Raw genomic sequence first — 72,089 nt, 5'->3', positions numbered from 1 at the left:
TGTCAAACTGGGGGACTGGTAGACCACCCTCAAAAGTTTAAAAAGTGGTTTTCATCTTTTCTCCAAATAACCAAGCTCAAATTCTCAAAATAACACCAGCATGCAGTAGATTAAAACTTATTAGGTGAGGTATGAGAGACCATCTATTTATAAAAGGCAGTTTGAGGTATTATAAAATAATTAATAGTACATTTGAATAAAAGTTTGTATGAAAATGAAATGAGTAAAATCTAATAATTACCTTAATTTGATTTTTCTAGTCTCTATTGAATAATTCAACATTTACTCAGTAGTTTGTGCTGCTTCTTTTTCACATATTACACTTGTATTTGCATTATTGTCTTTTCAGGTTTATACACTCTATCAGATTCAGCATCTTTTATCAACATTAAAATTACTTGTATTATTTACTTTTATGGTCATAAAATATAATATTTACTAAAGCAGATCCACCTTCATTACAATTTGTTTTCTAAATATTATTACTTATTTTGCTTACTTGTCTTTCTCTGACATATTTCATTTAGCATAATACCCTTTAGATCCATCCACATTGTCAAAAATGACAAGATTTCATTCTTTTATATGGCTGAGTAACATTTCGTTGTATATGTGTGTGTGTGTGTGTGTGTGTGTGTGTGTGAAGTATATACACAAATGCCGCATCTTCTTTATCCATACATCTATCACTGGACACTCAAGTTACTTCCATATCTTGGCTACTGTAAATAATGCTGAAAATAACATTAGAGCGCATATATCCTTTGAATTAGTGGTTTTTAAAAATTAATTAATTTATTTATTTTTGACTGCGTTGGGTCTTCATTGCTGCGTGCGGGCTTTCTCCAGTTGCGGTGAGCAGGGGCTACTCTTCATTGAGGTGCGTGGGCTTCTCATTGCAGTGGCTTCTCTTGTTGCAGAGCATGGGCTCCAGGTGCGCGGGCTTCAATAGTTGTGGCTCGTGGGCCCTAGAGCGCAGGCTCAGTAGTTGTGGCGCACGGGCTTAGTTGCTCCACGGCATGCGGCCTCTTCCCATACCAGGGCTCGAACCCGTGTCCCCTGCGCTGGTGGGCGGATTCTCAACCACTGCACCACCAGGGAAGTCCCTGAATTAGTGTTTTTGTTTTCTTCAGGTAAATATCTTTTTGATAGTTTGTTGTTAGTGTATAGAAATGCAACAGATTTCTGTATACTAATTTTATATCCTGCAATTTTACTTAATTCATTTGTTATAAAAGGCTTTTGTAGCACCTTTAGGGTTTTCTATAGATACTATAATGCATCTGCAAATAATGATGGTTTTACTTTTTCCTTTCCAATTTGGATTCCTTTTATTTCTTTTTCTTTTCTGAATGCTGTGGCTAGGACTTCAAATAATATATTGAATCAAAGTGGCGAGAGTAGGCATCCTTTTCTTGTTCCTGATCTTAGAGGAAATGCTTTCAGCTCTTCACCTTTGATTATGTTAGCTGCAGCTTTGTCATATATGGCCTTTATTATGTTGAGGTACATTCCCTCTATACCCTCTTTGTTGAGAGTTTTTGTCATATCTGGATGATTAATTTTGTCACTAGCTTTTTCTGCACCTGTTGAGGTGATCATATGATTTTTTATTCTTCTGTTTGTTAATGTAGTGTATCACATTGATTTATTTGTGGATAGTGAAGCATCCTTGCATCCCTGGGATAAATTCCACTTGATTATGGTGTATGATACTCTTAATGTATTGTTATTTTCTTAATTTCAGATATCACATTAGTAATTTCTAGGTTTTCCATTTATTTCTTTTCTACTACTTTCAAGTCTCTGAAATTTCCCATTTCTTTACTCACCCTACGGATCTTTTCTTTTAGATTCTTTAATATATTTATTATGGTTATTTCAAAGTCCTTGCCTAATAGTTTCAGCATATGGATTGTCTTTAGGTTGCTTTCAATTTACTGAATATTCTTTTGTCATGGGTCATATACTCCTGTTTTCTCATATATTTTGCAATTTTTATGATGATATTGTGTGAAGAAAGGCTGATGTAGAATATACATTATCTATCTATCTATGTAATATTAAGATATATATACATATGCCTCTCCAAGAAGTAATGCACTTTCCCCTTTTAGGTACTGAGCCTGAGGGACTGATTAGTTCATTGCTTCAAGCAGAAATTGAAGTGATTATGAAAGTGTTGTGACTTTAATCCCTCTAGCAGGGTTTGGAATTAAATCTCCAGGAATTGAAGAAGTTCTCCTTTTCTTTTCAGCCTAGCTCCAACTACTGGGGCCACAAAAAGGCTAAAATTTTGATGCTATTAGGAGTTTCATTAGCTGCAACCTTAGTTAGACTGATTTCAACTTTGTCTTTAATTGCTTTGAAAGCTTGCTCAAGACCGAATAAATAATGCAAGATGGTAAAGTCTCAAAACAGAAAGAGTCTTCTACACCTTGAGACTATGAAACTATAACACTGCCAGACCTTCAGGCTGCAATACCTTGATGAGCCTTTGGAGACTGCAAGACTCCAGCACTATAAAAATGCAGGAGGTGAAATCCCTTTACATCACTGAAACAGTATGAAATCTCCAGATAAACAAGAGCAACAAAAAACCTTTCCTTAAATTCACTGAAAAGCAATGGACCTAAGTATTTCAAAAATATAAGAGTCAATTCAAGAATGATGATCGCAAGAGACAAAGGATGCTTCTCTACCTGGAGTAGGTTGGAGGCAGTGGGTTGGGAAGAAACTATCCTGCCAGAGAAGGACATTTTCTCAGATGAAGAGAAGCCAAACTTTGGGTTAACCTGTCTTCTGGTATGCCAGAATTTATTCTGTAAAACACCCCAAAGCAAAGACAACCCTCTCTGCTAAGTGTTTCTCTTATACAAGAAATTTGCTAAGTAAGCAGAGGCTAGAGGTAGCCCTGGGTAGCGGAAAGGATCTCTCAGTCTTTCAGGCTTGCAGTTTCAAAATCTTGCAGTCTTGAAGACTTGCAATTTCAGAGCCCTGTGATCTCATGGATTCTTTTTCCCAGTATCCAGTCTATCCACACACACAGATACACACACAATGTGTCTATTTCTTAGGTTTAAAATTTAATATATCTCTTAATACAATGTTAATAATTGTATTTCTTTATATTTCATCCACATGTCCTCTATTGTATGTCATTCTACACATTCTCCCTTGTGATATAATCCATTCCCATGTTTTTAATTACTGAACACAGATCTTTAACCCAGATCCCTTTCCTAAGCTTCAGACTTACTTGCTTTACTTGTTCTCCCCACTTGAATAACACACCTACTTCAAATATTAAAAATGCAAACTTAATTCTTCACCTACTCTCTCCTAATTCCACCTGAAACCTGCCCTTTCTCTTCCTTATCACAGAGAATCATCCAGATTCCCAGGTCTAAATCCTGTATAATATCATAATTGATTCTGTATTCTCCCTTGTTCTGATATCCAAATAATTACAGAGAACTATCACTGCTATCCTGTAAACATATTTTGGTGCCATCTATTTCTCTTTAATCCTTCTACCACTACTAATTCTCAATAGAGCATTGAGGGACTCCTTAATGGAAGCTAATTATTTGGTGTGCCTCTAGACAGGCTTTCTTTATATATCTGTTCAATCATCATTTTGAAAGAGAAAAGGAGAGTAGAGAAATATGACCACTGGTGCAAGTGCTCTGCCTTTCTTTTATTTTCCTGAACTATTATCTCTGACTCCAAACTTGCATATATGTCAGCAAAACAAAACCTTAGTAAATATTGATAATAAGACTTACCATTTAAAATGGCATGTTGCTTTCCATCTGTGGAAAGTTTGAGTTTGTTGTTTAAGGATCTCTAGCATCATCCTAAGCAGCTTATCAAAGTATTCCTTCCAAAAACATATTGCATTCTCCCAGGGAGGAGCTTTGATAATTATAAATTTCTCCATTTTCTTACATTTTCAGCAGTTTCATCACTTTGATGATTTTTTTTTTTTACCCTTCTGGGTTGGCATCCCCCCAAAAAACTTTCTTGCTGGCCCATCTCTCTATCCAGGTCAGCCAGAGCATTTCACACTTGGAGTTTTGCAACAGCTCCTTAACTGGTCTCTCTGCTTCCAGTGTTGCACTATGCTCTTTTCTACCACACATATACCGAACAATTGAGTTTCCACACTTCAGCCTGAATGATCTTTGAAAAATACATATCTAATTATATCACTCTCATACATGAATTATTATAGTAATTTTCTTTTTCTCTTAAGCAAAATCTCAATACCTATCAGGACTTATATTTCCCACCTTACCTTTTGACACTCCCCATCACACTATATTTCCCAGGTAAAACAAATTTCTTTAAGTTACTCATGTATCCAGTGATGTGTTTTATGTCCTCTGGTCTTTTTCAAATGTTGTCCTCTTTTCCTGGAATATTCTTAATAGATAGCAATCCCTTACTCATCATTTGGATACAAAATTAGACTTCATTTCTTTTGGAAAGCCTCTTCTAACTCCTAATATCAACGTGAAAGGTAGGAACTTTCCTCTATCCTTTCACAACATCTTATTCTCCCACAATCATACACCTACCACACTATAGTTTAATTGCCTCTTATTTTCTCTCTTAGATAATATGCTCTGAGACCAAGAGCCTAACAGATACTCAGTAAATATATTTTGAAAAGGGTGACTAAATATGTGTACAGAAAACTCTATCACTAAGGCATAGTGTGATTCACTAATCAATTATTCAATGTTAAATAAATACTTATTGAACAAAAGTCTAATGTTAGGAATGTTGAGATAAAATCAATAGAATCCTTTGAGTTCCCACTCCTGTCAAAGATACTTTTAAGAAAATATGAGGTATATCTGGTTCTTATATAATAGAAATACAGGTTCTAGAAGAGAGCTTTTAAGCATGAGGAATAGAACCTAGGGATGGGGAAGAATGAGGGGCAAAGAAGAAGTTTTCATATTGGAAAATAACGGGGCAATTATTTAACACTTGTAGAGCTAGGTTGATGTCACCAGGACACAAACGTTCCTCTATATTACATCTCTCCGTTGGGGTGAATAAAATTTCTATTTGATTTTACTCACCAGCACTATTCTGAGTTAAAAGCTAAATAAGAGTTGTTTCAAATACCTTTATAAAAGGTTAACTCACATTTTTATACCCCCGTTTCTAAACCACACAAATGTGCCTTTTTTCTGTATCAACTATTCAACATTTTTCCCTCATACTACTTGTCTCGTTCACCTTAAACCCCCGTGCTGCGATTCTTTTCCCAGGCAGGGTGTTTGCTAATGCACAGCGCCATCTGCTGGCAAAAATTTGAAACCAACTTGGTACTCGCAAAAATATTGAAGCTTGTTTCCTATGGAAAGACTTGTTTAGCCCTGGCCATGGTTAGATGTTTGCTAACATAATGGTATTAAGGAACTGTAGCAATAGCCACTGTGATAAGCTATTCCCTTTATTAGATACGAACCTTAGATTATAAAGAGGTAAACTGGGATAATATTCTTGCTTTTGTGTGTGCACGTAATAAACTACAAAATACGGATTTATAGTATGTGGTCAATTAATACTGTAGGCTGATAGCACCCTGACATCAGACTTCATATTTGAGACTATGAAGAAAAATCACTCATCTGGAGTCAGGAAATCTGGATTTTAGCTATGTGAATCTAAGTGCCTTCAGTTTTGTGTCTCAGTTTCCTCAGTTTTGTGTCTCAATCTCTCTCACTTGCCTTGGAGTGCTATTCTGGGAACAAAGTATGATAATGAATGTGGAAATATCAGTGAAATGTGAACCACATAAAAGTGACAGTCGTAGTCATGGTTAGCTAATGAAATTGGATTACACCTTTCAGGACACAATTAAATCTGAGCTCTGATACCATTTCACGCAGAGATTATAACTGTGATGTTTTGTTGGGCTGAGAAAAATGGAGTATACAGATTATTCATAAAGCCACTTGTGCTCCTGGGAAAAACAGAAAATCCATCCCTCCAAGGATAATATTCTCATTCCCATGAAAGCCACAGTCAACAAGGGCTGAGCGGTGACTCAGAGAAGGAACCTATCCCACCTGGAAAGAGGTGGCTTCACCACAGGGTGGTCAGAAACTCTATGTGAGGGTCCACACACACGGTCAGTGCAGTTTTATCCTCTGCCCTCACTCCAAGTCCATATAGAGAGGAAACACAGAACAGATTAGTGGCAGATCCTCATCTCATTCCCCAAACCACAGTTACACCGTTTGCTCTGATGTCCATCTTCTCATTTAAGATTAATTGTTAATGTATATTTTACCTTTTTGAAAATAAAGGTTTGGGGGAGTTGTGTTTATGACTCTAGTGAACAGTGAGTCCAACATTTTTTTTTTTTTTAACAGTTGAGAAAACTGGTAACCAGAGTAGAAGCAGCAAAAATTTCCTCCTGATATCACAATGATGCTAGATAGGGATCCAGATATACTGAACCCCCAACAAGTGTTTGGTTTAGTTTGCTTCATTTTGATGGGACCAGTTGTGGTCCTGGCTTTGTGGCTCTCCTTGATCTACATACACTCCAAAGAATGATTCTGATTACTGAACACCAACATCATAAAACTGATAGCATCCGATGGCCAAATAGCTCCTCCCTGGCTTAAAAACATAGATCACAAACATAGATCAGAAGTTCCATCACTAGAGAAACAGAGAGGGTTGGTACTTGGATGTCCAAGAGGGAGAGACAGCGGAGAAAGACGGGCCCAGCTGCAAGTAATTAAGAAGGGCCAATAAGGCTGAAAAGAAGTCCAGAGACAGGCAAATGCCAGCCACCCACATAGGTGTCTGATGTCATGGAGGTCAAGGAGGAGACAACCCAAGTGATGACTAGGCATGTGGGCAGGCAGTAGCCAGGGGTCTGGGCCCAGGTAGGCAATGGAACCCTCTTCTATATTAGGCCAAAGCCATGGTCCAGGGGTTAAAACTAGCCACCCCTCCTCAGTGAAGGAGTGAAGATCTGAGCTGCTTATCAACAGTGAAGAGTATTCTCCTCTTACTTTCTCCAGACTACACCAGAGAGTCTGTGGGACCTTTCAATTTTGTTCTGAACCAAGAGCAGCTCTTATAGCTTCTGACTCTAGACAGTGAGCACAACAGTGGCTGCTGACTCTGACCTTACAAATTTGAACACTTTGGAGGCACAGGTTGGAATTTCATTGAGTTTTGGAGACTATTCAAGCTCCAGAGGGAAACTAGACTCCTGAGAGAGTAGGTGTGGAGAAGACTGTAGGGCCCCGACCAGCAGCTTTCCTCACTCAGGCCTACATCTGACCCCTTAGAAGAGTACATGGGACAAGCACTCATTGAGCTGGCTCTAACTTGAGGAAACACAGGGTGTGGTACTTGGAGTATGATCTCATGTGCCTCTGGACTGCTTCTTTTTTTTTTTCTTTTCTGCCCAGTGACCATGAGCATATCTGTTTCTAGACCCAAAATCTATAGGAGATAAGCAGAAGGCCAAGAAACAAGCTGGCAACTTATGTATAGATTCAGGTTTGAGCATCCTGAAACCCAGAGCTGCAAATTCTGGAAGAAAAACCTCCTTCCTGCAGGTCTCCTTAAATTTTATCCAATACCAAAGAGAAATTCAACAGGGATGTCTGAACTTTACTCAAGGGAAACAAGCAAGGCATATCCATTGCTAGATACATAAGTCTATGTGTCACTAGAAAGTGTGAGCCTAAGCAGGACTAAACACAGGGAGCCCTGGTCCTTCCTGACCTGGACACAACTTGAGACAGTTACTTCTAAAGGTCCATATAGCAACGCTCAGTCTGCACTGTTAGTTATTAACACTGGCTGCACGCTCTGGGCCCATCAAAGCACAGTGGATTTCTACTGTCGTTTAAACTTCAACCTTGGGCCCTGTGTCAGACAGCATGTCAGACAGCATGCCAAGGAGGATGGAGGCACATTAACAAATAAAAGGAGGCCTGAAACATACCACAAAATTCCTCTGCTTCAACTATTCATTTTGGAGTCGCTAATGTTTAATATTTAATGGGTGCAGATATAATTGATCATTTTAAGTCTTTGTTTATTTGCACACATTTAAAAAACAGCCAACTCAGCTGCCTGTCTGTTGACCCTGTGGGGTAAATGTTCCTGGTCAGTGACCTGGGAGCAGTCTAGACTCATTCACAGCAGAAACCTTCCTCTTCAGATTGTTTAGTGGCTTCTTAGGAAAATATTAAAGTTTGAGCCCTATCTGGAATCACTCACTGTTACTAGGATAACGTTGGGCCTGAAGTCACATAGGCATCTCAGGAAGAATTCTAGGAGGGATTTTTAGAGCCATCTCTGAACATTGTTACTTTCGGATTCTATTATATTCAACACACATTTACAAGAACCTATTATTGAGATGGGCTATGAGGATTAAATCACAAAACTGATGTGTGAAGTGCCTAGCAGCATGCTCAGAACATAAGAGCTAATATGGGTGTTAAAATACATACCACTAAGGTAATAAATATTTAAGCAGATATCTTAGAAAATTCAGATAACATCAAACATAATAAAATCACCAGTCAGCTCCTGCCGCAAAAATAATCCGTTACCACTTTCCAATCATTTTCCTATCATTAAAATAATGATAGCTATGTAAATTATATTTTCTAACTATGTTGCGGATACTAAGATAGCTATCCCTGAGAAATTTTGTGTAAAGAGTACTGAATTAAAAGTGGGAGATTAAGGTTTTAGTCTAACTCTGCAGTGAACTAGCTTTCTGAACTTGAGAGATTCTCTCCATCTCCGTAGTTTCCATTTTCACCTCTATAAATGTGAAAGTAGAACTAGAAAATCACTAATGGTCCTCTCCACTATAAATGAACATTAGAAATAAAGTTCTATTGTCCTTTTTTCTCTTTTTTCAACACCCTAGTGCGCAGAGACATGGAAAGGATTAAATAAGTTAATGTGGTTGAAACTATTAAGAAGCAAAATTAATTCTCACGTACATTTACAATTTTGATAAATGATCACTTATGTATAGTTATAAACATGCACGTGTGCACACACGTGTACAGACACAGACTACACACGTATTCCTGGTAGCACTAATTACCAATAGGTCATATGTAACACCTGTCACAGTTTTAGCAATCAGGGAAGCTAAATTCACTTGGTCTCTTAACTTGTCAGTTAAAAATTGATGCGTTGAGCCTGCTCAAGCTCTGAGCTGAGGTCAAAGCACCCTTGAGGAGACAAGAAAAAAGAATAAGTGATTTACAGATAAGGCCAATAGCCTTGGCACCAAGAGCTTTTGTTTTCTCAGCCGTAGGCCGCGGGAGAGAAGTGTATCTCAGCGGGCACAAAGTGTTCCCCAAACAATGTTAGACACACGCCAAACTGGAGACCAGCCAGGCTTCAGCTACAACGCTGAATTCCTGCTTGCTGCCCATGGGCACACACAAAAGGCAAGCCCAGGTTACCACAGCCTCCCAGGTAAGGACCAAAGCTGCCATTTTTCATCATTAAGCGAGTAGGCCATTCTTCTTCCTTCTGTACTCTAATCAGTGGCAGTGAAACTGGACTGGAAAAAAAAAAGTGGGACAAAGAACAACTCCAAATTATGGACTTAGGTAAGAGCGAACTCCCTTCCCTCAACTGCTTCTATGTCAGGAAACAATGCCTAATTTGCTACTTATTCTGTGTCATCTTGAGTTATTTGTTTTTCTAAAAAGCTGTATAAATATTAATATAGTAATTGTTCTCTGAATATGAAAGTAATGCTTATCATTGTAGAGTCAGAAAATCAGAAGAGTCCAAGAAAGAAACTAAGACGCTCTCATAATCTATAACCCAGATATGGCTAAAGTGACCATTTTAGTGTCTATTATTCTGACCATTTTCATCTATGTGTGGTGTATGTATATATAGCTTTACACACAAGTGAGTAGACGTGGAGAATCACTGTTTTCCATAATTAGTAACACATTACACATAATGTTTTGTAATTTCTTCATTCAACAACACATCATGGACATTTTTTCAGGCACTGAGTAATTGTAAAATTGTGAAAATAGTATCTTTCGGGGCTATTATAAGTACTAAACAAATAAATGTAAAAGCCCCTACAATGGCACCTGACAGGTAACAATCACTGATATAATGCTAATTCCATGTAGACGCTAATAAACGAAATAATTTTTCTGTTTAAAATACTCAAATACAGCAAAGCCGTATCTGCAAAGAGAAGGAGAGTGTAAAAGGGTTTTGCTAAGATCACAAGACTAAAACTCAGTGGCCTTTGAGTTATGTGATCTTTCCTCCAGTCCCTTCCTAAAGAGTGAGCCTGATTATATGTGAGCAGAGCCCACTGGCACAGAAATCATTCGATACTAACAAAGTCCATTCTATTGTCTGGCAGCTTTAGTCATTAGAAAATGCTACCTAATGTCAAGATCACATTGTGTCTTTATATCAACCCGGTGATCCTAGTTCAAGGTGCTCAACAATACAAAACATTTTTTTTTTTTTTTTTTTTTTTGCTCAAGACAACTGTGCAGACAATGTAGGACAGTAATGTTCAGAACTGAATGTGTACTCCCCTGTGTTCTAATAGAGAGCGCTCTTTTATCTTATGCTCTGGGTACTTTGCTTCTATTTATGCAGCCTGATAGCTGCAAGTTATTGGATCAAATTAGAACTTATTGTTAACTAAGAGGTCAAAGTTTTCTAAATATGACATTAACCTTGTGAACAATATTGTGCATAGTATATGTAACATGATTAGCTCTATGGTACCAGAGGAAGAAAGAACATCTTTTGAGAGCCCATGATTAAAACAAGGTAGACGTTAAATAGATGTGTGAGTCTCTGAGTCACATGAAAGATGTTCTCACATGATCAATTCTGACCCATGGCTAAGAGGATAAGCCGCCACTACCTAACAGCACAAAGCTCTGGAAAGGTTTAAGTCAAACGGGAAAATATGGATGCTGCTTTCCAGTCTTTCATTCTATTATTCAACAATAATTACTGTCTATATGTCCTAAGCACAGTAATTGGAGATTCTATATATGCAATACTTATTCATTTTAATTATTCATTAATTATTATTAATGAATTAATTATTGATTTAATTATTTATTTTAATTATTACTTATTTAATTATTCATTTCTTTTAATTATTTAATTATTCATTTCATTTAATTCTCACAGCAATCAGGAATTTTAAAGATAAGGTAAGATGAGAAAGTTGCTATCCAGTTATTTAACCTTTAAAATAGTTTTCCCGTGACTACATAGCTAAAAAGTGGCAGTACTGAGTTTTCAAAGTTCAAAGTTAATTGTACTATACCATAGCCAGAAACAATGTGCAAATTTAAAACCAATGTTCACACACACACACACACACACCACTTTAAGATGTACTCAAAACATCATAAAGACAAAAGCATACTTTCTCCTCATCTGGACCATTCTCTTGATTTTTTAATTGAACTTCTTGCCCACAGTAACTCCTTCTTTTAATATATCCTATCTTTTTAAAGCATGGATATGATCATAATGATTCCCTGCTTGAACAACAACAAAACAAACTTGCTGGATTTTTTTTTTTTTTTTTTGCCTTTCGGAAAAACTGCAGATTCTACTGATTAGAGCTCAACTGTACAGCTCTTCACTCTGGCCCCTCCCAGATTTGTACTGTCAACCATGGGCAGTCTACGGTCCTCACTACACCTTTCCATTTCCTCTGTAATCCCTCCAAATAGAGCCAGTCAACATTCCTCAAATGGGATATTTGTCTCCATATTTTTGCTCATGCCATTCTTTTAGGGCTGTTGCCACCTTTTTTAATCCTCCATATTTGTCTCATACGCTATTTGCTTGGCTATGTCTTTTCCATTATCTATTTTAAAAGAATTATTTCCTCCTCTCTGCTCTTACATCACTTTAATTTTTGCTTTTATCATAACATGAATTTCATTCTGCCTTAGAAGCTCTTCAAGGTCAGACAGTACTTGAAAGTGAGATACTATTCTAGACACCAAAAGTTTAGAGAAAAACAAGAACTGATCCCTGCTCTTTAGGAACTAACAGTCTGGTGTGAGAAAGACTCTTGATCTTTACCCTCTCTTCAGTCACAAAAACTCATCTTATCTGCTTATTTGTTCCACTTGTGTGATACTCTATAATTTAACCATAATGTGTCTGAATGCTTATTTATTTTTATTTATTTTTCATTAAAACTTGGGGGGGCCCTGTCTCAGATTGAAGACTCATCATGTCATTCTTCAATTCTGAAAATTCTCAGTCATCTCTTCAGAGATTCTTTCCCTCAAAATTCTTTCTAATCTCACTGTTTAGAAATCCTATTAAATATCAGTTGTGCCCTCTCATTCTGTCATCCATATATCTTAGCTTGTTTTCTACAATATTTTCTATTTCTTTAACATCTGTCCTATACATGGAGTGATTTCCACAGATATAATTTCCAATTCCCTATCTATTGGAAGCAGCATATAATTGGACTTACTTTTATATAAAATGTTAATAATCTTTATGTATTAAAGCGGACAATGAGCCATTTGCATATAATGGAATTCATGATATACTTTTATTTAAAAATACTATTTTACCAGTTGCCACTTTCTCTGTATTTACTTTCCTCTATTTTTTGGCCTCGCAGAAATGATGCAATATTTTAAAGTATTTTTCTCTCTTTTTGATTGGAAGTTACATATTGTACTCTTCCTGTTTTAAGGTTTCTCTTACAGGGTACAGCATACATTATTAATAAAATCTAACATTAACAGTTGCTTTTAACTTCTTTCTGCCTATAACAAGAACCTTAAGAACCCTTTATTCTCATTTCCCCAAAACACATTATATACCATCATTTTAATTCTCCATATATTTAAATCTAACCAATCATGACACTTACAGTTTTAAACAGTCACTATTTTGTTTACTGTTTTAAATAGCTAAATACTTATAGGTCTACAGTGAATATTGTGTTTACTGATTTAAATAGCTAAACACTTTTTAGAATTACCTTAAATGGGTTCAATTTCAGTGTTTACATCTTAAATACTTCCAAGTTCATGTCTTTTTCTCCCCACTTCGGGTACTAGAAAATGACTACCAATTTCCTGGGCTTATATTTAGAACTAAACACCTCATGGGTCACTACTATGTAAGCTCATATTTACCAAACTGGCTTTGAGGGTTTTTTCCCTTCAGTTCGTGATTCTGGGGATTTTATGTTTTATTATTGAGCTCAACTTTATGTCAAAAGGATTTGTAAGGTAGATGTGTGTAGAAGGAGAGGACGTGCTGCATCAGCATATTTGCAATGTGACTCCAACTTCTGTTTATAATTATTTATAAGACTTCTTTGAACTAATATTTTTTCAAGCAAAAAAAATATGAAAAAGCACATGTTTGGTACACTCTTCTGGTAAAGTAAATGTAAAACAATGTCACTACTGGCTATTGTCATCCTGTGTGCACGGAAATTAGGTAGAAGTGAATCCAAGAAGATTTATACTACTTTCCATCCAAATGAATACTAAATGAAATGTGATTATCATTTCATAATGCTACTGTATTTTTTTTTGAGAAAGAAACATTCTATAAAATGCTCAGAACTAAAAACAAACAAAACAACAACAACAACAAAAACTCAACATAGGGACATCAGGGTGAAATCTCAAAGGTACACAAAAGAAAATATTATAAACAAACCAGGAAAAAGAAAACAAAAGTTTCTCTTCACTAGTGATTATTTCAGGTAGATCTAAATAAGTTCATTTGATATTGACTGCTATGGCCTTGGATTAAGTATCTTGGTGCTTAAGCTTACATGGAGTGATGTAGAAAAAACACATACATTTCACATGGATTGGGTGAGCCCAAGACTCTCAAACTGCAGTGCTTGAAAAAATAAATGAAAACAGGAATACAAGGAAAATGTGTATGTGCCATACTCCTTGCTTATCTGGGAAAAAATCCATGTTAAACTAAATTTTAGGGGCTCTTTATTTGTTCTCACGTATTTAAAGGGCTGATTTGTGAAGGAGCAACCCAGCACATTCTCTATAACAAAGTTAGCAAACTGATGGCTAATGAATCATATGCTTTATTTGGCTTCTGTTTTTCTTTTAAACTGTATTATTTGATCTTATTGAAAAATGTAGAAGATCCACATAAGATAAAGGTTTATGACTTTTCTTTAAAAATTAGAAAATCTAACAACATTGGGCCAGCACTCCTCTATGGCAACTGCTCCCTAAGTTGAGTGGATTCCAACCCTTTAAGAAAAGACGTGTGCTGTGGACCTCGTTCCACCACATTTAATGGACCTCTTTCCACCACATTCTACTATAAGTAAGCATTAGAGGCTATAGCCCCTTGTATAATAAGTACATGGGGCAAAATCAGGAAAAATGTCCGAATGGTTTGGTACACCGCTTGGTGCAGGAAATTCCGGTATCAGAGGGATTTGTAGAAGGTAGTATTTTCACTACTAAAAAGCCATAAAAATTATGTTCCCTACTCCTTTCTCCAACCTGGCATCTGCTGGTCCACTGGCCCTTTCAGTAACTTTCCATCTTCTCACCAGGGCAGTGGGAACTTCCAAACCCTTGCTTGCCATGTGCAGGCAACACGCCATGAAACACCAGGGTCCTACCTTAGGCTCATCTACTTGTCCTCCTTTTAGTCATATCTCCATATTATTCCTCTCACCCTGGGTCAAGAGGTTTTAGATTCTTCCATATCTATACCTTTCTGTATATATTTTTTAAAAATTTAACTGCTATGCATTGATAACTTCAAGGGAAATAGTGTGGGGAAGTAATAATCCTGACATTTGACCTCATAAATATACCTCTGTCTCCATTTTTTTCTTTTCATAATCCATGAAGGTAGAAATGGCCGGCTGTATACTTTGCCTTTCTTATGACATAAATCTTTCATTTCTTCATATCTTTCTTATTCCCAGGACACCAAGTCTCAGGGTTAAATATTAATCATTTAATGGGCATCCTATTATTGAGACCCTCAGGCACAGATGAGTTTGGAAATAGGATTATATGGGACAAAACCATAGCTTTAGTAGCTAAAAAAATTAGCCTCAGTTATAGTGCCTCTATTTAAATTATTCCAAAGACATAGAACGAATAGAAACTTATTACAGATATTCAGGTTGGTAGCACTATAAAGAAATGAGTAGGGAACTTGGGTTATGTATTATTATGTGTGTCACATTAAAAAATCTCTTGAAGACTTTCAGAATTACTTGAATTTTGAGATTTAAAATTGTTTCCAATTTCAAGTGGAAGTTAAATATCTTAGAAATGTTATAAAAATTCATGATGTTTTTAAAACTAACATTAACTATTGAATGCATTCCCCATTTATTTCCTCCTGTTTTATATGATCTATTCAACCTTGGGCTATCAGCACACTTGTTTCCTATGTAGACTGTTTATTCTAAGTTCTTTAAAAGGATATTCATCTAGAAAAATAATAAATGTCCCATAAAATGTCAAGCATCAAGCTTAATACATAAAATCTAAACACTGCTTTAAATTCATTTCTTGGTGTCATCTAATGCCCAAAGAATGAATTAAACATTCAAGTGTATTTACAGAATTTGGCATGTTCAGAAAGTTTTAGTTATTCATTATTATGTTTAACCTCAAAATTCTGACAGCTGTCAGTAGTTTCTAAATTTATCACGTCTCAAAACTAGTAAAGCCAATTCTGGTCGTTGATTAAATGTCCATCACAGACAGGTTTCCGTCCATCTCTTCTACATCAAGAAGTCTGATTATTCAATGAAGTGGAGGAAATGGGAATGGGCAGGCTGCCTGATGGAGTATGGCACAATATTCTGGTAAGAACACAAAAAATTAAAACCCCAACAAATAGACAATTTTTACCACAACCATTATTTTTTGAACTCAACAGGATTTTAGATGATGGTATAAGATACAATCATAGGATACTTTACCTTTACATAATGGTAAAGATTTATTTCAGCACACAAACTAGATGTTTTTTTCCCAACAAAAGCAATACAATGTTTTATATCATTTTCCTATGCTGTACCAAAGCAGCTAACTTATAAGCAGTGCATTAGAAGATTTAGAAACAATACATTCTGGTAGCACTTAGTGGAATAATATTTTGAGATATTAACATATCTGAAACATGTTTCATGTTTATTTGCACTCAAAAGTCATTTTAAATTGACTTCTTCTAAAGTCTAGAAAATAAAAATATTCCATTTGCTTTACTTCCTTGTAGTTAGGCATGATCACGTAACCCTTTTCTGAACAATAAGATGCAAAGGAATTTTCTAGGCTAGTTTCTAAGGAAGTTATTATTATTATTTTTTTAATTTTTATTTATTTATTTATTTATTTATGGTTGTGTTGGGTCTTCGTTTCTGTGCGAGGGCTTTCTCCAGCTGCAGCAAGCGGGGACCACTCTTCATCTCGGTGCGCGGGCCTCTCACTATCGCGGCCTCTCCTGTTGGGGAGCACAGGCTCCAGACGCGCAGGCTCAGTAATTGTGGCTCACGGGCCCAGCTGCTCTGCGGCATGTGGGATCTTCCCAGACCAGGGCTCGAACCCGTATCCCCTGCATTGGCAGGCAGATTCTCAACCACTGCGCCACCAGGGAAGCCCCTAAGGAAGTTATTTTTAAATACAGACTAAACTGTTAGGATGTCTTTGTCATTTTACATCTCAGCTGTTCTGTTTGTTTTTTTTCTTTCTTGGAGAGCAGATGCGATTTTGGGAGTGTGGCAATCATATTGTGATCATGACAATGAAAGCCACGCACTACTGATAGCAGATCAGGACAGCCTACAGCTCTGATGACATCTTGAGCAGCTGTCTCAGTCATCAACATGTTATTCTGAATTTCTTGATTCTTGAAAGAAAAAACTCCTATCTGTTATAGCCATGGCTAGTTGTTGTTGTTATTTTTTGCCAGTGTAATTGTGACCAATATGCCTCCCCCACCACTCAGGCCTCAATAACATCTGCTTTCCTCTTCACAGTGAGATGGATATCAGACGTTCCCAAATTTTCTTAGTTCAAAGAACTAACTGATGTATCAGTAATTTCTTTATGATGCTTCAAATCAAAGAAACACCTAGCAGTTCTGTGTATTAAGTAGTTAGATTCAAATAATTTAACAGTTGTAATTTATGTGGTATCTGTGTTTTATTCAAATATGTAAAATATTCCAATACACCCCTGTAAATGGGCTGTAGTGTCTCAGTGCACTTAGGTATACAATTTGGGAGTCATGTTCTGTTCTGCTTTCCTAGAACAGAAAAGTGAATTTGAACTTTCTATGTCTGGTTGCCTAAAGTGGGGCAGGGAGGATCAGGTGCAAAGAGGCACAAGAAACTTTTTAGGTTAGGACGTAATCTATATCCTGATTATGGTGTTGCTTATACAAGTTTTTAGAAATAATAAAATTTATAATATCGTACCCATAAATTACTGAAATATAGTATATGTAAATGGACTAATGGTGTTAGTTAGACAGGACTGCTTGCTAAAGAAGATGATAGGACCCAAAATGACAATGTGTAGAAATCTACAGTTTATTCAAAGGAAAGGGTACAATGGAGAAACAGTATTAAAGTAAGGGTATGCCTCATAGCCAAAGACCTCACAGCCTGAGAATTCAGGCAAGAGCTCTGATTGTGTGTAAGGGCTGTGTAAGTGCTTTCTTGCTTGGATCAGAAACTACCAATGTGTGCACAACACATCTGGGAACCATGGAGTCCATAATGGAGTCTTGACTGGGGTATCCTATACTCCTCCTGGCCACATAGACATATTCTTGACATGTAAACAGACCCAATGGCACAACTCTATGGGGGGGTCTCACCAAAACCAGATACAAACCATCAGACTCACTGTTGTTGATTAAATGATGTTGATAAACTAGTGCAAACCATCTTCAAACCTCTTTGGACATATGATTACAAAGTGACACTATTAACAATTATATTTCATGCCTGGACCAAGCGTCAGTGCTGTGTAGGTACTCCAGTAACATAGCTGAGGCCAATTCTAGGCCTACTGGAATTAATCCTCACAGTAAATAACATCTTAATGATCCAAAAACAAAAAAAATATGCACTGTAAATCACTATACAAACATAATGAATTCAGTAAGGTAATACTTGCTTTGCACCATTCCATGGAAATAGAAAATGATGACACTATACTAATATTCACAAGTTTCAGTTAACATAATACCATGCAAAGCAAGGACTACCTATAGTATAGTTTTTAAATTATGATTGATTTCTATAAGCCATGCAATAGAATCAATTCCCTTTATTTTGATGATATATTATACTAACGTTAAAGAGTTAGTTAAAATTACCAAGTTCAGATTTTGTTGCCTCTTGATCTTTCACTCAGTCTTGAATTGTATCTGTTGGTAGAGCAGGGGACATACAGATTAAGTTGATCAATTACTCTTTTTTTTTTTCTTTTTTTATTTTTTTTTAAAGCATTTAAGATGCAACTATTTTAAGTTTATTTATTTATTTATTTTTGACTGTGTTGGGTCTTCGTTTGTGTGCGAGGGCTTTCGCCCGTTGCGGCGAGCGGGGGCCACTCTTCATCGCGGTGCGCGGGCCTCTCACTGTCGCGGCCTCTCTTGTTGCGGAGCGCAGGCTCCAGACGCGCAGGCTCAGTAGCTGTGACTCACGGGCTTAGTTGCTCCGCGGCATGTGGGATCCTCCCAGGCCAGGGCTCGAACCCGTGTCCCCTGCATTGGCAGGCAGATTCTCAACCACTGCGTCACCAGGGAAGCCCAATTACTCTTTTTTAATGGGAACTTTTAATAGCTACTCTCTTAGCAACTTTCAAATATGCAATAGAGTATTATTAACTATAGCCACCATGCTGTACATTACATCACCATGACTTATTTATTTTACAGCTAGATGTTTGTACGTTTTGACCCCCTTTCCCCATTTTGCCCACCTCTGCCTCTGGCAACCATCAATCTGTTCTCTGTATCTATGTGTTATCTATATCTCTGTATCAATTACTCAAATGTTTATTTTATCCTCTAAAAATAAGGATAACAGTTTTGTCATGATTGATAAAGAAAATTCATGTAAAGCCCTGGACATATGGAGGCATTCAATAAATGATAATTACAGGAATGGCCTCATGAGCATGCAATCTGGGCAGTCCATAGGGCTCCAAGCTCAGAAGGGCTCAATGTTCTACTGTCATTATCTTGAAAGTCTTAATAATTTGATCGATGAATTTAGAACTTGTGTTTTGTGAGTGATGTCCTAGTGAAACAATACAATACGTGTGTCCTCTTTTCCATTGACAGACAGTGTTGGTGATGCTCTGTAAGCACTGAATTCTGGTGGACCCAAGATACATGGGAGTTCAGCAAGACAAACTTCATACAAGATAAGCATGCTATTTTTACAATAGAGTAAGAGTGGCACTGACAACCCTGAGAAGCCATGCTTTCTAATTGAACCAAAACTATCTGAATAAGGATAGAAGGCAGTTGTGTCCTAAGAAACATGAATGAACAAGGGACTCCATCATTTTCTTACTCATGTTATTTCCTTATATTAGCCAATCACTTGTGCTAAAAATAATGACATAGAAGGAAAGGGAAAGATAGGGTAAACCATAATTCCTTTGCCTTTCAATTCTCCTCACTCATTAGTACCTGGAAGTAGAGTGTGCTGATAGAATATGCAATATCAAGAAGTAAAATAAAATCAATCGAGTTGGCTTTGTGCAGCATTTCACTGTTCTGGTAAGAATGAAATATGTATACATGCACAAAGTACAAAATACAAATTGTGCAATTTCAGTGATTCTGCATGTAGTTTAAGTGCTTTTATAATTGCGTTAGATTTGGCATTGTACAAAATAAGATGTACAAAAAAATGCATACTAATGATTTAAAATTTAAATTTTTCTTTGCTTAGAGTGACATCAAATTAAGAAAACACCATGATAAATCAAGAGAAAAACCATGGAAGAAAGGAAAATAATAGCAATTTTAATGACACATTTCCTTTGCTTTTTGAAAACACACTTTCATTTCAGCACCATAAATTATGTAGCAAGCCCTGAGTAATTAATATTATTGCAGCAAGTGTTCTTGATATAATAGCAACCTCATGCTGTAGATGAATGAACACTTGGATTCTTACAAATACACATATCAAACAGACATCATTCGCTCAATCCACATATCTCTTATTTATTTCTTGAAGAGAATTGAAAAATGAAATATAAAAAGAAATAGTGAATATTGACCTAGCTAAATGTCTGAAAGAAAAACTGCATAAGTAAATGTCAATAGTTTATTTTGTAATGAAACCTGAAAGTTGTGTACTGGCTTGCAGGTATATTCTGGGAAATGGAAACCTTGGTGACTTGATGTTTCCTTGGTGATAGGTCTTTCTTTTCAGGTATATTGTCTTTATAAAGTTAGGGTTGAAAGCTTTGGGTATGACTATTTCCTCATTCAGCTGGCTTCAACTTTTTCACAGTGCTAATAATTTGGAGATCATATATGAAATGGTAGTAAGGTAACACTAAAGGGAGATTAAGAAAAATATGGAAGCATGGTTGAAAATATCATTCACTAAATGTCTTTTATACATTTGAGGACACAGATACTATATTTCTACTTGAAGTTCCTTTTTTAGAACAAAATAAAGAATATTCTGGATATGTTTTCCATCTTTGTAAAACACTAATAATCTAGTGTAAATAATTTTTTTTCTTTACATGGCAAAAATCTTAGATGTATTGACCAAGTATTGTATTCTTTTCAATATAGTTGTTAGAATCATCAAGATTTTTCTAATAGACAATTTATTTTATTCTTTTTTTAATTTTGAGGAGTCACTGAGGTTTAATCTCTATGTCACTTTATGCATATATAAATATATCTACGTACAGCTGGGCATTAGGCCAAGAAAACAGACATAGACATAGTCTGGGGAGAACCTTCGAGACATAGCAATTTGGCTTAGGAAGGACCATGCAAGACTTTGAAACAGGGAAGTGGGTCCTGTGAAGGAGGCAGTTTAACGCAGCATCTTATGGCCAAATGAGAGGAGCTTTTACAAGGTGCTTGTACGAAAAGGTGGGATATACAGGTTTCTGAGAACTAGCTAAAATGATTTATCAATTCAAAAGCAAAAGTAATTCAAGTTCCAAGAAATGTAGCTTTATAAATCCTTAACAAGAGATTAAAATATGAAGGATTTTAAACTCAGAATTAAGTTCTTTAATGTCATGAAGTTCTTTCTGTGATAGCACTGATTTTCCTTTCAACCATGAAGATAGGAATTGTATATATAGATTCCTCTAAAAGATGAGAAAAAAATTTATAGTATTATACTTTCCTACTATTATAAAAATATTTTCAGAGAAAACTACTTAAAGCCAATTATGTCTTCTTTTAGAGATATCTAAGGCAAATTTTATGATTTTTAGAAGTTATGTTATTCAAGGTAATACACCTATTAGCATAAAATGGGAGTATGTTGACATCACATGTTTTTTTTTCCTTCCTTCCATTTTCCTCCCTCCTTCCCTTTCTTTCTTTCTTCTTTCCTTCCTTCCTTCCTTCAATTTTTTACATCCATCCCTTCTCCTTTATTTAAACATGTGGGTGCAGATATCTGTTTAGGATAGTGATTTTCATTAGGATATATACCCAGCAGTGATTGCCAGATCACATAGTAGTTCTATTTTTAAGTATTTCTGGTGGGCAATTTTTGCAGAAATTTCAAAAGCAGCTACCACCTACTTCCACCAATTTTACCAGCTTTTTCTACTACACAGAGTTGGGCACTAGCTATTATCATCATCTATAGAACTTTGTATGGGATACAACCAGAGGCAATGAGCACCATATCAACCCCATCCAAATGCTGGGACACTATCAACAGCTAAGCCCTAAAGCATAAAAGCAACTTTGTATTCCATTCAGGAATGGGAGAATTTCTTTTTCCCTTTTGTAAATACAATCATGAATGCCCTTATAAAGGGACAAAAAAGAAGAGACAGACACAGAGAGTCACAAAGGAAAGCTATGCAAGACAAAAATAGAGATTGAAGTGATGCATGTACAAAGCAAAGAATACCAAGGGTTGTTGAAGATACCAGAAGTTAGGAAAGAAGCATGGAACAGATTCTCCCAGAGACTCCAGAAGGAACCAACCCTGCCAACACTGTGATTTTGAACTTCTGGACTCTAGGACTGTGAGAGAATAAATTTCTGGTTTTTTCAGCCACCAAGCTTGTGGTAATTTGTTATGACAGCCTTAGAAAACTGATACACATGGCATATTACACTAGTTAAGCTCATTCAAGGCCATTATTTTCATTGATTTACAAGAGCCATTTAAGAGATTTGTTCAAGATGGTGGAGTAGAAGGACATGCTCTCACTCCCTCTTGTGAGAACACCAGAATCACAACTAACTGCTGAACAATTGACAGGAAGACACTGGAACTCACCAAAAAAGATAACCCAAATCCAAAAACAAAGGAGAAGCCTCAGTGAGACAGTAGGAGGAGCAAAATCACAATAAAATCAAATCCCATAACCACTGGGTGGGTGACTCACAAACTGGAGAACTATTGTACCACAGAAGTCCACCCACTGGAGTGAAGGTTATGAGCACCACGTCAAGCTTCCCAACCTGCAGGTCTGGCAAGGGGAGAAGGAATTCCCTGAGAATCAGACTTTGAAGGTTAGCAGGATTTGATTGCAGGACTTCGACAGGACTGGGGGAAATAGAGACTCCACTCTTGGAGGGCACACACAAAGTAGTGTGCACACCAGGACCCAGGGGGAAGGAGCAGTGACCCCATAGGAGAGTGAAAGAGACATACCTGATAGTTTAGGAGGGTCTCCTGTGGAGGAAGGGGCGGCTGTGGCTCAGTGCAGGGGCAAGGACACAGGCAGCAAAAGTTCTGGGAAGTATTCCTTGGCCTGAGCCCTCCCAGAATCCACCATTAGCCCCATCAAAGAGCTTGTAGGCTCGAGTGCTGGGTCCCCTGAGGCCAAACAACCAACAGGGAGGGAACTCAGCCCCACCCATCAGCAGACAAGCAGATTAAAGTTTTACTGAGCTTTGGCCATCAGAGCAAAACCCAGCTCTACCGACCACCAGTCCCTCCCATTAGGAAGCTTGCACAAGCCTCTTAGACAGTCTCATCAACCAGAGGGCAGACAGCAGAAGCAAAAAGAACTATAATCCTGCAGCCTGTGGAATGAAAACCACATTCAAAGATAGACAAAATGAAAAAGCAGAGGACTATGTACCAGTTGAAGGAACAAGATAAAACCCCAGAAAAACAACTAAATGAAGTGGCGATACGCAACTTTACAGAAAAAGAGTTCAGAACAATGATAGTGAAGATGATCCAGGACCTAAGGAAAAGAATGGAGGCAAAGATCGACAAGATGCAAGAAAAGTTTTAAAAAAAGACCTAGAAGAATTAAAGAATAAACAAACACAGATGAACAATACAATAACTGAAATGAAAAACACACTAGAAGGAATCAATAGCAGAATAACTGAGGCAGAAAAATGGATAAGTGACCTTAAAGACAGAATGGTGGAAATCACTGCCACGGACCAGAATAAAGAAAAAAGAATGAAAAGAAATGAAGACAGCCTAAGAGACTTCTGGGAAAACATTAAACACACCAACATTCACATTATAAGGGTCTGAGAAGGAGAAGAGAGAGAGAAAGGACCCGAGAAAATATTTGAAGAGACTGTAATCAAAAACTTCACTAACATTGGAAAGGAAATAGCCACCCAAGTACAGGAAGAACAGAGAGTCCCAGGCAGGATAAACCCAAGGAGAAACATGCCAAGACACAAGTAATCAAATTAACAAAAATTAAAGACAAAGAAAAATTATTAAAAGCAACAAGGGAAAAACGACAAATAACACGCAAAGGAACTCCCATAAGGTTAACAGGATTTCTCACCAGAAACTCTACAAGCCAGAAGGGAGTGGCACAATACATTTAAAGTGATGAAAGGGAAAAATCTACAACCAAGATTACTCTACCCAACAAGGATCTCATTCAGATTTGATGGAGAAATTAAAACATTTACAGACAAGCAAAAGATAACAGAATTCAGCACCACCAAACCAGCTTTACAACAAATGCTAAAGGAACTTCTCTAAGTAGGAAACACAAGAGAAGGAAAAGACCTACAATAACAAACCCAAAACAATTAAGAAAATGGGAATAGAAACATACATATTGATAATTACCTTAAATGTAAATGGATTAAATGCCCCAACCAAAAGACATAGACTGGTTGAATGGATACAAAAACAAGACCCGTATATATACTGTCTACAAGAGACCCACTTCAGACCTAGGGACACATACAGACTGAAAGTGAGGGGATGGAAAAAGATATTCCATGCAAATGGAAATCAAAAGAAAGCTGGAGTAGTAATTCTCATATCAGACAAAATAGTCTTTAAAATAAAGACTATTACAAGAGACAAAGAAGGACACTACAGAATGATCAAGGGATCAATCCAAGAAGAAGATATAACAATTGTAAATATTTATGCACCCAACATGGGAGCACCTCAATACATAAGGCAAATGCTAACAGCCAAAAAAGGGGATATCGACAATAACACAGTCATAGTAGGGGACTTTAACACCCCATTTTCAGCAGTGGACAGATTATCCAAAGTGAAAAAAATAAGGAAACACAAGCTTTAAATGACACATTAAACGAGATAGACTTAATTAATACTTATAGGACATTCAATCTAAAAACAACAAATACACATTCTTCTCAAGTGCACATGGAACATTCTCCAGGATAGATCATATCTTGGGTCACAAATCAAGCATTGGTAAATTTAAGAAAATTGAAATCGTATCAAGTATCTTTTCCAACCACAATGCTATGAGACTAAATATCAATTACAGGAAAAAATCTGTAAAAAATACAACACATGGAGATTAAACAATACACTTCTTAATAACCAAGAGATCACTGAAGAAATCAAAGAGGAAATCAAAAAATACCTAGAAACAAATGACAATGAAAACACGATGACCCAAAACCTATGGGATGCAGCAAAAGCAGTTCTAAGAGGGGAGTTAATAGCAATAAAACCCTACCTCAAGAAACAAGAAACAGCTCAAATAAACAACCTAACCTTACACCTAAAGCAATTAGAGAAAGAAGGACAAAAAAAACCCAAACTTAGCAGAAGGAAAGTAATCATAAAGATCAGATCAGAAATAAATGAAAAAGAAATAAGGAAAACAATAGCAAAATTCAATAAAAGTAAAAGCTGGTTCTTTGAGAGATAAAAAAAATTGATAAACCATTAGCCAGCCTTATCAAGAAAAAAAGGGAGAAGACTCAAATTAACAGAATTAGCAATGAAAAAGGAGAAGTAACAACTGACACTGAAGAAATTCAAAGGATCATGAGAGATTACTACAAGCAACTATATGCCAATAAAATGGACAACCTGGTAGTAATGGACAAATTCTTAGAAAAGCACAACCTTCCAAGACTGAAACAGGAAGAAATAGAAAATATAAACAGACCAATCAGAAGAACTGAAATTGAAACTGTGATTAAAAGTCTTACAACAAACAAAATTCCAGGACCACATGACTTCACAGGTGAATTCTATCAAACATTTTGAGAAGAGCTAACACCTATCCTTCTCAAACTCTCCCAAAATATAGCAAAGGGAGGAACACTCCCAAACTCATTCTATGAGGACACCATCACCCTGATACTAAAACCAGACAAAGATGTCACAGAAAAAGAAAACTACAGGCCAGGAAAACTGATGAACATAGATACAAAAATCCTCAACAAAATAGCAAACAGAATCCAACAGCACATTAAAAGGATCATACACCATGATCAAATGGGGTTTATCCCAGGAGTGCAAGGATTCTTCAATATGTGCAAATCAATCAGTGTGATACACCATATTAACAAAGTGAAGAATAAAAACCTTATGATCATCTCAGTAGATGCAGGAAAACTTTCTCCAAAATTCAACACCCATTGACAGAGGAATGGATAAAGAAGATGTGGTAATATATACAATGGAATATTACTCAGCCATAAAAAGGAATGAAATGGGGTCATTTGTAGAAACGTGGATGGATCTAGAGATTGTCATTCAGAGTGAAGTGTCAGAAAGGGAAAAACAAATATTATATATTGGGCTTCCCTGGTGGTGCAGTGGTTGAGAGTCTGCCTGCCGATGCAGGGGACACAGGTTCAAGCCCTGGTCTGGAAGATCGCACATGCCATGGAGCAACTGGGCCCGTGACCCACAGCTACTGAGCCTGCACGTCTGGAGCCTGTGCTCTGCAAGAAGAGAGGCCGCAATAGTGAGGGGCCCGCGCACTGCGATGAAGAGTGGCCCCCGCTTGCCGCAACTAGAGAAAGCCCTCGCACAGAAACGAAGACCCAACACAGCCAAAAATAAACAAATAAATAAATAAATTTTTTTAAAAAATGTAAATGCTTTAGATTTAAAAAATATATATATTATATATTAATGCATATATGTGAAATCTAGAAAAATGGTACAATATGAACCTGTTTGCAAGGCAGAAATAGAAACACAGTTATAGAGAACAAACATATGGACACCAAGGGGGGAAAGGGGCTGTAAGATGAATTGGGAGATTGGGATTGACATATATACACTAATATGTATAAAATAGATAACTAATAAGAACCTGCTGTATAGCACAGGGAACTCCACTTTGCTGTACAGTAAAAATTAATACAACATTGTAAAACAACTATACCTCAACAACAACAACAAAAAGCCATTTAAGGCAGATATTGTTTTGATTCTATAGGTGAGAATGTAGAAATCAGAGTGATATGTTGACTCTCTAAGATAATATAGTGAGATATTTGGACACCTAATACAGTGGTGTTTCCACCTATCCATAACCATTCATTCACTCAACAAATACTACTGACTCCACCCTTTGTTCCAGATATTGAGCTTTTTGTTGGGAAGAGATGAAGATAATGAAGACATACTTCTTGCCATCAATTTGCTTGTTGTTTATGTCATGACATACAGAAAATAATGTAAGCTTTGTAGAGCAAAAAAGTAATGAAGAAGGTATTTTCAGTTGCTTTTGGGGGAAAAAACTGGGTAATATTGTGAGCTGTGGCCATAGGATACCAGGATTTAGTCAAAGAAAGAAAAAAAAAGGTCTAAATTATTCTAGGTTTAACAATGATTATTATTTGTAAAATACATTAGTTTTTAAAACATTTTCACATAATTATCACACAATTAATGAGAGTGACTGTAAGTGACTTACTCAAAAATGAGGAGGCTGGGATGATAATTTGATAAGGCTGGGAATTGAACTCCTGTCCATTTCCTTGTGTCTATATATATTGTTATTTAGTATACCATACCAAACTGCTAGGAAATTCCATATAGTAAACTACATTTCCTTTATCATACATTTTCTTTATTTTCACTTCCTTATTAATATAATTAGAACGTTGCATCTCATACCCTTTCTTGTTAACAGTAATCACAACTACACTTAAATAGTTGTGTACTTATTTATTTATATTTTTTTCTGTAGCAGAATATAATTCATGAGCACAAGTTACATTTAATTATCATTTTTTTTTTTTTAGTTTTCCTTTACATACAATATTTCCCCAGTCTTTCTTTATCTTTCATTGACTTAACATTTTTTGAAGAATGTGAATCATTTATTTTGTAAAATGTCTCTCAGTTTTGGCTTTTCAGATGTTTTTTCATCATTGGAATCAAGTGCATTTTGGCAAAAATACCATAGATTTGATGTTGGAGCTGTGTCAGTGCATCATATCAGGAGACACCTAATAATGAGTACACCTACTATCACCCAGATCTTGGTTCTTAAAAATTATTTTCCACTAAAAAGAACCAAGGCTCCTTGGAGAAATGCCTAATTCTAGAGGTGGGTCTAGAAATATTCAGAATAATCCTGGAACAATATGCTATGTCAGAAAGTAAGGAATTCCTTAATAATCATGATTGTAAGACAAAAGGGCACACAATTCAGTATTAAAAGGCTCTCACTGAGCAAATCTGTGAAACTTTGTGCATTAAATTAAGGAGTAATAATAATGAGTCATAATCTATTGATTAAAATAAGAATCTATGTCCATTATACATAAATAAATAAATAAATAAATACATTCTTTGAAAATAATATATGTGGAAGAATTGTGTTTTTTTAAAAATAAAAATTATGAGGTCCTTTGGTTAAATTAATCTGTCTGGTTAATTTACCATTTATCCTTGGCAAATACCACAGTGACCAGCACACAAGGACTCACTGAACTGTTATTTGCTATATAGAAATAATGAATGAATGAATAAGTGAATGAATAGATGAAAAATAGATTCTTGTCATGACTTCATTTTGAAAAAACAGTGTGACCTTGACCACAATCTTTTATATTTTTAGGTCAAGGTTACCCATGTGTAAAATAAAGGCTGATGATAACACTTGAAAGCAGGATTCTGGATCAGATATTCTCTTTATGTTCTTTCTAGATGTTTGAGTCCGTGTAATGCAGTTTGGGTCTTTCCTGAAGATGCTTCATCATATACCAAAAATGTTCCCTGGGCCTTTCTGTTATTATGATAAGATATCATGACGTGAATTAATGTTGAGCAGTACTCTGTGCAATATTTATTTAGGTATAATTGAGGCATATCTCTGTTACATTTTTTGTTACATTGGAAACCTGTTTGGTATTTACATTTACACTGATTGTTAAGTTCTGAATTCATTTACGTTTTGTGAACAAGATTCATATTTTCTCCCTGCAAAAAGCTGGACTATAAAGTCATTTATAATTAAAGAGTTAGAATTACAAGAAACAGTACAAGTGGGGACATTGAAAGGCTTATAAAATATATTTATCTGAGGCGTAATTTTGCTGATCACTTTATAATTATGCTGACTTCTACATTGCAAACCATTTTAAAAACTCAATATATTTTGTAGAAAATCTATCTCCCTTTATATTTACACAATATTACAGAGTAAACAAGTGAATCATATCCTAGGTTATTACAAAGGGGAAATACATGAGTTAAAATTCCCAAGGTAACAAAGAAAATCAAGGTTGAAGAAATGATAAATACTATTATTAAGGACTCTGTAGGTTGCAAAGTCCAAAAACCAAATTTAATCTAACTTTAGCCATAATAAACATTTATTGTAAGGGTAGTAAGTTGTCTCAGAAATCATGGAGTAGAATGTAGTTGATGTCTGAGCCTTAGAAACAAGTGAATCCAAGGAATTGAGTATTTATTAGGAATATATTCCCATCTTGGGAATTTTCTCTGTCTGTCTCTCTTTCTTCTTGTCTCTGGTATTTATGGTAGGAAACATGGTTTCTATATGAAATTTCTGAGCTTTAAATTTTATAACCACCAGGTATCTACCCCTAGACTGAATATGGCTTGAAAACATAAACTTGGAATACAAATTGCTTCACTTTCTATGTCCATTTGGATAGAGGAGAAGAGTAGGGAACTTCTCATAAATATGTGCTAGTATACTAGCAATTACTGAGTGTACATAGTGTCCCAGGTGCTTTATGTCCAATAAGTCTGTGAAGCAGTTATTATCCACAGTTGTCAGGTGAGGAAATAAAAGCTCTGAAAAAGTACATGAAGTGTTCATAGCACTTAGTGTGTGGTGGAAACATCATTTGAACTCATGTTGATTTGACTTTAAACAAATGTTTATGTATTACCTCAAGTTAAATAAAAAACAGTCACATCTTATTAACAGACAAATTAAGAAAAGGATTGATATTCAAATATTGAGAGAAAAGGGAAATAAAAGTTTATAAGGAGCATGGAAATTGAGTTGTTTCCTATTTAAATACCTTCATTGGACTTTAAGTTCTGCCTCAATGAAGGAACAGGGACTGAATTTAACCTTCACACCTTAAAAAAATTAAAAATTGAGAAAAATATTAAAAATTCAGTTTTTAAATATTGGACAACAAACAGCACAGAAATATTGTCTCTGAGAGAAAGAAAACAAACAAAGGTGAGCGCTGTGCCACACAAACTTTCTTCCTGGAGACATATTCCAGGTCATAAAGTAGGAACAGTGTATTAGTTAGGATTCTTCAGAGAAATAGAAACAGTAGCATGTTTATATGTATAGAGAAAGAGATTTATCAATATTTTAAGAAATTGGTTCATGCATTATGGAGGTTGGCAAGTCCAAAATCTGCAGGGTGGGTAGGTAGGCTGGAGAATCAGGGAACAGCCAATGTTGCAGTTCAATTCTGAAGGCCATCTGCTCCAGTCTTGTTTAACCCAGGCTTTCAACTGATTAGATGAGGCCTATTAACATTATAAAGCACTATCTGCTTTACTATGAGTCCACCATTTAAAAGTTAATTTCAACATAAAACTATAAACTCCTAGAAGATAAATAGCAGAAAATCTAGATGACTTTGCTTTTGGCAATGTCTTTTTAGATACCACATCCAAGGCATGATCAGTGAAAGAACTGATGAGCTTGACTTCATTAAAATTAAATATTTCTGTACTGTGAAAGACAGTGCAAAGAGAATGAAAAGACAAGACATAGACTGGGAGAAAATATCTGCAAAAGACATATGTGATAAAGTACAGTTGTCCAAAATATACAAAGAACTCTTAAACCTCAACAGTAAGAAAACAACCAACCTGATTAAAAAATGGGCAAAAGACCTTAACAAACGTCTCACCAAAGAAGGTATGCAGAGGACAAATAAGCATATGAAAAGATGCTCCATATCTCATGTCATCAGCGAAATGCAAATTTAAACAAGAGATACCACTACATGCCTATTAGAGTGACCAAAATGCAAATTACTGACAACACCAAAAGTGGGTAAGGATATGGAGCAACAGGTACTTTCATTCATTGGGAATGTAAATTAGTACAGCTACGTTGGAAGGTAGTTTGGCAGTTTCCTACAAAACTAAACATTTTCTTCCCATACAGCCCAACAATTGCCCTCATTGGTATCTCCCCAAAGAAGTTAATAACTTGTCCACACAAAAACCTGTACAGGAATGTTTACAGAAGCTTATACATAATTGCCAAAACTGGAAGTAACCAAGAGGTCCTTCAGTAGGTGAATGGATAAATAAACTGTGGTGCATCCAGACAATGGAATATTTTTCAGCACTATAAAAGAATAATCTACTAAACCATGTAAAAACATGGAGGAACCTGAAATGCATATTGCTAAATGAAAAAAAAAAAAACAGTTTGAAAAGGGTATGTACTTTATGATTACAATTATATGATATTCTGGAAAAGGCAAAACTATGGATGAATTAAAAAGATCAGTAGTTGTCAGGGGCTGGGTGAGGGAGGGATAAGTAAGCAGAGCATGGATAAATTTTAGGGCAATGATATTACTCTGTATAATCCTTAATGGTGAATACATGTCAATATACATTTGCCCAGACCCATGGAATATATTACACCAATAGCGAGCCCTAAGGTAAACTATGGACTATGATATGTCAATGTAGGTTCATCCGTTGTAACATGTGTACCACTCTGGTAAGCGATGATAATGGAGGAGGCTATGCATTTCTGGGGGCAGAATGTATATGGAAATTCTCTGTAGCTTCTATTAAATTTTGCTGTGAACCTAAATCTATTATAAAAATAAGGTTTATTAAAAATAATAGTAGTCCAGGGTTTCCCTGGTGGTGCAGTGGTTAAGAATCCGCCTGCCAATGCAGGGGACACGGGTTCGAGCCCTGGTCTGGGAAGATCCCACATGCCACAGATCAACTAAGCCCGTGAGCCACAACTACTGAGCCTGCGCGTCTGGAGCCTGTGCTCCGCAACGGGAGAAGCCGCGACAGTGATAGGCCCACGCACCGCAATGAAGAGTGGCCCCCGCCCGCCGCAACTGGAGAAAGCCCTCGCACAGAAACGAAGACCCAACACAGCCAAAAATAAATAAATAAATTTAAAAAAAAGAGGTACAAACTTCTTACTTAAAAAATAATAATAATAATAATAATAGTCCAAAAAACAAGTTAATCTCATCTTAAAACACCCTTACAGAAACATCCACAATAATGTTTGACTACATACCTGGGCACTAACCCAACTAAGTTGACATGTAAATTTAACAATCACAAAGGAAAATTCCATGAAAAGTACAGTAGTATCACTGATTTGAGAATGCACAGATCAGAAATCAGTAAGTTTGAAATAACTGAAATTTGCAGGGCAGAGTTATGGAAAGGAGGGATATATTCCAAAGGGTTTCAGAAATCTAATCAGGTTCTCTATTCTTATTAAGATGTACATGCCTTGCTTGAGTGAGTCTCTACAATGTTGGAAAATAGAGGACAGGGAAGCTGTGAGTAAATGGTTCCAAGAGTTTTCAAAGGGGTGGAAATTATTCAAATTTCCACCATCCTGAATGAAGCATCTTTGTTGATCACTAAAGCATTCAATAAAGACCCCAGTTGGGTAAGTACTTCTGAATTATTAGTGTAGTGTAGCTAAATTATTATCTTGGCAAAGGCTACTCTATAACTGTCATGATAAAATTTAAGACCAAGCCTCAAAAATATCAAACTTAATCTCAAGTAATTTAACTCCCTATTAGAACGATTTTAAAGAAAACAACAAAATCCTGACACTCAACAACATGAAATACACAATGTCCAGTATCTAATAAAAACTTACTAGACATGCCAAGAACAGGAAAATGTGACTCTTGGTCAGAAAAAATGACTCAATTGAAACAACCCCAATATAGTAGAAATGATGGAATTAGCAGGCAAGGACTTAATCAGTTATTACAATTACATTCATGCATTAAAATAAAAGCATGAACATAATAAGGAAAGAAAGAAAAGATATACAAGAAGAAAACAAAATTCCAGATCTGAAAAATAAATATAATATCTGAAACCAAAATTCACTGGATTAAATTAACAGTAAATTAGAATCTACCAAATAAATGTAATGAACTTGAAGGCAAGTGCAATAAAACAAAAATAAAGCACAGAAACTATAAAGACTGATGAAAATGAATAGATTTTCAGTGAATAGTGGAATGCATTGATAATTGAATTACTGTAAATGATATAAACATTTGAATTAAGAGCAGAAAAAGTTAAACTATATTTTCAAAAGCATGACTCAACTATATGCTTTCTCCAAAATCAAAAATCAAAAAGGCATTTTAAATCCATAGATGTAGATTTAAAGAAAAAAGATTGAAGAAGATAGACTATGTGAAGAAATAAGAAGACAGTCACTATGGTAGATAGTCCAGTGGTATCTCAAAAATTAAACATAGAATTACCACATGATGCACCAATTCTTTTCTAAGGTATATACTATAAATAACTGAAAACAGGTCCTCAAATAATTGTACATAATGTTACAGTAGCATTATTCACAATAGTCAAAAAGTGAAGACAACCCAAATGTCCATCAATGGTTGAATGGATAAAGACAATGTGTTATATATGCACAGTGGAATATTATTTAGTCATTAAAAAGGAACAAAGTACTGAAACTTATTACAACATGGATGAACATCAAAAACATTATGCCACTTGAAAGAAGTCAAACACAAAAGATACATTATATTTTTTGTGTTATTCTGTTTATATGAAATATCCAGAATAGATACATCCTTAGAGACAGAAAGCAGACTGGTGGTTTCCAGGGGCTGGAGGAAACTGGGGAGATGGCTTATGGGGCTTGGGGTTTTATTTCAGGGTGATTAAAACGATTTGGAACTATATAGAGGTGATAGTTGTACACTACTGGAAATGTACTAAAGGACACTGAGTTGTACACTTTAAAATGGTTAAATTTATATGATGTGAATTTAGCCTCAATAAAACGAAAGTAAAAAAATAAGAAGAAAGCTAGAGTGGCTACATCATTATCAAATAAAGTGGACTTCAGACCATGGAAAATTACAATGGTTAAAGAGGGTTATTTCATAATGGTAAAAAATTAATTCATCAGTACAATATAACAAGAACTGTTATAAAATTAACAAGAAGATCCATTCTGTTTTACTCTGGAAAAGAGACCCAGGATTAACTGATGTTAGTTACAGGAAGGCAGCTTAATGTGAAGAAAAATTTAATGGTAAATAATTTCAATCAATGAATTAAATTCAATATGGCTAAAGGAAGGAATATGGCCTCAAGCCTGAGTTCAAATCCCAGTTCTGCTATTTAGCAGATTTGTGACCTTGTATCAATACAATTTACTTAACTGCTCATATCATCAGTTTCTCACCTGCAAAACAGTTAATAATAAAATCTGCTTTACAGTGATGTAAGAATTATACTAAATTATGTATGTAAGGCAGCTCAGGACCTATAGTAGATGTTCAATAAATGTAATTATAAACTACTACTGAAAGATACTGGTGTAAGTGAGAAGTACAATAGATTTAACTAGAGGAGAGAATATGAGTAATAGGTTATTTAAACCAAAAGAAAATCTTACAGATCGTTCAGGAATTTCCTTCTTTTGCAATAACAGTGCATAATATGTTCCATAGTATCTTTCCTATTAAGTGAAACCAACAGATTTGAGACCCAAATTTTAAAAATCAAACCTAAAAGTCAGTTTGAATACTTCTGTTTTCTTGGTGGAAATTTGCCATTTCATGAATGGTATTAAAAGATGTAAGAAGCTACTCTTTCAACTGTAAACTCTTTTTTTGAAGGAGTAAGAGGGAATGGAATTTGTTAATACAGACATAGTAGATATAAAATTTCTAGTTTTTTCTTATGAAGTTGCTTCTCAGTTTTGGGATAACCTGTACTCCCCCTATGTAGGACTATCCCTATTTTGAGTGAAATTTAAATAGGAGACTATTGCAGGAAGCAGAAAAGTGGTAAATCCCAACAATATTTTATAATGATCACTCTGGCTATTATGATGAAAATGGACTGGATGTGAACAAAGATAGATATAGGGAGAATAGTCAACGGTTATCAAAGTAATCTAGGCAAAACATAATATTCACAAGCGGACCGGAAAGAAGTGGTCAGTTGCAATATATATATATATATATATATATATATATATATATATATATATATATATATATTTTTTTTAAACATCTTTATTGGAGTATAATTTTTTTACAATGGTGTGTTAGTTTCTACTTTATAAAAAAGTGAATCAGCTATACATATACATATATCACCATATCTCCTCCCTCTTGCGTTTGCCTCCCACCCTCCCTATCCCACCACTCTAGGTGGTCACAAGGCACAGAGGTGATCTCCCTGTGCTATGTGGCTGCTTCTCACTAGCTATCAATTTTACATTTAGTAGTGTATATATGTACATACCACTCTCTCACTTTGCCCCAGCTTACCCTTTCCCCTTCCCATGTCCTCAAGTCCATTTTCTATGTCTGCATCTTGATTCTTGTCCTGCCCCTAGGTTCTTCAGAACCTTTTTTTTCTTTTTTTTTAAGATTCCATATATATGTATTAACATACAGTATTTGTTTTCAATTTTCTGACTTACTTCACTCTGTATGACAGACTCTAGGTGCATCCACCTCATTACAAATAACTCAATTTTGTTTCTTTTTATGGCTGAGCAATATTCCATTGTATATATGTGCCATATCTTCTTTATCCATTCATCTGTCAATGGACACTTAGGTTGCTTCCATGTCCTGGCTATTGTAAATAGAATGACAATGAACATTGTGGTACATGACTCTTTTTGAATTATGGTTTTCTCAGGGTATATGCCCAGTAGTGGGATTGCTGGGTTGTATGGTAGTTCTATTGTCAGATTTTAAGGAACCTCCATACTGTTCTCCATAGTGGCTGTATCAATTTACATTCCCACCAACAGTGTCAGAGGGTTTCCTTTTCTCCACACTCTCTCCAGCCTTTATTGTTTGTAGATTTTTTGATGATGGCCATTCTGACTGGTGTGAGGTGATACCTCATTGTAGTTTTGATTTGCATTTCTCTAATGATAAGTGATGTTGAGCATTCTTTCATGTGTTTGTTGGCAATCTGTATATCTTCTTTGGAGAAATGTCTGTTTAGATCTTCTGCCCATTTTTGGATTGGGTTGTTTGTTTTTTTGATATTGACCTGCATGAACTGCTTGTAAATTTTGGAGATTAATCCTTTGTCAGTTGTTTCATTTGCAAATATTTTCTCCCATTCTGAGGGCTGTCTTTTTGTCTTGTTTATGGTTTCCTTTGCTATGCAAAACTTTTAAGTTTCATTAAGTCCAATTTGTTTATTTTTGTTTTTATTTCCATTTCTCTAGGAGGTGGGTCAAAAAGGATCTTGCTGTGATTTATGTCATAAAGTGTTCTGACTATGTTTTCCTCTACGAGTTTTGTAGTGTCTGGACTTATATTTAGGTTTTTAATCATTTTGAGTTTATTTTTGTGTATGGTGTTAGGGAGTGTTCTAATTTCATTCTTTTACATATAGCTGTCCAGTTTTCCCAGCACTACTTATTGAAGAGGCTGTCTTTTCTCTATTGTATATTCTTGCATCCTTTATCAAAAGTAAGGTAAACATATGTTCATGGGTTTAACTCTGGGCTTTCTATCCTGTTCCATTGATCTATATTTCTGTTTTTGTGCCAGTATCATACTGTCTTGAATACTGTAGCTTTGTAGTAGAGTCTGAAGTCTGGGAGCCTGATTCATCCAGCTCCATTTTTCTTTCTCAAGATTTGCTTTGGCTATTCGGGGTCTTTTGTGTTTCCATACAAATTGTGAAATTTTTTGTTCTAGTTCTGTGAAAAATGCCATTGGTAGTTTGAAAGGGATTGCACTGAATCTGTAGATTGCTTTGGGTAGTATAGTCATTTTCACAATATTGATTCTTCTAATCCATGAACGTGGTATATCTCTCCATCTGTTTGTGTCATCGATGATTTCCTTCATCAGTGTCTTATAGTTTTCTAAGTCTTTTACCTCCTTAGGTAGGTTTATTCCTAGGTATTTTATTCTTTTTGTTGCAATGGTAAATGGGAATGTTTCCTTAATTTCTATTTCAGATGTTTCATCATTAGTGTATAGGAATGCAAGAGATTTCTAGGCATTAATTTTGTATCCTGCTACTTTACCATATTCATGGATTAGCTTTAGTAGTTTTCTGGTAGCATCTTTAGGTTTCTCTATGTATGGTATCATGTCATATGCAAACACTTACAGCTTCTTCTTTTCCAATTTGGATTCCTTTTATTTCCTTTTCTTCTCTGATTGCCGTGGCTAAAACTTCCAAAAGTATGTTGAGTAATAGGGGTGAGAGTGGACAACCTTGTCTTGTTCCTGATCTTAGAGTAAATGGTTTCACTTTTTGACCATTGAGAATGATGTTGGCTGTGGGTTTGTCATATAGGGCCTTTATTATGTTGAGGTAGGTTCCCTCTATGCCCACTTTCTGGAGTGTTTTAATCATAAATGGGTGTTGAATTTTGTTGAAAGCTTTTTCTTCATCTATTGAAATGATCATATGGTTTTGCTCCTTCAGTTTGTTAATATGATGTATCACATTGATTGATTTGCGTATATTGAAGAATCCTTGTATTCCTGGGATAAACACCACTTGATCATGGTATATGATCCTTTTAATGTGCAGTTGGATTCTGTTTGCTAAGATTTTGTTGAGGATTTTTGCATCTAGGTTCATCAATGAAGTTGGCACGTAGTTCTCTTTCTTTGTGACATCTTTGTCTGGTTTTGGTATGAGGGTGATGGTGGCCTCATAGAATGAGTTTGGGAGTGTTCCTCGCTCTGTTATATTTTGGAAGAGTTTGAGAAGGTTAGGTGTTAGCTCTTCTCTAAATGTTTAATAGAATTCCCCTGTGAAGCCATCTGGTCCTGGGTTTTTGTTGGAAGATTTAATCACAGTCTCAATTTCAGTATTTGTGATTGGTCTGTTTATATTTTCTATTTCTTCCTGGTTCAATCTCAGAAGGTTGTGCTTTTCTAAGAATTTTTCCATTTCTTCCAGGTTGTCCATTTTATTGGCAAATAGTTGCTTGTAGTAATCTCTCATGATCCTTTGTATTTCTGCAGTGTCAGTTGTTACTTCTCCTATTTTATTTCTAATTCTATTGATTTGAGTCTTCTCCCTTTTTTTCTTGATAAGTCTGGCTAATGGTTTATCAATTTTGTTTATCTTCTCAAAGAAACAGCTTTTAGTTTTATTGATGTTTGCTATTGTTTCCTTCATTTCTTTTTCATTTATTTCTGAACTGATCTTTATGATTTCTTTCCTTCTGCTAACTTTGGGGTTTTTTTGGTTCTTCTTTCTCTAATTGCTTTAGGTGTAAGTTTAGATTGTTCATTTGAGATGTTTCTTGTTTCTTGAGGTAGGACTGTATTGCTATAAACTTCCCTCTTAGAACTGCTTTTGCTGCATCCCATAGGTTTTGGGTCGTCGTGTTTTCATTGTCATTTGTTTCTACGTACTTTTTGATTTCCTCTTTGATTTCTTCAGTGATCTCTTGGTTATTAAGTAGTGTATTGTTTAGCCTCCATGTGTTTGTATTTTTTACAGATTTTTTTTCTGTAATGGATATCTAGTCTTATAGCATTGTGGTCAGAAAATATACTTGATACTATTTCAATTTTCTTAAATTTACCAAGGCTTGATTTGTCACCCAAGATATGATCTATCCTGGAGAATGTTCCATGAGCACTTGAGAAGAAATTGTACTCTGTTGTTTTTGGATTGAATGTCCTATAAATATCAATTAAGTCCATCTTGTTTAATGTATCATTTAAAGCTTGTGTTTCCTTATTTATTTTCATTTTGGATGATCTGTCCATTGGTGAAAGTGGGGTGTTAAAGTCCCCTAATATGATTGCGTTATTGTTGATTTCCCCATTTATAGCTGTTAGCATTTTCCTTATATACTTTGGTGCTCCCATGTTGGGTGCATAAATATTTACAATTGTTATATCTTCTTCTTGGATTCATCCCTTCATCATTCTATAGTTTCCTTCTTTGACTTTTGTAATAGTCTTTATTTTATAGTCCATTTTGTCTGATATGAAAATTGCTACTCCAGCTTCCTTTTGATTTCCATTTGCATGGAATATCTTTTTCCATCCCCTCACTTTCAGTCTCTATGTGTCCCTAGGTCTGAAGTGGGTGTCTTGTAGACAGCGTATATACAGGTCTCGTTTTTGTATCCATTCAGTCAGTCTATGTCTTTTGGTTGGCGCATTTCATCCATTTACATTTAAGGTAGTTATCGATATGTATGTTCCTATTTCCATTTGCTCAATTGTTTTGGGTTTGTTATTGTGGGTCTTTTCCTTCTCTTGTGTTTCCTGCCTAGAGAAATTACTTTAGCATTTGTTGTAAAGCTGGTTTGGTGATGCAGAATTCTCTTTGCTTTTGCTTGTCTGTAAAGGTTTTAATTTCTCTGTCGAATCTGAATGAGATCCTTGCTGGGTAGAGTAATCTTGGTTGTAGGTTTTTCCTTTCATCAGTTTAAATATGTCCTGCCACTCCCTTCTGGCTTGCAGGGTTTCTGCTGAAAGATCAGCTGTTAACTTTATGGGGATTCCCTTGTATGTTATTTGTTGTTTTTCCCTTGCTGCTTTTAATATTTTTTCTTTGTATTTAATTTTTGATAGTTTGATTAATATGTGTCTTGGCATGTTTCTCCTTGGATCTATCCTGTATGGTACTCTCTGCCCTTCCTGGAGTTGATTGACTATTTCCTTTCCCATAATAGGGAAATTTTCAACTATAATCTCTTCAAATATTTTCTCAGTCCCTTTCTTTTTCTTCTTCTGGGGCCCCTATAATTTGCATGTTGGTGCATTTAATGTTGTCCCAGATGTCTCTGAGACTGTCTTTAATTATTTTCATTCTTTTCTTCTTTTTTCTGCTCTGCAGTAGTTATTTCCACTATTTTATCTTCCTGGTCACATATCCATTCTTCTGCCTCAGTTATTCTGCTATTGATTCCTTCTAGAGAATTTTTCATTTCATTTATTGTGTTGTTCATCATTGTTTGTCTGCTCTTTAGTTCTTGTAGGTCCTTGTTAAATGTTTCTTGAATTTTCTCCATTCTATTTCCAAGATTTTGTATCATCTTTACTCTCATTACTGTGAATTCTTCTTCAGGGAGACTGCCTTTTTCCTCTTCATTTTTTTTCATCTGGTGTGTTTTTACCTTGCCCCTTCTTCAGCTGTGTGTTTCTCTGTTTTCTCATTTGGTTAACTTACTGTGTTTGGGGTCTCCTTTTTTCAGGCTGCAGGTTCGTAGTTCCCGTTGCTTTTGGTGTCTGCCCCCAGTGGGTAAGGTTGGTTCAGTGGGCTGTGTAGGTTTCCTGGTGGAGGGGATTAGTGCATGTGCTCTGGTGGATGAGGCTGGATCTTGTCTTTCTGGTGGGCAGGACCACGTTCGGTGGTGTGTTTTGTGATGTCTGTGACCTTATTATGATTTTAGGCTTCGTCTCTGCTAATGGGTGTGATTGCATTCCTGTCTTGCTAGTTGCATGGCATAGGGTGTCCAGCACTGTAGCTTGCTGGTCATTGAGTGGAGCTGGGTCTTAGCACTGAGGTGGCGATCTCTGGGAGACCTGTCGCTGTTTGATATTACATGGAGCCAGGAGGTCTCTGGTGCACCAATGTCCTGAACTCAGCTCTCCCACCTCAGTGGCACAGGCCTGACACCTGGCCGGAGCACCAAAACCCTGTCATCCACCCAGCTCAGAAGAAAAGTGAGGAAAAAAGAAAGAAATAAAAAAATAAAATAAAATATTAAAATAAAAATTAAAAAAAAATTAAGATTAAAAAAATTAAAAAGTAATTAAAAAAAGAAAAAATAAAAAAGAAAGAAAGAAAGAAGAGAGCAACCAAACCAAAAAAGAAATCCACCAATGATAACAAGTGCTAAAAACTATATTAAAAAAAAAAAAAAATAGACAGAGAGAACCCTAGGACAAATCATACAAAGAAGCATATACATCACACTCAGAAAAAGAGAAAAAGGAAAAAAATATATATACTACATAAAAAAAAAATGGAAGAGAGCAACCAAATCAATAAACAAATCTACCAATGATAATAAACTCTAAATACTAAACTAAGATAAACATAAAACCAGAAACAAATTAGGTGCAGAAAGCAAGCCCCAAGTCTACAGTTGCTCCCAAAGTTCACGACCTCAATTTTCAGAAGATTTGCTGTCTATTCAGGTATTCCACAGATGCAGGGTACATCATGTTGATTGTGGAGTTTTAACCCGCTGCTCCTGAGGTTGCTGGGAGAAATTTCCCTCTCTCTTCTTTGTTCGCACAGCTCCCGGGGCTCAGCTTTGGATTTGGATCTGCCTCTGCGTGTAGGTCACCTGAGGGCGTCTGTTCTTCACTCAGACAGGACAGGGTTAAAGGAGCAGCTGATCTGGGGCTCTGGCTCACTCAGGCCGGGGGGAGGGAGGGGTACGGAATGCGGGGCAAGCCTGCCGTGGCCGAGGCTGGCGTGCCATTGCAACAGCCTGAGGCGTGCCTTGTGTTCTCCCAGGGAAGTTGTCCCTTGATCACAGGGCCCTGGCAGTGGCAGGCTGCACAGCTCCCAGGAGGAGAGGTGTGGGTAGTGATCTGTGCTTGCACACAGGCTTCTTGGTGGTTGCAGCAGGAGCCTTAGCATTTCATGCCCGTCTCTGGTGTCCCTGCTGATAGCCGTGACTTACTCCTGTCTCTGGAGCTCGTTTAGGTGGTGCTCTGAATCCCCTCACCTCGCGCACCCTGAAACAGTTGTCTCTTGCCTCTTAGGCAGGTCCAGACTTTTTCCCAGTCTCCCTCCCGGCTAGCTGTGGCACACTAACCCCCTTCAGGCTGTGTTCACACAGCCAACCCCAGTCCTCTCTCTGGGATCTGACCTCCAAAACCAGAGCCTCAGCTTCCAGCCCCTACCCATTCAGCGGGTGAGCAGACAAGCCTCTCAGGCTGGTGAGTGCTGGTCGGCACTGATCTTCTGTGCAGGTATTTCTCTGCTTTGCCCTCTGCACCCCTATTGCTGCACTCTCCTCCATGGCTCTGAAGCTTCCCCTCCCGCCACCCCCCATCTCCACCAGTGAAGGGGCTTCCTGGTGTGTGGAAACTTTTCCTCCTTCACAGCTCCCTCCCAGAGGTGCAGGTCCCATCCCTATTCTTTTGTCTCTGTTTTTTCTTTTTTATTTTGCCCTACCCATGTACGTGGGGAGTTTCTTGCCTTTTGGGAAATCTGACATCTTCTGCCAGCATTCAGTAAGCATTCTGTAGGAGTTGTTCCACATGAAGATGTATTTCTGATGTATTTGTGGGGAGGAAGGTGATCTCCACTTTTTACTTCTCTGCCATTTTGAAGGTCTCTGCAAGATATATTTTGAAAGTAGAGGCAATGGGATTTCCTTACAAAATGAATATAGGGTATTAAATGAAGAAAACAATCAGTAATGTCGCCAAGGTTTTTTTTTTTTTTTTTTTTTTTGCCTGACCAAATGGAGAAATAAAATTGCTATTAATTGAGAGGGAGGACACTGAAGTTGGAGCAAGTTTGGGGCACAGAAGTAGCAGTTCATTTGAACAGGTGAAGGGTGAGATGTTATAAATTATCCAAATGGAGATGTTGAGGACACAGTTGGGTATACAGAGTCAGAGCTTGGGAAACAAATTTGGTAACCATCAGCATAAAGTTGGTATTTAAACCTATGAGACTAGATGAGATCATTAAGGGAGTGAGTGAAGATAGAGAAGAGAAGATCAAGGACTGAGCCCTGGGTTCTTCCATGTTATCAATCTGGAAAAGAGGAAGCCCAGCTCATGACACTGAGCAAGACTAACCTATGAGCTACAGGGAAAACCAAGATATAGAAATGTGAGCATTATTAAGGAATATGTAGTTAATATTCTCTTTGGGAACACTGACATGCTTTTTTTTTTTGCCATTTTGTAAAGATTTTTATTATGAGCAGAGAGCTGTGGTTTTTGTTTTACAAGAAAGAGCATGAACTATGGAGGCCAAGATCCTGAATAAAATTGAAAAAAATTACCTCTAATCAACTATGTGATGCTGGTCAAGTGCTGCATATGTCTTTAACCCTCCATTTTTCATCTGCAAAATATAAATAATGGATATGTAAAATGTGTGCAAATAAGAAACTTTATTTTTATCAATTTGACATAAAATATCCTATATATTTCATTTCCCCTACATGCTATGAATAATTCCAATGTTTCTTCGTATTTTGACTTGCTTGTTGTAGTAGGAAAAATTATATGATTAATATGTTTTATAATTTCTTAATACATGTTTAACTTCTAGGGAAACTGTGCTTTCTCTTATTTAACAGAAAAAAAAAAATGTTTTGGTTCTTTACCCAAAGCCTTACACTTTTAGTTCTTGCCTGTTCTGGCATATTATAATTTGTATAGTTTGTAACAGGTCTTTCTCTTTTGTTTCAAATGGAAATCAACTATTGTTGTGAAACATTCACAGACCTAGATTTCTTAATTTCTCAAAGTCCAATTTTGTACTAACATTCTGTAAATCACTGACTTTTAATAGCCTTAGAACAGAGCTTTCCCAGGAAGGAAAACATAAAACACCAGAGGCATGAGATCTGAAATCTTTTTATATCAACACCCAGTGTTTAGATCTGGTTCTGTTTAACATTCGATTGGTAGAATCCTATATCCTAGAAGAGTAGGTAGTCAAACTCCTTCCCTTTTCCTCTCTCTGCCTCCATGCCCTACATAAACAAAACCAATATATTTCCTTCAAATCTCGTATGGTGGAGCTTTACCCATCCTTTAATGTCTGAAAAAAATACCACTCTTTCTATAAAAACGTTCTCATCTAAATCATTTGGAAATCTCTGATTATCACCATTTTATAATTATTATTATTTTTAATGAGGATATATGTATAATTATTTTTATAAATAGATTTTCTTGGACCATTTTATTAGATACTCAAAGATAGAGACTAGGCCTTATGTATACCTCATATCATTTAAATTTAGTGGTTACTCAAATATATGGGTTGATACAACAATAGCAGAATACACTTTTTTTAAAACACTATGGAATATTCACTAAGATAAACCATATCCTGAGTCATAAAACAAACCTCAACAAATGTAAGATACTTGTAATTTTTATAGTATGTTCTATGAAAATAATAGAATCAAACTAGAAATTAGTCTAGTCTCTAAAAAAGTCTCTATACTTGGAAATAGCCTAAATAATCCTTGGGTCAAGGAAGAAATCTCAAAGTAAATTAAAAATTCATAGAACTAAATAAAAATGAAAATACAACATATTAAAATACGTGAGATTCACCTAAAGCCTCTAATCAATAATGTAAAAAAAATTTTAAAAAGAATGACAAAAAGATAGGAAAAGAATAGCAAAATATACCCAAAGCAAGAATAAGGAAGAAATAATAAAGACACAAGTAGAAATCAATGCAATTGAAAACAGGAAAACAATAGAGAAAATCAATGAAAAGGAAGTTGTTTCTTTTGGAAAAAATTAAAATTGATAATGCTCTACTAAGACTGACAAAGAAAGCAACTAGCAAATACATAAATTACTAATATTAAGAATGAAACAAGAAACATCACTACAGATCTTGTAGTCATTAAAAGCATAAGAGGAGACTACTGCAAACAATTCTGCAGTCATAAATTCAATTTAGAAGAAATGGACAAATTCCTCAAAACCCACAAACTACTAAGCCTCAGTAAAGATGAAATAGTCAAACTAAATAATCTTATTACCTTTAAAGAAATTGAATTTGTAATTTAAAAGCTCTCCAAAAAGAAACCAGACCCAGATGTTTCACTGAAGATTTCTACCAAACAGTTAAAGAATACAACAATTTTATATAATCTCTTCCAGAATATAAAAGTGTAAAACATTTTCCAACACATTCTATAAGACTAGTATCAACATGATATCAAAACCAGACAAGGACAGCACAAAATAAAAAGGAAAGAAAGAGGAAAAACATCTACAGACCAGTATCTCCATGAGCTTACACATAAAAACTGTCAACATAATATTAGAAAATTGAATCCAGAAAAGTATAAAAAAAATACATCATTACCAAGTGAAATCTATAACAGGTATGGAAGACTTCTTCAACATTTGAAAATCAATCAATTTAATTCACCATATCTATAAGCTGAAAAAGAAAAATCAAGTGGCATATCAATTGACCAAGATAAAGCATTTTAGAAAATCCAACATTAATTCATGATAAAAACTCTAAGCATATTAGTAATAAAGTGGAATTACCTCAACCTGATGAAGAGCATCTACTAAAATTTCCAGCTATCACCATGCATCAAGAGTGAAAGACTGCCTCCAACATAGATCACATGCTGGGCCACAAAGCAAACCTTGGTAGATTTAAGAAAATTGAAATCATATCAAGCATCTTTTATGACCACAACACTATGAGATTAAAAATCAACTACAAGAAAAAAAAAAAAAAACACTGCAAAAAACACAGCCACATGGAGGCTGAACAATATGTTACTCAACAGCCAATGGATCACTGAAGAAATCAAAGAGGAAATTAAAAAAAAAAAAACCTAGAGACAAATGAAAATGAAAACAAGATGATCTAAAACCTATGGGGCACAGTAAAACCAGTTCTAAGAGGGAAGTTTATAGTGATACAAGCTTACCTTAGGAACAAGAAAAATCTCAAATAAACAACCTAAACTTACACCTAAAGCAAGTAGAGAAAGAAGAACAAACAAAACCCCATTAGTAGAAGGAAAGAAATCATAAAGATCAGAGCAGAAATAAATGAAAGATAGACTAAAAAAATCAATGAACCCCAAAACTGATTGTTTGAAAAGATAAATAAAATTGATAAACCTTTAGCCAAAATCATCAAAAAAAAAGGGAGAGGGCCCAAATCAATAAAATCAGAATTGAAAAAAAAGTTACTACAACCAGCACCACAGAAATACAGAGAATCATAAGAGACTATTATGATCAACTATACACTGATAGAATGGAAAACCTAGAAGAAATGGACAAATACTTAGAAAGGTACAATCTCCTGAGACTGAATCAGAAAGAAATAGAAAGTATGAACAGACCAATTACCAGGACTGAAATTGAATCAGTAATTAAAAAACTCCCAACAAGCAAAAGTCCAGGATCAGATATATATATGTATCTGATATATATATAACTGAATCACTTTGAATCTCTTTGTTGGACACCTGAAAGTAATACAATATTGTAAATCAAATATACTTCAATAAAAATAAATTAATTAAAAACAGAATGAGCTACCTGGGTTCTTCAGTGGGGCTAATGGCTGACTCTGGGAGGGCTCACGCTAAGGAGTATTTCCCAGAACTTCTGCTGCCTGTGTCCTTGTCCTCACGGTGAGACAGAGCCACCCCCCGCCTCTGCAGGAGACCCTCCAACACTAGCAGCCTCAAGACATTCAGAAGACAGTATTAAAGGAAATCATTAACAGCCTGTTACAAGAATGGAAATGTCCACGAACAAAAGATTACCTTAGAGCATATTTTATACTTTTACAGAATCCTCAATTTAATAACACATCTACATATGTCATCTATGCTCACTTGCTACGACAGATAGCTACGTTAGTGGAAGCTGACCATCATTTCCTAGTTCACTGGTTTAAAAAATTATCCCAGAAGAGGTTCAAACAACTGGTAGAGAGATTGCTGCAATTTATTTCTTTACGCCTGTTTCCTGCAAAGCCTGAAGAATTTCCACCTATATCAAAGCGTTCCTGGTGGATCCCATCATCATCTAAAGTTGGCTTTACTTAATACTGCAAACAATTTGGTTCTTCCTCCCCTTATTCCTTATACTGATTTCTATAATTCTACATTGGATCATATTGATCTCATGGAAGAATACCACCCCTGGCAGAGCTTTGGAAATTCTCACAGCAAAGTCTGGTGGATAAAGTATCTAGAAGACAGAGACCTGATATGAATATGTTATTTCTAAATATGAAAGTAAGGCGGACACATCTGGTCAGTGATTCTCTTGATGAGTTAACCCAGAAAAGAGCAGACTTGAAAAAGAAGTTGAAAGTTACCTTTGTAGGGGAAGCTGGTTTGGGTATGGGCGGCTTGACTAAAGAATGGTTCCTTCTTCTAATTCGCCAAATTTTTCATCCAGATTATGGCATGTTTACGTATTATAAGGATTCATACTGCCATTGGTTTAGCAGCTTTAAATGTGACAACTATTCTGAATTCCGATTGGTTGGAATTCTTATGGGACTAGCTGTTTATAACAGCATTGTTTTGGATATTCGTTTCCCCCCCTGCTGCTACAAGAAATTATTGAGCCCTCCCATCGTTCCTAAAGATCAAAATATGCCAGTGGGCATCTGCAGTGTTACCACTGACGACCTGTGTCAAATTATGCCTGAGTTGGCAGAAAAAACACAACCACATGGAGGCTGAACAATATGTTACTAAACAGCCAATGGATCACTGAAGAAATCAAAGATAGATTAAGTGAACTCCTGTCATATGAAGGCAATGTTGAAGAAGATTGCTATTCAACATTTCAGGTGTTTCAAGAAGAATTCGGAATAATCAAGTCCCATAATTTAAAGCCAGGTGGTGATAAAATTCCAGTTACCAATCAAAATAGGAAAGAATATGCACAGCTTTATATTGACTTTCTTCTCAACAAATCCATGTATAAGCAGTTTGCTGCATTTTATTATGGATTTCACAGTGTGTGTGCTTCAAATGCCCTAATGCTGCTTCGTCCAGAAGAGGTTGAAATTCTGGTCTGTGGAAGTCCTGAACTGGATATGCACGCCCTGCAGAGAAGTACTCAGTATGATGGCTATGCGAAAACCAACTTGACTATATGATACTTTTGGGATGTTGTGCTTGGATTTCCTCTTGATCTTCAAAAGAAGTTGCTACATTTTACCACAAGAAGTGACAGAGTACCTGTAGGAGGAATGACTGATTTGAACTTTAAAATCTCAAAGAATGAAACTTCTACTAACTGGTTGCCTGTGGCCCACACCTGCTTCAGTCAACTTTGCCTTCCTCCCTACAAGAACAAAAAGGACCTGAAACAGAAATTGATTATTGGAATTTCAAATTCAGAAGGTTTTGGATTTGAGTAACCTAGAAGACTTGAAATATATTTTATATGTAGCATTCACTTCCCTCTTATTGTGCCTTTAAGCTTTTCATGTTTCTGTCTCAAAACACCTAGACAAAGCTCACCAACTTTAAAATACTGACTTTTTTAAAAATCAAATATGAAGTATGTTCAGTAGAGGCATGGTTTTCTAAAAATACAACACTGCTTGAGTGAGAAAAAGACCAGATGGCAGAGACAGGTGTGGGTCTAGTCCCTCTTTTTTATAGCACTTTATCATTCTCCATAAGTAGTTTGTCACAGGTGTTCCACTGGGAAAGTATCGTGCAGTAAAGCATGCACTGATGACAGAGTGGAGACCAGTGGCAGCTTGTGTGCTGCTAGCACACCATAGCAACACAGATAGCTACATTATCATTAATGTAAGGCATGTAGCCATATTTTCATATGGCGGTTAAACAACAGTATAATTGCAAATGCAATTTACAGGGTTTTTTGATATACTGGTTTTCGTCCTCTAAGATTCTTTTCAACTGTTGCTGAAAAGCATGTAAATAACTACATAATAGCCTGAGAATAATGGGATTTTGATAGTGACATTATTGCTAAAGATTTATTTTTACAAAGTAAATTCAGGGTTTTAGATGTGTATACAGCTTTTACAAATCAATAAAGATGATTGTACAAGGGTGTAAAAAAAAAAAAAACAGTGAAAAACTGAATATTTTCCCTCTAAAATTGGGATAAGGTGAGGATGTCTGTACTCACTACTCTTATTAAACTAGAAGTTCTAGTCAGTGCAATAGGGTGAGAAAAAAATTAAAGAAATAAATTGGCCCTATTTCCATATGATATGATTGTTTACATCGAAAATCTCAAGGAATATACAAAAAAATTCTTAGAACTATTAAGAGATTTCAACACAGTTGCAAGATTCATGAGTGACACATAAAAATCAATTATATTTGTATATACTAAGAAGCAATCCCACTACTGGGTATATACCCAGAGAAAACCATAACTCAAAAAGACACATGCACCCCAATGTTCATTGTGGTACTATTTACAATAGCCAGGTCATGGAAACAACCTAAATGCCCATTGACAGATGAATGGATAAAGAAGATGTGGTACACCCCAATGTTCATTGTGGCACTATTTACAATAGCTAGGTCATGGAAACAACCTAAATGCCCATTGACAGGTGAATGGATAAAGAAGATGTGGTACATATATACAATGGAATATTACTCAGCCATAAAAAGGAATGAAATGGGGTCATTTACAGAGACATGGATGGACATAGAGACTGTCATACAGACTGAAGTAAGTCAGAAAGAGAAAAACAAATATCATATATTAATGCATATATGTGGAATCTAGAAAAATGGTACAGATGAACCTGTTTGCAAGGCAGAAATAGAGACACAGACGTAGAGAACAAACATATGGGCACCAAGGGGGAAAAGGGGTATGGGATGAATTGGAAGATTGAGATTGACAAATACACACTAATATGTATAAAATAGATAACTAATGAGAACCCACTGTATAGCACAGGGGCTCCACTTCGTTGTACAGTAGAAACTGATGCAACATTGTAAAACAACTATATCCCAATTAAAAAAAAAATCAAAAGAAATATGTAGAAATCAACATTTTTTTAAAAAAATTACAATTGTCCCCCCAAAATAAAATAGTCAGGTATAACTGTAATAATACATGTAAAGGACTTTTATCCTAAAAATCAAAAAATGTTGATGAAAGAAATCAAAGAAGACCCTAATGGATTCATGATCTACAATTCATGTTCATGGATTGTAACACTGGACATTATAAAGATGTCAATTCTCTTTAAATTGTTCTATAGGTTTAATGCAATTCTGTAAAAAAAATGTGTCAAAGACATACTTGATCTTAGCCAATTTATACACTGTCCATATATACAGAGATTGACATTTTATCAGTATTTACAGGCATAAATTTTCACAATTTAACTCTCTTCATGTCATAAAATTTCTTCTCCCATTTCACATTGGTATGGTCTAAAAATTACTTTTAATTAACCTTTTGCTGGGTAGAAAGTGTTAAATGTCATTTGAGATTACGAAGCCTATAGATTTTGACTGATTTCCAATTTACAGCATTTTAAAAACTGTTATATAATATTTTCAATGCATAGATTTGTACACTTATTTCTTCAGCTTTTTAATTTAACAATAGTATGATTTACAGAAATGGGAGAGAGTTGTGAGCACTGAGAAGGTCCTTGGTTTTATTCCCAGCTTCAGATAGCAAATCTTGAAGTCATCTTCATGTGCTTTTATTCCACAGATGCTAAAGCTGTTTATTTTTAAATGTTTAGAATCACGTCTTCTTCTGATTTTTAAAACTCACAATGATTAGGGAATCTAGATTTTGAAATAAAGTACGTCCAAGGATATGTCAATGGCATTAAATAAAATCTGAAACTGAGCTTTTTAGGACGACATCTCCTTACTCAGATCAGGATTTACTTCATTTTTTTTCTCCCTGTATTTGGTAGAATTGAAAGTATTATTGCTTCTTGGCTTGAATGAGGGAATGGCTTACATTTATCTAATACAATTTATTCTTACAAATGGTCTCAAAAGTGAGGTCATCAGACATTGAGGCAACGGAAAAGAGTTATTATCATAATAAATTTACAAATTTATGTGCATTCTTTCTCTTCTTTATAAGTCTGTGAGGTCCTTGATACCATGCATTACATGTGACACCTCTCAGTTTCCAGATCAATGTTTTATTTTATGCTTCAGTATATCAGAGGATACTCTCATACTCAAACCAGTTCAAGCAAAAATTTTATTATTTCACATAACTGAAAAGTCCAGGGACAAATTTGGCTTTCAGGAAAATTGAATCAAAGATGCCATCATAATTCTGTCTCTGCCCCTTGATTCTGCTTTCCTGTGTTCTGGCTTCATCCTCAGGGAGATTCTCCCCACAGAGCACTGTGAAAGCTTCACACTTATATTCTATAGCACTGTAAACCTAGTGGAAAGAGTGCTCCTCCCTTTTATATGTCCAGTTAAATTTCAAAGATTGAATGATAAGCCTGGAGTAAGTCATGTGTTGATCCCTAAACCATTTACTGTGGACAGCACATGTGCTGCTCTGATCAGATGTGCATGCATCAACCCCACCCAAAGTCACAGATGGAGTGCAGCACTGGGTGTTTTCTTGATGGAAGTTGAGAATTTATTATTAGAAAATAGTAAATAGGTGCTAAACTGGCATAAATGAGATATCCAAACAATACACATCCAATACAAATGCCTGAAATAAAGTAATTAAAGCAATTAAATAATAAAAGTAAAACACGAATTAAAGAATGCTCTGAGATTTACATTTGAAAGAACAGTGTTGGAATTATGGTTCTGGCACTTTCAAGCCCTGTGGACTTAAGTAAATGATAAATACTCTGTGAGCTTTACTTTCCTTGTTTTTTTATTTTTTGAGGAATAAACAAAATGTTTATAATCCACTAATGAGATAATTGTGTGCAGAGAAAAATTCAAAAGCATTTGAAAAATAAAATAATGTAACAGTTCAGCAGGTTTGTTGGAACTTAACAGATATCATAAAAATTAACCCTAACTTTATGCTTTAATAAATGGTGCAACACAAATTAAAAAATATACTATCTAAAATACTAACAAAAATATAAAGCATTCAAGAAAAATGTCCCACAAATACATATGAGACCTCCATAAAAAAAGAAATTTAAAAAATTAAGTCAGGTTTATTAAGCTATAATTTATATGCAATAAATTTTTCTTTTTTCCAAGTACAGTTCTATGATTTTTAACAATGCACGCAGATGTGTAACCACTAGCACACTAAAGATAGTGAACATTTGCATCACTCCCCAAAATTCTCAAATGCTCCTTTGTCAACCTACTTTTCCCACATCCAGCCCATGGTTACCACTGTTCTTTTTTTGTTAGATAGATAGATATACACATCAAAGCCTTTACAATATCTTCCTGTATTCCTTACGAGCTTGAAAAGGTGAAATGTTATTTTATCAGCAAGGTATTAAAATGCATTTATAAATTCTTCTTGGCTTCAATCATGAATAAACATTTGCTGTTAGCAATTAAAAAAAAAAAACTTACAGTTTTGGCTTTTCCAGAACATCATGTTAATGGAATAATACAATTTGTGGCTTTTTGAATCTGGCTTCTTACCCTTAGCATTATGTATTTGCTAGTCATCCATGTGTTGCATACATCAGTAAATCCTTCCATTTTATTGCTGCATAGAATTCCTTTCCATGGTGTTCCACAGTTTGTTTATCCATTTAACAGTTGATTGACATTTGCGTTGTTTCTAGTTTTTGTCAATTATCAACATGCAATAAAATTTCCCATACAGGATTTTTTGTGAACATGTATTTTGTTTCTCTTGAGTAAATATGCAGGAACGAGATTTCTGAGTCAAATGATAAGTATCTAACTTTGTGAGAAAACTGATTTCTAACATGTCTATACTATTTTGCATTCCCACCAACAATGTATAAATATTCCACATTCTTGCCAGTAGCTGGTACTGTCTGTTCTATTTTAGTCATTCTAATACATATGTAATAATATTTCACTGTGATTTTCATTTGCATTTCCTTAATGACTAATGGTAGTGAGCATCTTTTCATGTTTTTACTTGCTACCTATGCATCATCTTTGATGAAGTTTCTGCTCAAATCTTCTGCACATTTTTAATTGAGTTATTTTCTTATTAAGTTATAACGGGTCTTTATATATTCTGAATACAAATCCCTCATCAGAGAATTATTTTGTATATATTGTCTCCTAGTCTAAAGTTATCCTGTCATTTTCTAAAGAGTGCCTTTTGAAATGCAAAAGTTTTAATTTTGAGGAAGTCCAATTTATCAATTTTTTAAAAACATTATGGTTCATGACTTTTGTGTTGTAGCTAAGAAAATTTTTGTTTGACCCAAGGCCACAAGGATGTTCTTCTATGTTTTATTCTAATATTTATAATTTTAAGTTTGATATTTATGTTTATCATTCACTTCAACTTAATTAATCTTTGTATAGTGCAAGGTGGGATTGAGAGTTCTTTTGTAGAAAAATATCTCATAGTTTCAGCATTATTTGTTTAAATTACTATCCTGAACTTCCTTGGCTTCCTTGATGAAAATTGGTTAACCATATATGTAAGCCTATGTCTGGAATCTCTTTATTATTATTTACAGGTCTATCCTTTAGCCAATACCATACTGCAGTAGATTAAACAGATAGATAGTAATGAGTATAAATATATGTATAAGATAATTATATATAAATATATACATATTTATGCTATTTTTATCATTTAGTACTTATATAATTGGTATATATTGTATATAATTATATTATATGTATGCCAGAAAGAGAATATAAATTCTTTTCGAGCATACATGGAGTATATATGTCAGGATCAATGAAATTATTTAAAAAATTCTTAAATGCTTGCTAGCAGACAAAACACATTCTGTAATCAAAAACAAGAAAAACTGAAAATAAATGAGCTAAAAATTTGCATCAAGAAGCCAGAAAAAGAACCATAGAATAAGTCTAAAGTACATAGAAGGGAGAGCAGATAAAACCATAAATTAATAAAATAAAATTGTATAATATTTCTTATGCTAAATATTGCAGAGAATCAAAAAAGGGGACTTTGTACAACTAATTTTATAACCTTGGTGAACTATGATATCAGCGATAAAGACAATATAAAAATTATACATTCTTACATATGAACATAAACTGTAAATATATTAAATAAGTTAATCTAATACAACTGTGTGTGTGTGTGTGTGTATGAATTATATCATCAATCAGTGGGATTTATCATGAGAGAAATTATACTCAAATAGAAAAGTAATTGATTTACTTATATATTTTAACACATTAAATTTGAGAAATATTCAGATTAGCTTAATAAATTAAAAATTACTAAAATTCAAAATTTGTTGATAACTAAAAATAATAACAATAATGTTTTAGCAAAGTAGGAATAGAGAAAATTCCCTTAACCTCATTAATGAGATAACTACTAAAAGTCAACCATAAACATCATGTTCTATGATGAAACTTTAGGTGCATTTTAATAAATCTAAGAATTAAGGAGACCTTCAGGATGGTGGTGGAGTAAGACGTGGATATCACCGTCCTCCCCACAACTACATCAGAAATACATCTACATGTGGAACAACTCCTACAAAACACCTACTGAATGCTGGCAGAAGACCTCAGACTTCCCCAAAGCTGTGTGGCTGACCGGGCCTTTGTACTCCTGCCAAGGGTCAGGCCTATGCCTCTGAGGTGGGAGAGCCTAGTCCAGGGCATTAGACCACTAGAGACCTCCCGGCTCCATGTATATAAAAAGGAGAAAGCTCTCCCAGAGATCTCCATCTCAACACTAACACACAGCTCCACTCAACGACCAGAAGCTACAGTGCTGGACACCCTATGCCAAACAACTAGCAAGATAGGAACACAACCCCACCCATTAGCAGAGAGGATACCTAAAATCATAATAAGGTCACAGACACCTCAAAACACACCACCAGACGTGGTCCTGTCCACCAGAAAGACAAGATCCAGCCTCATCCACCAGAACACAGGCACTAATCCCCTCCACCAGGAAACCTACACAACCTACTGAACAAACCTTACCCACTGGGGGCAGACACCACAAACAACAGGAACTATGAACCTGCAGCCTGCAAAAAGGAGACCCCAAACAGAGTAAGTTAAGCAGAATGAGAAGACAGAGAAACACAAAACAGATGAAGGAGCAAGGTAAAAACCCACCAGACCAAACAAATGAAGAGGAAATAGGTAGTCTACCAGAAAAAGAATTCAGAGTAATGACAGTAAAGGTGATACAAAATCTTGGAAATAGAATGGAGAAAATTCAAGAAACATTGAACAAGGACCTAGAAGAACTAAAGAGCAAGCAATGATCAACAACACAATAAATGAAATGAAAAATTCTCTAGAAGGAATCAATAGCAGAATAACTGAGGCAGAAGAAAGGATAAGTGACCAGGAAGATAAAACAGTGGAAAGAGCTACTGCAGAACAGAATAAAGAAAAAAGAATGAAGAGAATTGAGGACAGTCTTAGAGACCTCAGGGCCAACATTAAATGCACCAACATTTGAATTATAAGGGTCCCAGAAGAAGAAGTGAAAAAGAAAGGGACTGAGAAAATATTTGAAGAGATTATAGTTGAAAACTTCCCTAATATGGGAAAGGAAAAAGTTAATCAAGTCCAGGAAGAGCAGAGAGTCCTATACAAGATAAATCCAAGGAGAAACACACCAAGACACAGATTAATCAAAGTATCAAAAATTAAATACAAAGAAAAAATATTAAAAGCAGCAAGGGAAAAACGACAAATAACATGCAAAGGAACCCCCATAAGGTTAACAGCTGATCTTTCAGCAGAAACTCTGCAAGTCAGAAGAGAGTGACAGGACATATTTAAAGTGATGAAAGGGAAAAACCTACAACCAAGATTAATGTACCCAGCAAGGATCTCATTCAGATTGGATGGAGAAATTTAAAACTTTACAGACTAGCAAAAGGTAAGAGAATTCAGCATCACCAAACCAGCTTTACAACAAATGCTAAAGGAACTTCTCTAGGCAGTAAACACAAGAGAAGGAAAAGACCTACAATAACAAATGCAAAACAATTAAGAAAATGGAAATAGGAACATACATATTGATAATCACCTTAAATGTAAATGGATTAAGCCCCAGCCAAAAGACATAGAATGGCTGAATGGATACCAAAACAAGACCTGTATATATGCTGTCTACAAGAGACCCACTTCAGACCTAGGGACACATAGAGACTGAAAGTGAGGGGATGGAAAAAGATATTCCATGCAAATGGAAATCAAAAGGAAGCTGGAGTAGCAATTCCCATATCAGACAAAATACAGTTTAAAATAAAGACTATTACAAGAGACAAAAAAGGACACTACAGAATGATCAAGGGATCAATCCAAGAAGAAGATATAAAATTTGTAAATATTTATGCACCCAAAATAGGAACACCTCAAAACATAAGGCAAATGCTGACAGACATAGAAGGGGAAATCAACAGTAACACAATAATAGTAGGGGACTTTAACACCCCACTTTCACCAATGGACAGCTCATCCAAAATGAAAATAAATAAGGAAACACAAGCTTTAAATGATACATTAAACAAGATGGACATAATTGATATTTATAGGACATTCCAACTGAAAACAACAGAATACACTTTCTTCTCAAGTGCTCATGAAACATTCTCCAGCATAGATCGTATCTTCGGTCACAAATCAAGCACAGGTAAATTTAAGAAAATTGAAATTGTATCAAGTATATTTTCTGACCACAATGCTATGAGACTAGATATCAATTACAGGAAAAAAAATCTGTAAAAAATACAAACACATGGAGACTAAACAATTAACTACTTAATGACCAAGAGATCACTGAAGAAATCAAAGAGGAAATCAAAAAATACGTAGAAACAAATGACAATGAAAGCATGATTACCCAAAACCTATGTGGTGCAGCAAAAGCAGTTCTAAGAGAGAAGTTTATAGCAATGCAATCCTACCTCAAGAAACAAGAAACATCTCAAATAAACAACCTAACCTTACACCTAAAGCAATTAGAGAAAGAAGAACCAAAAAAACTCCAAAGTTAGCAGAAGGAAAGAAATTATAAAAATCAAATCAGAAGTAAATGAAAAAGAAATGAAGGAAACTATAGCAAACATCAGTAAAACTAAAAGACGAACTTTGAGAAGATAACCAAAATTGATAAACTATTAGCCAGACTCAACAAGAAAAAAAGGGAGAAGACTCAAATCAACAGAATTAGAAATGAAAAAGGAGAAGTAACAACTGACACTACAGAGATACAAAGGATCATGAAAGATTACTACAAGCAACAATTTGCCAATAAAATGGACAGCCTGGAAGAAATGGAAAAATTCTTAGAAAAGCACAACCTTCCAAGACTGAACCAGGAAGAAATAGAAAATATAAACAGACCAATCAGAAGCACTGAAATTGAGACTGTGATTAAAAATCTTACAACAAACAAAAGCCCAGGACCAGATAGCTTCACAGGTGAATTCTATCAAACATTTAGAGAAGAGCTAACACCTGTCCTTCTCAAACTCTTCCAAAATATAGCAGAAGGAGGAACACTCCCAAACTCATTCTACGAGGCCACCGTCACCCTGATACCAAAACCAGACAAAGATGTCACAAAGAAAGAAAACTACCGGCCAATATCACTGATGAACATAGATGAAAAATTCCTCAACAAAATACTAGCAAACAGAATCCAACACCATATTAAAAGGATCATACACCATGATCAAGTGGGGTTTATCACAGGAATGCAAGGATTCTTCAATATACGAAAATCAAGCAATGTAATAAACCATATTAACAAATTGAAGGATAAAAACTAAATGATCATCTTGATAGATGCAGAAAAAGCTTTCAAAAAAATTCAACACCAATTTATGATAAAAACTCTCCAGAAAGTAGGCACAGAGGGAACTTACCTCAACACAATAAAGGCCATAATGACAAACCCACAGCCAACATCATTCTCAATGGTAAAAAACTGAAATCATTCCCTCTATGATCAGGAACAAGACAAGGTTGTCCACACTTACCACCATTATTCAACATAGCTTTGGAAGTTTTAGCCACAGCAATCAGAGAAGAAAAAGAAATTAAAGGAATCCAAATCGGAAAAGAAGAAGTAAAGCTGTCACTGTTTGCAGATGACATGATTCCATACATAGAGAATCCTAAAGGTGCTACCAGAAAACTACTAGAGCTAATCAATTTGGTAAAGTAGCAGGATACAAAACTAATGCACACAAATCGCTTGCATTCCTATACACTAATGATGAAAAATCTGAAAGAGAAATTAAGGAAACACTCCCATTTACCACTGCAACAAAAAGAATAAAATACCTAGGAATAAACCTACCTAAGGAGGTAAAAGACCTGTATGCAGAAAACTATAAGACACTGATGAAAGAATTAAAGATGACACAAACAGATGGAGAGATATACCACGTTCTTGGATTGGAAGAATCAACATTATGAAAATGACTATACTACCCAAAGCAATCTACAGATTCAATGCAATCCCTATCAAACTACCAATGGCATTTTTCACAGAAGTAGAACAAAAAATTTCACAATTTGTATGGAAACACAAAAGACCCTGAACAGCCAAAACAATCTTGAGAAAGAAAAACAGAGCTGGAGGAATCAGGCTCCCAGACTTCAGACTATACTACAAAGATACAGTAATCAATACAGTATGGTACAGGCACAAAAACAGAAATATAGATCAATGGAACAGGATAGAGAGCCCAGAGTTAAACCCATGAACATATGGTTACCTTACTTTTGATAAAGGATGCAAGAATATACAATAGAGAAAAGACAGCCTCTTCAATAAATAGTGTTGGGAAAACTGGACAGCTATATGTAAAAGAATGAAATTAGAACACTCCCTAACATCATACACAAAAATAAACTCAAAATGGATTAAAGGGGCTTCCCTGGTGGTGCAGTGGTTGAGGGTCCGCCTGCTGATGCAGGGGACATGGGTTCGAGCCCTGGTCTGGGAAGATCCCACATGCCGCGGAACGGCTGGGCCCGTGAGCCACAACTACTGAGCCTGTGCGTCTGGAGCCTGTGCTCCACAACAGGAGAGGCCGTGATAGTGAGAGGCCTGCGCACCATGATGAGGAGTGGCCCCCACTCGCTGCAACTGGAGAAAGCCCTTGCACAGAAACGAAGACCCAACACAGCCAAAAATAAATAAATACATAAATACATAAATTTATTAAAAAAAAATGGATTAAAGACCTACATGTAAGGCCAGACACTGTAAAACTCTTAGAGGAAAACATAGGCAGAACACTCTATGGCATAAGTCACAGCAAGATCCTTTTTGACCCACCTCCTAGAGAAATGGAAATAAAAACAAAAATAAACAAATGGGGCCTAATGCAACTTCAAAGCCTTTGCACAGCAAAGGAAACCATAAACAAGACGAAAAGACAACCCTCAGAATGGGAGAAAATATTTGCAAATGAAGCAACTGACAAAGGATTAATCTCCAAAATATACAAGCAGCTCAGGCAGCTCAATACAAACAACCAATCCAAAAATGGGCAGAAGAGCTAAACAGACATTTCTCCAAAGAAGATATACAGATTGCCAACAAACACATGAAAGAATGCTCAACACCCCTTATGATTAGAGAAATGCAAATCAAAAATGCAATGAGTTATCACCTCACACCAGTCAGAATGGCCATCATCAAAAAATCTAGAAACAATAAATGCTGGAAAGGGTGTGGAGAAATGGGAACCCTCTGGCACTGTTGGTGGGAATGTAAATTGATACAGCCACTATGGAGAACAGTATGGAGGTTCCTTACAATCCTAACAATAGAACTACCATATGACCCTGCAATCCCACTACTGGGCATATACCCTGAGAAAACCATAATTCAAAAAGTGTCATGTACCACAATGTTCATTGTAGTTCTATTTACAATAGCCAGGACATGGAAGCAACCTAAGTGTCCATCAACAGATGAATGGATAAAAAAGATGTGGCACATATATACAATGGAATATTACTCAGCCATAAAAAGGAACAAAATTGAGTTATTTGTAGTGAAGTGGATGGACCTAGAGTCTTTAATGCAGAGTGAAGTAAGTCAGAAAGAGGAAAACAAATACTGTATGCTAACATATACATATGGAATCTAAAATTTAAAAAAAAATGGTTCTGAAGAACCTAGGGGCAGGATAGTAATAAAGACCCAGACGTAGAGAATGGACTTGAGGATACGGGGAGGGGGAAGGGTAAGCTGGAAAGAAGTGAGAGAGTGGCATGTACTTATATATACTACCAAATATAAAATAGATAGCTAGTGGGAAGAAGCCACATAGCATAGGAAGATCCGCTCTGTGCTTTGTGACCACCTAGAGGGGTGGGATAGGGAGGGTGGTAGGGAGATGCAAGAGGGAGGGGATATGGGGATATATGTATATGTATAGTTGATTCACTCTGTGATACAACAGAAACTAACACACCAATGTAAAGCAATTTACTCCAATAAAGATGTTAAAAAAAAAACTTTCAATCTTTTCACCATCAAGTAATTGGTAATTATTAGTGAATAACAAACCAGTGACCAACTTACAAGTGCCCAGAAAATATGACAACAACAAAGTGAAGGGACCAGATGGAAGTGGGAGTGTAAAAGTGGAGATATGAATGTCTCTCCAATATTCCACACCAGGCTTAGCTTGCTGTCGACACTCAGTAAATGTTAAACAATAATAATAATAGGTACCATCTGGATGCCAAATTTAGACTGGTAGAAACATACAGGCCAGACTTCCCTTACTGATTATTCCCAATGTGTACAGCATTTTTCTTAGCTCAGTTAATAGGATAAATATTCTTTCAGTCACCCAGGCAAAAAGTCACCGTTATCTTTAACTCTCCCTGCTTCATCATCACTCACAAACCCTTTCAGAAATCTACCTGTCTTCAGTCTCCTTCCCTTCTAAACCAGACATAACATTGCCATCATTGTTTCCATAAAAAATGCAAGTCTATATTGCTAGCTCAGAAAACCTCTGATCATGTTCTGTTACCTAAGAGGCTAAAATCATAATATTTTAACTTGGTATATAAGACTTTTTAATTTCCTCAACTCATGTTTCCAACATAATATCAGGCTACATCACTTGAAAACCTTCTCTTGCATTCTATTTGCCTCACATATGAGGCTAATGAATATTTTTCAAAAGATACCAAAAAAAAACCCTCATGTCTTTCTAAGTACTCACACTGTTCTCACATGGAATGATCTTCTTATCTCTACCTGTTTGATTTCTACCCGTTCTTCAAAGGTCAACTTAAAGTCATCTCTTGTGTGAGAACATCACTGGTCGTCCCATGAGAATCTAATTTCTCTCTTTCATTTTCCTTTAATATATTGTTTGTGATCTTCCTACCATATTATAGTCTGCTTTTTCTTAATAATTATAGCTAAAATTTATTAATCCCTTATTATGCATCATATATTCTTCTAAGTTCTTTTATTATTATAGTAATAATATTATATATTAACACACAATCTTCACAACAATCCTAGAAGAGCATTATTAACCATTTTAGAGATGAGAGAACTAAGGTATAGAGAAATCAACTAATTTGAGCAGAGATAGTGACAGAGCTGAGATTTGAACACAGAGTGCCTGCTCTCAACCACTAGACTCATGGTGAGCTACCTGTCTTGCTACTAGATTCTGAGCTACTTGAGAGCATATGATTCTCTTAACACCACTTCATCAAGTTCTACCTTGATCCCATCCCCCGTCCCACATAAATATCCGATTCCTCACAGCACCTAATAGAGCTTCTTATAGCTGGCAAATAATTATGCTATGGAAAGGAAAAAGAAAAAAAAAAAGATTCAACTGGTATCACTTGAAGCCATTATTATCACTATTATTATTATTAAACTATTATTATCTCAACAAAGAAAAAATTAAAGCATCTCTCATTTATTCTACACTTTACCCTCCAAGAATAGAGACTAAGTAGGCTCTGGAGTTATTTAGTTCTAGGCTATCTTCCCCACTAGGAGGAATTAATAGCATTTTGTGTTTTATGTACTCCAACTGGAATTGGAGCTGCTCTGAAGACGTTCTCAACGTGCACAAGTTCTGGAAGGCTTAAGCCCTTAAGGGAATTAGGTCGAATTATTCACAAGGAAGCCCTATGGACTAGACGAGAGGAGAGTGCTATGGACTGAAGGTTTGTGACCCCACCAAAATTCATCTGTTGAAATCGTAACCTTCATTGTGATGGTATTAGGAGGTGGTGTCTTTGGGATGTAATTGGTCATTAGGATGGAGACCACATGAATGGGATTAGTGCTCTTATAAGAAGAGATAGAAGAGTTTACTCCCTCTCTCTCTGCTTTCTACCATATGAGGATACAGCCATCTGCAAATGAGAAAGCAGGATTTTACCAGACACTGGATCTGCCAGCACCTTGATCTTGGACTTCCCAGGCTCCAGAACCATAAGAAATAAGTGTTTGTTGTTTAAGCTACCAAGTTTATCGTAATATGTTATAGCTGCCAGAGCTGACTAGAACAGAGAGTAACCCTGGAAACTGGCTAGGCGTGGTCTCCCTAAAAACTGGATAGAAAGCCGCCATACAGGTTCCTTTAGAAGCTATGCTCAAACAACTTCAGCTCTAGGGGAATGTTGAGGATCCCTGTGTTCCAGGAAGACTAAAACCATGAAACTCATAGTTCACAGCACACTGCCTGAAAAACCAAAGGAAACAATGATACTGATGAAAATAACCAGACTCTTAAGACTTCTCTATATGTACCTATTTGTTAGGACCGTGTAAGTGCCAAAGAAGGAAAGCTGTCCTTTAAACATTGATAATCAACTTCTTGACAATCCTACTAAGCTGGGAGTATATAGGAAATTTTAATTTAATTTATAAAAATAAGGAAATATTGTGGAACAATTAATACCTATTAGAGTTCTTGAGTGAATTGATCAATCAAACCACAGTTTGGAAGCCACTTGTAAAATAAAGGTTTATTGAGAATAGACAATATTTTTGCTTTGCTTGATTTTGATAGATCATAAAATCCATTGGTAGAGAAATAACAGTGACAATATGGTTAATTCCATCTAAACTTTGATGAAATTACATAATTAAGTAAGAAATTGTAAGAATATGAATAGATTATCATTCTTCTTTCTTAAAAGAATCACACAAAAATGGAAGAATTTACAATTTATTTTGAAATATCCCTACTTGACTAAATCCTAATCTTGTCAATTCTTCCTACAGGAATAATGCCAGAGGAGTAAAAGCTGTATGTGAAAAGATGTCCATCACAGTATTATTTATAAAATAATAAAGTTAACCAAAATTATATAATTTATTCAAATTGGGCCACTATTTAGAGAGAAAGATAGCACTGAAAATTAACAGGCATTCATTGATCTATAACAGTTATAAATTAGGACCATCTTTTGAAGACTGGAAACTATGGTTACATCAATAATGAATTTAGTTAGGTAAATTACAGTCCACTCATTTAAAATAATGGTTATGGAGACTATGCTTAAAATTCATGTTCAATTCAACTCAATAAATATGTATTACACAATGGGTATATAGCAGTGAACATGTTCCTTGCCCTTATGGAACTGAAATTTTATTGGCTTATGAAACTGTATCTATAGTGTGACTTCCCCATATAAATATTCTTAGCATATATATACTAATAATTTAAAAAATAAGAATTTGTGCCTGACTTTTAAGGTGATGAATAAAATTTTGGGTGTTTTTTTACCTTTTATTTGTGTTATTTCTACAATATTGTTTAGACAATACAATTAGAGATGATAAATGATGATGAACTTGAATATTCAATCCATTGGCATTAAAAATTAGAGTTAATTGGTAAATATTTATTGAGCTCTACTAGGTAATAGGCATTGTGATCAATGCTTCACTTATATTTCTTCCTTTAATTCTTACAATAACTGCATGTGATGAACTTGAGGTTTAAAGGAATTAAGTCATTTGCCAATGGTCAAACACATGATAAATAGCTAAATCCAGCATCAAAAGCTTGATTCTGAAAGCTGTGTTCTTAATCACTATTGCTCACCCACTGGAGAAGGCCCCGTCCTGTGGATGTTCCACACCTCACTTAATTTCCTATTGGTTTCAAGCTTAACATTAAGCACTCAAAATAACAGCCTTAAATCTGGCTGTGACCCAATGCAAGGTCTCCCAGGAGATTGCTGGCCTGATATCAGAGATCCCAGATGGGAAAGCCACATAAGCCACTTTCCTAGGCTTACTTTGGCAGCCAGATGGAAACTGCAAGTGAACAAAACCAAACTGTTCAGCTCAAGTATGCAGGATTGATTCAACTCAAGTTCTTTTATTTTAAGTTGAATTTTTTAAAAGTTAAAATCATGGGATGGATAACTGTTTAATTAGAATTTTTTTAATGTTGTCTTTTGACTATAAAATGTAGCCCTCTAAATCATAGTGAGGAATTGGAAAGATAATGTCTTTTTTCAATACATTTTACCCTTTTGATAAGCAACTTTCATGGTTTTTCCCTCAGGTCTTTGTGTTTTCCTCATGTTTTTTATCCTGCTTTCACTTAACCATATTTGATAGATCAGGTACTCATCATCTGATAAGAAGGCAAAAGGTTTCTTCCCTCTCAATAATGGGGTAGGGAATTCCCTGGTGGTCCAGTGGTTAGAACTCGGCATTTTCACTGCCAGGGGCCCAGGTTTGATCCCTGGTCGGGGAACTAAGATCCCACAAGCTGCAGGGCACAGCCAGAATAATAATAATAATAATGGGGTAAACCCAGATGCCATTGGAAATAAGATTATTTATAGTTTAACCTTAGTTGTGAAGCTTAGCTTCTCCCTCATCCTGCCCTGCTGCTCAAAGTCAAACATTTCTAGGATAAGGTATTAATATCAGCACTAAGAAAATATTCCCTCTTCCACAAGTTCAAAGGACATACTTTTTACTGTAAAAATGTTCTAGGCTAAATCTTTATTCCATCAGTCATCAAGCTGTGTAAGCTTGGACAATTTATGTAATCTCTCTGACTTTCAATATCAGTGAGTAAGGGAACTAAAGGTAAAGATGGTTTGGTGGGTAGAAGTCAGCTTATAAATTAATTTGTCTATTAAGGCAATATCTCAGATTTTATTCTGCAGTAGAAATATAATTTCTGTGGGAAGTTTTGTTTTTCTTCTATAAGTCCTGACATTAATGGCTGTGTGTATGTGATGTGTTGTGCCTGCAATGACTATATGAAGGTCTTCTTTTTTCTACCATGAGTTTTCTGTGTCTGTGTCTATGGTCTATATTCTCTTTGGTGATTGCCCACTTGTTTGATACTGAATGATCTCCTTTAGTTAAAAAATGTCTCACTTTGCAGTTTAAATTTTATCAAATGAAAAATACACCTCTGTTGAACAGAAATTTGAATATATAATATAAAATGAATTTAAAATCCCCCCTCTATCTCATGTGGCTCCACCCCAAAGTGCAGGATGTCTTCTAGTTTTAATGCAGTTCCATTCAATTACTTTATGTTAGAGATCATGTGTGAATGACTACTGAGTGTGGAAAACAAAAATTACTAAGTATAAAATGGAAGAGTTTATTAGTCACATTTTAAGAGAAGTCACCAAAGGCTACCTTTAAGAGACATTTTTCAAAATATGTAAAAGGTGTACTACTGCTTTTAAAACCTATTTAAGCAATCTTTCCTCCTCTGCACTCCATACTTTTACAGAAAAGATTAGAAGCATCTTACAATAAAGGCCACATTATGCTGTAAAGCTAGATATTAAAATAATTTGGGGGAAGGGACTTGGGCTAGGGGAAAAAATAAAGTTATAGAAAAACTAAACAATAGTTACTGTAATTGAGCATTAAGTATAGCTCAGAAACATTTTATGGGGAAGATATAGAAACTTTTGTGTCAAGTCTTCCATTGAAATTATAATGTCTGACTCTTTTCTACCATTTAGGGAAAATTAATAACTTCTCTGGATTTTAATTGTTGAAGAGCAACCCTGTCGGGGTCTCTGAGGAAGAAATTATGCCAACGTTTCACAAAAGGGGAAGAAAGGGAAGAGACAATTATTTGGTCAGTGAGAGAGATACAGCTAGACCTGGAAGGAAAAGTTGGATTCTCTATGGGTAGAGTGTGGAAGTGTCAGAGGACTCAGGGGTGATGGCAACTTGCACTCTACCCCACATAGAGAATGGGCTGGATACCTGTGAGAGGGTCAGGCCAATGTATGTGCAGGATGGCTTTTCAGTAGTTGTGCCACTGGGAATAGTCTTTGAGCAAAAAAGGGCAAAAGGCTAACATTCAAAAGCTACATCTTATAGCAGAGGGAGCAGAGCTAACCATGTGACCACAGTAGTAAAAGGACCCTGCATGTTCCCACTATCCTGACACCAAGTAAGCTTGCTGAACACCATCATGAGTAACACAAGATACTCTGCTAGCATGGGTGATAGGGTCTCAGAGCTAGGTTTAAGTCAATCTGGGAAAAAATGCAAATGCGGTGTTTCTCACACACAGGTTTTATAGAGTAAATTCATAATGCTACATGTAAAATGAGCTATATCATCATAAGATTTTCCTACTGAAAAAACCATGTATCATCTATGAAAATGTTAAATCTCTGCCATCTGCAGATCTGTTTACATATTTTTGAAAACAAGCTTCTTTGAAAGATTTACAAAAGTAAAGGCTTTAAGTAGAAATCTTGTTTCCAAAGATGAGGTATTTTCAGCTTTGAATATTCAGCAAAATGTATGTGATGTCTTGTAAGGGAAAGATTGAAAAGAATATGGACATTAATTTAAATTCAACAGATTTTTCAGGTGGATGTATGGATACCTTTGCTGCATGGCAAAGCATTTGCAGAACCGCCCACCCACTCAACTACTGGGATTAAATCCCATCATACTTCCAGTTAAACAAATTTTCAGACCACTTTTCTTCAAATCTTGACATCTTGCAGATGTCAAGACAGTTTGGTACTAGACATCTAAATGGAAAAGATATGAATTCCAGAAATCCCTCAGCTAGTACTTTTGTATAATTCATCATGAATAGTAATTATCTCTTTTCAGCTGAAAAGTGGTAGTAAAAAGATTAATGATTATTTTTTTTTTGGGCAAACTAAATGTCTCCTTGATTTTCTTTTTTTTTGCAATAGTGAAGAGAGGTGAATATTTAAGTAGACGTATTTTGAGTGTGCTGCATGTGAAATTTCACCAAAACATTTTTTATACATTTTTACTGTATAAATAGAAACAAACCCCACAATCAATATCTGTAATTTTGAGACCTATAAAAGACCTCTTAATGTGCTACTTCAAAACTTCTTGGCCTCATTTGTTTCCTGTTTGTACTCTCTGCTATGAGTACCAGCTTTGCAAGGGTTATGATAGCACTGTCCCTGGCACCTATGTCACATATCTCGTTTTCTGCTCCCAAGACTCCCCTGTTAATTGGAAGGCTTGAGTAGCTAAGCACCCGTGAAGCACAACTGAGAATTGTCCATCCTTGGGTGAAACATTGATAAATGGGAAACAGAAACTAGTGAGTAATTCTCCTTCCCCACCACCCCCAAGATTGGCTCTCCTGGGATGAAGTTTATGCAGCTTATTGGTGGCTGGGATATCAGCAATCAATTGCATTTTTGTAGCAGCCAAATCAATAGCATGTCATAGTAATTGGCTTTTTGTTTTTGTCTGCTTCACTCACCTTTTCCCTCACTCCTGCCACCTGGTATTATACTTCCCAATAACATGGTTTCAGATAAGCCTTTTAGCTCAGGTTCTTCTGTCTGTGGAACTCAGGCTGAAACAAGACTCTATATATTTCTCTGCCAGTTGTTAATTCAATTATTATATATTGTTAAAATATAAAATGTATTTAATCTTTTCTTAATTTTGAAAAGAATGCTGTATATTTACTTTGAAAAATAAAAGATTAATAAATGTGTCATATTTTTTATTATAAATTTATTCATATATAATCATGATGTTGGCTTCTATAAATAAGGATTCTGTTTTAAACAGTGTGTAATTTTTGAGTGAACTGATGAGGATGATTATAATTTTTGTGACCTTCTGTCTGAATGAAAAAAAAAACCAACTATAACAGAAAAAAAAAGTGTATAAGTTTTTAAAAAGGATTCAATGCAAAAAAATGAACAGCAAAACCTAGGTAAAACATTACAAAATGGAAAATGAGCAGACAATTGATTACTTATATTAAATGTTATTGATGATTCTAGTCCAAAATTTCAACATAGGAGGCTTCTGAGCTCACCTACTCCCATGGACACACCAAATCTACAGCTACACACGGGGCAGTTCCCTCTGAAAAAAATCCAGAAGCTAGCTGAGTGACTTCTATACATTGAGCAAACAAGAAAATACTCAAAATGAAATGGAAGGAAAGGCTGAGACACATTCTGGCCATCAACCTCAGTCTTACCACAGCAACATGTAATTGGGAGGGAATTCACAACTCACAGTTTCTCTCTGAGGGGCAATTGGTTTGGACCCAATATCAAGTGCCCCAAGTTTTAAGAATTACACCTGAAAGACAGGACCCCAAAACACCAATGGGGTTTGAGTCCACAAGATCCACAAGATTACAGCAAATGAAGAAAGAGTTCTTAACTGGCTCAAGAGGACTTGCTGTGGCTATCTCCCCAGGGCTCAGTGCAGAGTCCCCAGAGAGAAACTCCAACACCCAATCTTTTCCTGAGAGAGGCGTATTTGCATACTTTACAAGCAAGTGCCTTTAGGTCAGGCTTCTAATTTAATTTCCATCTAAGGGCTCTAACGGAAACAGTAGACATCATGCAAGAGCACATGGATAATGTAACCAGAGAGAATTTTCAAGAAAGCATCAAAAAGAAATTTCAGAGATCAAAAGTGTTCTTTATTTAGAAATAAAGAAGGTATTTGATGGGCTCTGGACATGACAGTAGACTGGACATGGCTGAGGAAAGAATCTCTGAGCTAGAGAATGTAACAGTAGAATCGTCAAAAACATAGAATTCCCTTATTCCTTTTCAATTTCCATGGACTCTGCAGTGATGTCCCTCTTTTCTTCCTAACATTAGTAACAGTATCTATCTCTTTTTTTTCTTAGCTTAGCTATAGGCTTATTCATTTTACCAATCTTTTCAAAGAATCAGCTTTTGATTTCATTGATTATATTGATTGAGCATTTAATAGGATTCCACTTTCTTTCCTTTCTCAGCATATCAGTTATATCAATACTTTGTTTACTTTCTTTAGTGATTGCCCCTGAGTTTGCAATATACTTTTACAGCAAATCCAAGTCCACTTTCAAGTAACATTATACCACTTCACATGTAGTGCAAGTACATTATTATAACAAATAATTCTAATTCCTCCCTGTCATCCCCTGTAACATTGCTGTCATTCATTTCGGTTACACATAAGCTATAATCATGGAATACATTGTTGCTTTTATTATTTTCAACAGACTCTTTTCTTTGATCAATTAAAAATAAGACAAATAAAAGTTTCTATATTACTTTCACTCTTTTCTTTATGTAGATCTGAGTTTCTGACCTATATTATTTTCCTTATTTCTAAAGAACTTCTTTTAACATTTCTTGCAAAGCAAGAAATTCCCTCAATTTTTATTTGTCTGAGGTAAATCTCTATTTCTCCTTCACTTCTAAAGTATAATTTTGCGGGGTAAAAATTTGGTTTCAGATTGAACAAATGCAAATTTATTGTAAACTGTGAAGTATCAGGTAAATTATTTAAAATAAATCTCTCTCTCTCTCTCCCCCACCACCTTTCTCTCTTCCTTCCTCCCTCTCTCTTGAGCCTATTGGATCTCTTTCTCTGGAGAACTCTAATACAGGGACATGTATTAAAAAATTACAGGTGGCCTCTAGAAGCTGGCAAAAACAAGGAAACATATTCTCTTCTGGAGCCTCCAGAAGGAACCAGCTGTGCTGACACATTGAATTTAACCCAGTGAATCTAACTTTGGACTTCTGGTTACCAGAATTGTGAAAGAATACACTTGTGTTATTACAAACCACCAAGTTTGTGGTAACTTTTACAGCAGCCCTAGGAAATTAATGCAGGACCTTATCCTCACTTCATTAGTAAATTATTCCTGTTCTAATGTATGTTCTTTTAGATAACAATACTTCTCCTCTTATTTAAATGACAAGTATAACTGACTCAACATGTGTCTCACTTTACGTTATTTCAGCCTCCCTTTTTATTTCAGTTTTTGTTGTGTCAACCTACTGTGTGCAAGTGTAATCCAAGTGTAAGTCACTTCACCTCAGCTGTATGGAATAACTCCATTTATTTTCCTGAGTTTTTCTTCCACTGCTTGAGATATAATGGCCAGAAGAAAATCATCAACCATTCTGACATGGAAAAAATCCCAAATTTTGAGGGAATTAAACCTTGCATAGCTGCTTTTAACCAATGAGGGATGGAAACCAAATGATAAATAACTTCCTTCTTCTGAAATTCAGGGGAAATAAATAAGTACTCTCTACCTGGTTCCTCCAGGGAACCAGATCTCTATATCTCTAGCTACTCACTGTGGTGATTAACATGAACCTTTACCTCCTTCCCACTACCACTCCTACTCCTTGGGATCACTTTCAAAAATAAACTATTTGCATGGAGGCCCATATTTCATGCCTGCCTTTTGGAGAAACCAGTCTAAGTTAGTTGGTAACAGAAAAGACCCTGGAAAGCACACCATCAGATTAGGATTTTAAACTAGAATACTCACCAGCCAGATAGCAGTGAGGACTACATTGCTGGTGGTAAGTGGGATTATAATAACTCTTGCATGCCATAACCTTATATTTACTAAGAATCTTACCGATGATAGATTAAAATAAGGTGTAGACAGAAGAATAAACTTTAGCTTCTGAGGCAGTTTTAAAGGGTTGATATTTAAATATCACATAGGGGCAATAGTAATTCTAAAGATTGTCATTTGGCTGGCTTTTATTTACAGCTTCAAAAGCTTTAAAATATAAAGTGATAGACTCAGGTAGTTATACTTTGAAAATAAAAAGAAAGCCTCCATGGCAATGTGGATAAAGACCCTCATCTCCTGCAACTAAGGCAGAGGCCCAATTTTTAATTATAATGATAGCACAGTTATAACTAATTTATAACCTTAATAGGTCTCTTATGTCAAAGACAAGGTGCTAATAGAAAAAGAATGAGACTCGAGGCCTGTAGTGGGAACATTTGATTGAACGAGCTTAGAACTTCTAACCTCTGGATTCTCCTGAGTAGTCTGACCCAGCAGAGGCAGTTTCCTTTCCCTTGTAACAAAAAAAGATGTCTCTCGTTCCCTGGAGTTTCTGTAAAGACGTCTGATATTTTTGCTTTGCAAGATCATATTAGATTTCATCAAAAATGCCCTTGCTTCCCTTTATGTCTCCACAATAATAAATACAGTTGGCTTGAACAGGAAAATAAAGCCCTTATTTCAGGAGGAAGTAGACGGAGAGAGAGAGGGAGAGAGAGGCTCACCAAGCAAATGGGATGAAGTGGTAACAATAGATGAATTGGGGTTAAATTTTTATGGATGTTCTTTGTTCTCTTTCTATTTTTGCAACTCTTTGTAAGTTGAAATTATTTCCAAATAAAAGTTTTAAAAGTGTATATCTTCCAAACCGCGCTTTAAAGAAATGAGAAAAAATAAGGTTTTTCCTCAAGAGATTCCTAAATGCTACATCTCTAAGGAGAGCAAAAGTTAGACAAATATTCTTTGACTTTAAGATATTAAAGGGGGCTAAAATCTTTTAAAATTCACACACAATATCCCCAAACACATTTCAGGAATAAGTCTTACATGATTAGTTGGATGAGTAGCTTTTTATATCTAATAAAACCACTTTCCTTAGACATGCCAGAGCAGGAGATTGTGAAATTGGTATGAGCTGGTTCAAAAGTAATCCGAGTCCTTGCTTGCATTCCAAACAAGGAAGATCAAAAAGTAA

At 35.7% G+C, this 72,089-nt stretch overlaps 1 pseudogene across 1 annotated transcript; it reads left to right on the top strand.

The window, feature by feature from the left end:
* The first annotated feature begins 41,626 nt into the window (after positions 1 to 41,626).
* Positions 41,627 to 58,435, top strand: LOC309659570 (putative E3 ubiquitin-protein ligase HECTD2 pseudogene; annotated as a pseudogene). The gene is made up of 2 exons: positions 41,627 to 41,680; positions 46,623 to 58,435. The product of its transcript is annotated as a putative E3 ubiquitin-protein ligase HECTD2 pseudogene (transcript).
* Positions 58,436 to 72,089: the final 13,654 nt, after the last annotated feature.

The sequence above is a fragment of the Balaenoptera physalus genome (genome assembly GCF_965194825.1).
Source record: "Balaenoptera physalus genome assembly, chromosome: 4".
In the NCBI taxonomy this organism is placed as follows: Eukaryota; Metazoa; Chordata; class Mammalia; order Artiodactyla; family Balaenopteridae; genus Balaenoptera; species Balaenoptera physalus.
This window is presented reverse-complemented; position numbering and strand designations above follow the sequence as displayed.